Here is a 55660-nt window from a genome sequence, read left to right on the forward strand (position 1 = left end):
ACCAAAACCCCCCAGCATTGAGCTGTGGAGAAGCGGAACAGTGTTCTCTGGAATGATGGTACTTTTTTTTAATTTATTTCCAAATTTTTCCCATTTTGCTGCCCAATCTACACGGCCAATTACCCAACCCACTCTTTAGGACTACCCTTATCACTAGTGATGCCCCAACACACCAGGAGGGTGAAGACTAGCACATTTTGATTGCCAAGTAGCATCACAGCGCACTCAGAGGAAAGCGAGGCAGCGACTCGGTTCTGATACATCAGCTCACAGACGCCTAGTGCTGATCGACATCACCCTTTGGAGTGATGTGATGAGAAAGCAAAGCACCCAGAGAGAGCAAACCCAATTGTGCTCTCTCAGGGCTCCGGTAGCTGATGGCAAACTACATGAAAAAGCAGGATAAACTCTTTAATAGTGGTGATCACAGGTGGTACACTATGGCTCAAGGAATGTTAAAAGCCTGCATAACTTGGGAAACAGAAAGCCCCATCCACCAGGCACCCACTTCAACTCAGACGCCACTTCAACTCCTTTGAGTTAAATCCTCTTTCTATGTACACATTGGCTAGTGATTAAACCCACTCACAAGATAATACCTCACAACTTATACAGGTATGGAATTTCCCAACCTGTTGCTTGAGGTAACAGTTAATTAATTAACCAATTGACATACAGTACTGCTATCCCATGTAAGCCCATATATATCCAAGTCAAATGTGAACAACAAATTGTGCAACAAAGACCTAAAACGTGACAAAATTGCAATAAATAAGCAGAGCTGAGACAGTTTAACAGAGAGGACAGTGCAGTACCAACACAATACAATCTAAAAGTGTGTGGTGAAGATAAGGTACAGAACTGTGTCCATGATTACAGCAGTTACTGAGGTAGAGAATATATACAGTAGTTCTTAGCATAGAGTTCTTAATAATTTGCTTGGCATTAAATTTCGCAATCCCTCTCTTAACCTGTGAGAGCCTTGATCAGCAGTTTTCTTTGTTTCTCTGTGTCCATTTCTCTAATTCTCTCACTCCTCCACACATAAAAAACAAATGCAACAGTTAAATCCACAGCAGGAACATCTGCACCATCAGCACAACTTTTACAAACCCCATGATATCGCCTCCCCCCAGAATCCTTGTTAAAACAATGACGTCCTACGCTCTCCACACCTCTGCAGCCCAAGCCAAGCCATTAGAACCAGCCCTCATGCTAACAGCCCATTACACCATCTGTAAATGCAGAAACTCTGGCAACCCCCCCAGCATTTCCCCAGACTCAGCCTTCATGGCTTTTACATGGCCCTTCCTCATCCTGACACTAGCATCATCATCATCCTCACTCCTTCAGCACCTTTCTATACTGGGCTGTTTTTTTCTCTGCTCTCTGTGGAAGCTCTGCCAAGGCTCGATGGGGGACTAGGGGTCTGCGTTCATTCTTCCTACAGGAAGAGAGAGTGTGCAGGACTTCCTGTTCACTGTGTTGATTTGACCCACTTCTTATGTATGGATCTGAAATAGAGAGAGAGAGAGAGAGAGAGAGAGAGAGAGAGAGAGAGAGAGATAGAGAGAGAGAGAGAGAGAGAGAGAGAGAGAGAGAGAGAGAGAGAGAGAGAGAGAGAGAGAGAGGTCAGGTCATCCGGGGAAAGCTGAGTTTTAGCATTTGCAAAGAAAATACTAGAAGGAAGAAGTCAATGACCTGAAACACACTGGAGAACTGTAAAGGGAATAGGGGGATTGGGGAAAAGAGGGATAAAAGAAAGAAAGCATGCAATAAAAATACAGAGCATGAGATCTGACATATATTACATATTCAGGCATAACCACTTGGGACTTTCTAACATCATCAAAACAGACCAAACTAGTTGACCAGTATGATCAAGCTGGTTGAGTAGGACCAGCATAACTAGTAAAATGACTAGTAGAACCACAATGGTTGCCTGCATGGCCAGTCTGACAAATCTATGCTCACAAAGTATGACAAAGCTGGTGGACTACAATAATCTACAAGACCTTGCTGGACAACAAGCATCATTAAGCTTCATCTGACTGGATGAACAGTCAACCAACTTGTAGGACCATGTTTATTGACCTACATCTTCAGTATGACTACAATGGTTGGTTGACTAATGACTACAATGATCAGCATGGCCTCAATGGTTGACTACCATGACTATATGTTCATGTTGATTGACCTGCATGTCTAGTGGGACCAAACTATGCATGCTCTTAACCCTAGAACCCTAGACCATCACCAACGTTGGGTATACACTGTATAACAAGTTTTGGAACCCTTCTTATATTTTACAACATACATCACATAAAATAAGAAAAAGATACCATGGATGACCCTATAAAAAAGCAGAAAATTTATTAGAATCAGGTAATTCTTAACTAATAAAAAAAATAATGCTGCTGGGAACTTGGTCTTTGGTCCACCCAATCCTGGGACATGTGAGCACCTGATTTAAACACACAAACACTAACATCAGGTAAATAAATTACACCCATGAAATAGCTCCATCAATAACGTTGGATAAAAATCACCTGAGCGCATGCCTCTTAAAAAAATCATGGATGGAAGGAAAGAATCAACCATAACATTAATGACATCAATGATCATCACCCTGTGGGTAAAAATCACCCGGCATTAGTGTTCTACGGTTAATGTTGGATCAAACTGTTGGGTAGTCTGTACACTTTCTGTACAGACTACTCCATTATCGGAATTAACTCAATTGGATTGGAGAAAATCTCTGGATGTAAACGTAGCCATAAAAACATGTTTAATGCAACTATCAGCAAAGTGTATGTTTGTCTGGATGACCAGCTTTTCAACATGTTGTCCTTTCATTATTGTACTGCAATACTACCTGCAGTTGCTGGTCTTCAGATGGATTTTTATATTTAAAATGGACAGTAGAGTTGGAGTTCTGGTTTGAGTTAGTGGTCATTCAGAGAGAACAGGGGCTGCAGAGGGAGTGAGCTTTATCTGCCAGGCTGATTTACTCTGGTGCAGATAGAGCTCTATAGATGAAACACATGAAAGCCTTCAGGTTCCTGCCAGCTCTGGTCTAAACAGATTAAAGCTCTTGCCAGAGGGACCTGTCTGAGCCTGAGGGGGTCAACAAAAACTCCCTTCAGTATTCTGGATATAGCTCTTATAATTGAGTTTTGTGGACTTGCTACACTCAACTCACCGTTAGACTTAGTAGACAGAGTATTGTATAAAAAAAGGACAGTGTGGCGCTTTAGGCAGAGTTAAGAGAATAGGTAAGTAACTTTTTAAACACAACTCAAAAAGATCTGATCAGGCATCACCTGAGGTGTTTTAAACACTCCACTTAAGCCAGCACAACACAGACAAACACCTACAGTTACTGCAGTTCAGAGAATAAATGACCCACCACCCAAAAAAATATACAGCTCTGGAAAAAATAAATTAGTTAAGAGACCACTTAAAAATGTTTTTTTTTTATTTTACCAAATTGAAAACCTCTTGAATATAATTAAGAGTATTATAAATGATCATAAGCCATCAAACCAAGCTGAACTGCTTGAATTTTTGCACCAGGAGTAAAGCAGCATAATGTTATCTAAAAGCAGTGTGTAAGACTGGTGGAGGGGAACATGCCAAGATGCATAATAACTGTGATTAAAAACCAGGGTTATTCCACCAAATATTGATTTCTGAACTCTTAAAACGTAATGAATATACTTGTTTTTTGTTTTGCATTATTTGAGGTCTGAAAGTTCTGCATCTTCTCATTTTCTGCTAATAAATACTTTAAAAGACAATATTTTCATTTGGAATTTGGAAAAAATGTTATCTGTAGTTTGTCAAATAAAACCACAATGTTTATTTTACTTAAACATATACCTATAAATAGCAAAATCAGAGAAACTGATTCAGAAACTGAAGTGGTCTCTTAATTTTTTCCAGAGCTGTACCTGCTCCATTGTGGTGCTGTGGGGTCCGGACCATTGAAGAACTGGGTGAAAGTAGAGATACAGGAAGAATACAGGACTACAATCTGTAATTATAGAACTACAGAGTGTTCCTTTATGCTCAGTAGACAGAGTTTATACTGTAAAATAGAAAAATTGGTGCAGAAACACGGATTGGTTTATTGCTGTAACTAATAGTGAATGATTCTGTGATATAAGGGGTTAAACGCAGAGTGGACATGAGGTACCCAGCGTAACATTAGCCGCCGTGATTAAACCTCAGTGCAGAGGAATTCATCGCTGTCAGCAGAGAACAGCGGCGAGCTGCAAGCAGAGCCTTTTCTCTTGCTTTACGAGCGTCCAGGACCGATCCGTGCTGTAGACCCTCTGAAGGACGAGCAGAGTCAGACGATTTATTCAACGTGTGCTAGAAATAAAAAATCCCTGCGTCCGCTGATGAGTGAGCGGCCCATCCATCAGTCAGGGACATGGTCCTGGAGCTCCACAGAGGCATGTGTGCGGTCCATTCTCAAACAGTGTCAGTCAGACGGGCAGTGTCTTACCATTACTTCTGGCCAATGCCGTCCAGTGCCAGCTGCAACTCTGAATCATGGCAAGAGGCCAACTCTTAACATTTCGAAACTCAAGGTAATATAATGCAAAAAAAAGCTTTAAAGGAGAACCTTTGGTGTAGTGAAACATGACCAAGAGTACTAACCTTTGTTGAATAGCCCACCTCCGCTCTCCCGCAGCTTTCTATGTTTTTTGGATACAATCCGGGTTAACACCCGAACACCCCATTCAGACAGCTTCCTCTTACAGCGTCCACAGTTAATCCTGTTGGATGTGGTTCTTCCTTCATGGTGGTATGCTGGCCTTACCCTGGATACTGTCGCTCTAATACATCACAAAGACTTGCTGTCTTGGTCACAGATGCTCCAACAAGACGTGCACCAACAATTTGTCCTCTTTTGAACTCTGTTATGCTGTGTGCATTGCAATATTTTGAGCAAAACTGTGCTCTTACCTTGCTAATTGAACCTTCACACTCTGCTTTTACTGGTGCAATGTTCAATTAATGAATATTGTCCACCAGGCTGCTCCAATTTAGCCATGAAACCTCCCACACTAAAATGACAGGTGTTTCAGTTTCATTGTCTAATCCATGTAGCGCCACTCCTCATAAGTAGAATTCGGAGAGCCCTGACATTTAAAAGGACATTACAGCATAAATAACTTTTAACATGCACAAGAAGCTTATTGAAATCCACTGTTTACAACCTGTAGGCCCCACCAACACTCTACTGGATCCAGAGAGCTGTGATATCATGTTTACTACACCCAGAGTCAATTTTACACCAGAGATTTCCTTTAAAATCAGCCGGGCGGTAACACAGTAACAAAAAAAAAAACAAACAAAAAAAGTCTCCACCTGGATTTAAGTAAGTAAATGATGTGGGGTTGATGCTGCAGTTGGTCTGCAGGTCTAGGTTCAGCAACAGTATGTGCTGAAAGAATGAGGTCAGCGGACTACCTGAATATACTGAATATAGACCAGGTTATTCCATTAATGGATTTTTTCTTCCCTGATGAACACGGTCATATTCCAAGATGACAATGCCAGGATTCAGGGCACAGACTCTGCAGAGATGTTGCACTGTTCTACTGTGCATTGACACCTGCACCATCAATATGATTGAGTATGTTTAGAAAAACACATCTCTGAAGGCACATCTTTGCTATGCTGCTCATAATCACCTGAGCAAAACAACACCTACAAGCTGTGCATAGACCTCTTAAGAGCAGTTATCTCATAGAACTAGAAGCCTTTTGCCAGGAACATAGTCCAACTAAAATCCATATATAATCCAACGCAGATCAGCCAGTCTGAACAGAAGTCATTCATACATGTCTAACATAATGAACAAAAACAGTCTGTTTAATTTAAAGCATGTAAGAATGAATCCAGACTGTTTTTGATGCAAGAACCCATAAAACTTCCATAAGCATAAATCATAGAAATACATAAATAAATACTGTACGTGAAAAATGTTGGATATGATCCCTCAAAGCTGAGATTTCACAGTACTGTTCCCGGGTTTAAATGAGGTCCTGTTTGACCTTGCTGAGTCAGTCAGATACAGGCAGGTTCAGTAATGGCCCCAGACCCCTCTGAGACCCCAGACGCTCACACTCACTAACCCTTTTAGGCCTTCCTTTGCCCGTTCTCATATAAATACACACACACACACGCACACACACACACACACACATACACACTGCCCATCAGCTGTATTGTTTCAGACCTTAGTTCACTTCCTGCTGGTCTACACTTCCTCTAAAAATGGGGCACACTAACACTACCATTGCATCCTTTCAGACAGTTTCATCACTACTTCCTGTTCCATCATAGTTTTATAAATTTACTTACAGCAAACAGCAGGCTGCCTGAATCTGCACTATGTATTGATTGGTTCCCAGAAATGGATTAGACCTGGTTTTGGAACACAAAACATTTTGAATGGATTTTAGTCCAGTAACAAAGGTGTGTGACAGACAGACAAGCTGCTTTTTTATTTTTCTCATCTTATCAATGCCTTTATTACTGCTTATCACTTTAACTTCCAGGCCTCTAATTCTTCTCTTCACTGCTGAAACTAAAACATAATCCATTTATGTTAAGCTAAAGAGCTAAAGGCTAAATCTGTTGCCATGTGGGTCAGCCAGACGTGACTCTTCTTGTATCAGTTTCTCCAGTTTCCAAGAGTCTTTTGAAGGTGTAGGAAAGTACTCATCATTTCCTGGCTTCATCTATAATTTCTCTAAAAAAAAAAAGACTTATACTTTTAATAGTTACAGAATTTTATCTGTGCTTCTTTTATAACCAATGTCATTGCACCTTGCATGTTGCTCTGTTAATTATTTATTGACCGTTAGCAACATCTACCGCTAATCTACTGCTCCGTTTACAGATAGTTCTTTATCTTGTATAGAAAGTATATTTTCTATTCTTCTGTGTTTAATTTATGTTGAATATGCTCTTATTGTATTGGTACTGCTGTGTCCATCCACCCATCCATCCATCCATCCATCCATCTTTATACTTATTATGAGAGTGAAGTAACACCATCTGTTCCAGTGCTACTTAACTACAGACAAAGGCTTTGTAAACTGCTTTTTTCCCTATCCATTTCCAAAGCACACTTTATTTCATATACTATACAAGTATTTTAAATATACAATTTATTTCCTGTTTTTTTAACAATATGCAATTTTTAAAGTTTTTTTCCCTTAAACCCTCTGTGCCAAAAGTTAATAAAAGTAATATATTTATAAGTAATGATCAAAATAAGTAACTAAATGAAGAAACACCCAATAAAAACAGTTACACAAGAATGTGTGTGTTCCCCTGAGAATCCCCCCACATACCCCTCTAAAGCCTCTTTTCTGACGACAGGGCTAATCCTCATTGATGAAGTGTGATGCTGCTGTTAGCTCAGAAAGCAGATTTGTTCTGGTGTCATGCAGTGCAGCGTGTTTCCATAAACAGAACCGCTTTGGCCAGTGAGGCAGTGAACAGCAGGGGGGGGGGGGGGGGGTTGGGTTAAATGAGGAGTTTGGCAGGGGAACAAACTGTTTGGCGAGTAAATCTCACTCAGAGCTCTTTTCAAGTTTATGTTTTTTTCATTGCTGTGTCACGAACATCAGAGAGAGTTATAGAGAACAGCAATCAACAATGTTGCTAATAAGCAGACATGCCGAGATACCAAAGAGAAGAGCAAAGGCCAAAACACAGACAACGCGTAACATCACAGTAGAGTCAAGGCAGAGTGTAAAACACACTGTTTCATGTTTTGGTTTTTTTTTTTTTTAGTAGTGTCAATCGATTTAATTTTTTTGTCCGATGAATCACAGCATTGTATGATTAACTTGTTCTTCTTAAGACGCACGTTTTTATTGTGGATATTTAAACGTAAATAAAAGGAAGACTATTGTAAAAATATCTCATCTTGATTTTCAGTATTTCTGAATCAGAACTTAATTAGCTGAGTAGACAGAAAGAAATATAATGAGAAGATGCTGTGTTCCAATGCGTATATATTTGTACAATGTGAAGCTGCTTTAACACTGTGATGTGGCAAGGTAGCCCATCACCATTTATTAAAGGTGCTTACCTCTTAATCCTGCTGTGTGGAGGGTCTGAGGGGCAAAAGGGAGGCAAGGGGACCGAGGCTTCTTCTTCTGGTAGGACGGATCCACCTGCAGGGAGGGAGAGGGTCCGGGGGTTCTTGTTTGCCTGTAAAAAGAAAATAATTAATTAATGTTTGTGTAAAAAATAGTGATCACTTACCTGTTTTGTCATAATGTGGGAAAATGTTAAATAGCGCTATTTTTGTAATTGTTTTTGTTCGTTTTATGTTTAATGGGTAGCCTCCCCTTAAGGGCTTTGTTGGTATGATCGGGGCGGGGCTTAATGTGTAAATGCCGGCTGGGGTGCTCAGTTGTAAAAAGCTCTCTCGGGGTACGGAAGCTCTGTCTGGTGTAATTATACAGCGTCTGCTAGCTGCTTGTAGCAGCGCATAGTTTAAGCAGAGTGAGTGAGAGAGTGAAAGTAAGGAGGACTGGCCTCGCGGCTACACTCGTGTAAATATTTGTATATATATACTTACCGTTTTATTTCATTTGTATCAGTTTTTGTTTGTGTTTTTGGTGTAATTATTCGCTAATAAATCACCGTGCACTTGGAATCTGACTCTCATCTCCTCTTCCACACCACACTCGGGGTCCTGGTCATTTGATTACACGGAAATCCTAAAGAAACCCTTTTAAGTGGACAAACATCTTTACAAACACAGAACGCAAAAACAGTAATATGCAGCGTTCACTGGTCGAACCCGCGCGACTCAAAACACTGTGTGTGAAAAAGCAGCTGCAAATTTTCAGCATTCTGTGTTCCAGCATGTGTATCTGTGCAATGTGAATCTGCTTTAACTCATCGGTTGTTGAAGGTGGCGCCCTAGCTGATTCCATAAATACTAGGAAGGCCAAGTAGGTGTTGGAGTCTGGTACAGACATCCCTGGGAGATGCTTGAAGTATGTGGATGAGCATTATTCTGCTGAAAAATGACAGTTAGAAGCTGCAGGATGTCATGCACATATTGCTGAGTTGTTAGTGGCCCTCGTATAACTACTAGGGGTGACTGACTGTCATATGCGATGGTTCCCCAGATCATCACACCAGTGATGGTATAGTTACTTTGAAAAAGAAATCCGATTACTGATTACTGATTACTCCTTTAAAAAGTAACTTAGTTACTTTATGGATTACTTGATTTTAAAAGTAACTAAGGTACTTTACAAGTTACTTTATTAGTGATATATGTCTAGTGTATCTCTAGACATTTAAAGTTTAACTATTTCCTGAAAAAATAAGTTTTTTATAAAAAAAAAAATAAAAAATAAAAAATAAAATATGGTCTTTCTTGATTTCACTTAACATAAATACTTGTTTTTATAAAAAAAATATATAAAATAAAGAAAGTATTTCTTGACCTGACATATTTAACACTGCAAAACTGAACATTGACCCTGTTGTTCTCTGCAGGGCAGCAAGGATTGGTTTTATAAAACAGAACCGTGTATATGGTCTAGGCCAGGGATCACATATATGCGGACTGTGGTCTAAGTAACGTGTTACTGACATCACTGGTCATTTCACATTATTAGGCACAATAAAAGTACACCACAGATTTGAGGTCTCCACACTTAAACCTCTGTCTGTAATCTAGGCCAAGGTGGTGGAGCTCCATCTTTGGAATGAACATAGCATTCTCTAAATTGTCTTGCTAACACTCTCACAATATTGTAAAACCTAAAAGAGCTATTATTCTAAAACAATATACCTCCTAAAAAGGTCACATTCCTATATTTTTACACATTAAATGACTAGGCAATGACTCTTAGTGAACAGTTACAGAAGGTGGTGTGGTCTCTAATGCTCCTGCAGAGTAAAACAGTGAGTTTAATTACAGGCTCAGGTGAAGAAAAGCTTTTCCGTTTCACACTCGTCACCTGCTGTGTCAAAAGCAGATGTTAACACAATTCTTAGTCACTAAATGAGTAGACACTAAGAAAAGAAAAACATCTGCATGTGTGTGTGTGTGTGTGTGTGTGTGTGTTTTAGTTGGGAATAAGTTGGGATGCTAACAGGGCAAAATAATGGCCTGACTGTCTACAAACATCTTGAGTATTCAATCCCCCGAAATTACAGCTGATTAAGGTTAATTTGTTCTTTCTTTGCATATAAAAAACGAAAATGTCTATTTCAAATGATGTAACCATCACTGCCCACATGCTTCCATGCCTTGACCAACATGGGCAGCATGACCAGCATGACCAAGCACAGTGGATCAGCATGACCAGAATGACCAAACTGGTGAACCAACATGACCAAGCTTGAAACACCAAAAAATGATTACCTTAAATCATCCCAAACACCCAGCAAAATTCCAGCTGACAAAGAATGTTATAAGAATGTTTAGAAAAGGTTCCAGAAAGGTTAGCCTGTAACATAGAACAGAAGTAATGTTCCAAGAACATTCTCAAATACAACAATAACGGTTGGCGTCACAAAGTTATTAAAACATTTCTCACAGTGTTTCCAGCTCGATGACTATTAACAGTGTGGAAATGTTGAAAGTCACATTCCCAAAACTGCAATTAAGTGACATTACAGCAACATTAAAACCCATTATTAGGCCAGGACTTTTGTCAATGTTCTGCCTGGCATTACACCACTAAGTCTTGAGGACTTCTATTTAAGCATTACATAAAAAGCTTTCATGTTTGATAAGGAATATTACTGAAAAGCATAATTGTGATTGTAATAGAAAGTTGCTACTGTCAAAATATAATGAATAAAATAATAAAATTGGCTCTTTCCTGACCTTTATTTTGAAATCAATACAAATGAATGAATGAATACAAAATGAATACAATTCAACAAGTTCATGTCCTCCAAACCTTTCGTTTCATTATGTTTGTCTAGTTTTTACGTCTATTTTTAAAACACACAGAATTTTGAAGGATTCATGTTACTGATCTGGAATTATTAGGTGAAGTAGAGAGAAAACAGGCAGTTTGTCCAAGTGTCCTGTAGGAGATTTCAAAGATCTCAAATTTAGTTTCAGAGTGTAAATAAATTAATTTACTGCAGAGAATAAGGGGGTTTGTATCATCTACACCTGTAGCCTGTATCAAGGCATATTAATAGGTTAAAGAACAGCTAGAAAACCTGACCGATTGAACCGTCTAAGAACGTTAACTGTAACATTCAGAAAACGTTCTACCAATCAAAAGTTGGTGAAAAGACAAAAAATCAGTTTTAAATACAAAATACAGAATCATTGAGCACAATGCAGGTATACGCCCTACTAGACAGAACACTAGTCTATTGCACCATTGCAGCATACCACATACAAACAACCATTCAGTAACACCCACGGTACACACACACCCCCCTCTCAGACCTATTTCAGGTTCAGGCTAATTGCATTTATGGCTTTTTAGCCCTGTATTATGACCTTTGATTGCACAATTTCATGAAACATAGATCAAGTGCCATTAATATGGATGGAGCGCCACTTCAACATAAGAGCACAGAGAAAGGGTCTAGTGGAGGTATTTAGTGTCACTGTATAATAAATCACTCACCACAGCAAAGTGACACTCGTCCCACTGACTCACTCTCTCCCCCTCTCTCTTCTCTCTCCTCCAAACTCTTTCCCTTCTCTAATAGTTCCCTCCTCAATCCCTCCATCTCTTCATCAGCAAGCTTTGATTGGCTGCCAGCTCTGGTGTTTGGGAGGAGGGAGCTTTCAAACACTTTTAGGCTCTTTGAGGCGCTTTTACGCCCCGTCTATCTGGATTCCAATGGAGTCGTTTTATTGCCCCCCTGAATATGATCTCGACCTCATGCGACACTGAAAGCACTGTTTGTGTTTGTTTGTTGGGATCACCAGTGCAATCATTAACAACAGTAACCTAGTGGCCAATAACAGACGAGGATTATTTCTCTCATGTGTTCCTGTGTGTGTGAGTATTTATAAATCCATATATATATATATGGCTCTCCTGGCGTCCATATTTGATGCTCTAAACTTGGCTGTGTGTTGACTGGAAGGACTGCATCATGAAGAAAAAGCGACGCTTTGTTACCAGGGTCACCCTCAGCCTAACAAACAGATTAGTGGTGAAGTTATTCACCAGAGAGCTTTCCCGGAGCTTTTCCAAGCCACTGCCTGACATTCCCCAGCTGACTCTGCAGAAGAGCAGCACCGAGTCTGCGGGGTTTACCCCTGGCACACTGAAACGTTAACGCAGGCCAGCCTCCTGACTCCAGTGATGCAGGATTTCTGTCTAGCACCTCCGTCTACAGGAGCCTGTGGTCTACATGTGTGTCCTCGTCCCTCAACCGGACAGAGGTCACCAGCACTGACCTCAGTCCTCCCACAATACATCAGTAACAGCTTGGAGAAATGAGCCCTCTAGAATGATGAAACTGACCAGAGCTTGTTCAGGGAGTAAAATGGTTTACGTGGTGAAATGTTGTGTATCCTGAGCACTGGAGGTCCTTATCAATAACAGTTGACTTTGAAGCTGAAGACTCATGGTCTTAAAAGGTTTTAACCTCAATAACCTTGTAATGGGTTGGGAGCAGTAGCTCTCCAGCCCAGAAGGTTTTAGAACCCAAGTGCTGAGCAGTGGATCTCAAAGCAGGTAAACCCAAGAAAAAGGAAAGTAATAATAATAATAATAACAATAATAATAATAATAAGAAGAAGAATTAATATATAATCGTAAATATATATATTAATATTATATAATAATATTTTATATATATATATATATATATATATATATATATATATATATATATATAAATATATATCTATATACAATTATTATTATTAACCCCGCTCCACGCGGGGATCGAACTCAGGCTGTCGCGGTCGCAGCCCAGTGCTCTAACCGCTGCACCAGCGAGCGGGTTGGGATGTGTCCGCTTTAATCGCCCTTTAAAGAGCCTCCACCGAAAGGGGCACCAGCCCTTACAAACCTTCCTCAGAACCAGTCAGAATCAGTGGTTTCTGACTCTTTTCCCTCTCTTTTTTCCCTCTCTTGTAAATAAATATCTTGGAATCATTTAGATTCAAACATGTTGTTTAAAAAGCAAGCTAAAAAAGTGGCAAATACTATAAAATTGAACCTGGCTAATTTTAGGCACATAAGATTGTAAATAATGAGAGAGGCATCCAAATTTTTGATGCACGCTATGAACATGGCTGAAGAAAGCAAACCAAATCTGTAGTCACTGATAGCCATGTATATTTTACGGAAGGTTTGTGGTACATATATATATGTTGTGTTATTGTGTACGGGTGGTGAGGTTTTGTAATCTTCAATGACCTGCCTAGGGACTACAAATGAAAATAAGTTTTTTAGCTAACTCTGGCACATTTATATTGACGTAGAAACTGAAATGTTAATCAATATGCATGTTGTCCCTTATGAATAAATAAGAAAAAATAGGACTTACAGGAACAACTTAGCCAGAACTTTTCAGAGGCAACCAGAATGCATTTTTTCAACAAGACAATATAAAACCACATGCTGCACAACATCAAAGCAAGGGTGTGGGAGAATATGTTCCTGACCTGTCTCCAGTAGAGAATGTGGCAAATTGTTTCAAATTAAATAACAAATTGGATAACAACTGCATATTGTTAGGTAGGGTTTACAGGACAAATGGGACAAAACAGCATCTTAAACACTTCCTCCCTTGGTATCCTTGATGTTAAATGTCATAAGAGGGAATGGCAATATTATAAAGTGTTTAATGTGTTCAGAAATGAATTTACAGTGTATATTTTTTTTGCCTTGTCTCTGAAAGCAACCAAGTCCATCATGGCACCAACCTTCATTCGAGAGGGACAGAAAAAGTTAAATCCATCCCCCCAGCAAACCAGAAGCTGGAAAACTAACAATGGCTCAGGATCGGAAGATGCTTGTCGATATTGGCCAGAAATAAATTTTTCCACCAGAAATTGCAGATATCACCCTAAGATCAGACGTGGTTCTCTGGTCACCTTCTCTGAAAGCAGTTTATATCATAGAACTGACAGTCCCATGGGAGAATGCAGTAGAAGAGGTTTATGAGCGAAAGAAACTGCGCTACACAGAACTAGCAGCAGACGCTCAACAAAGAGGGTGGAGTTCAGAAATCTGGTGGAGGTGGGATGCCGAGGTTTTGTGGCCACTTCCACTATCAGGCTGTTAAAAGATCTAAGCATCCATGGCCAGGCTTTGCGACAGACTATTAAATTGGTCTCTGAAGCGGCCAAAAGAAGCAGCCAATGGATCTGGATTAAGTGGAAGGACCCTTGGGCACAGAAAACATCTACATGACCTGCTCACTATCCCCTCCTCCTCTCCCCATACCCCACTTGAGTCCAATAGGCCATGCCACTTAAACATCTAGGCAATCTTCTCAATTGGGCATTGGACACAGGTTCAGGCTTGATCACGCTGTAGCTGGCCACCATTAATGAGGGTGTCTAGTGTTGAAAGGCCGAAACACCCCCTGATTCAAAGGCATACTGCTGATGATGTGTCCTAAAATAAAAAAATTCCATTGTTGTGAAGCTGTTTATATTCTTAATATCAAGGTAAACCTCATGTGTATATTATTGGCACAAAGGACAGGTTACCATCATGTCCTGTGTATTTTGAATAAATTAAAGTCAAAGGAAGTGAGAGATACACTGCGTTTTTTAAAGAAAGGAAGGAAGGAAGTCAGTGAGCGGTTCTCTCGGCCTGTCTACCATAACCAATATTATTTATTTCTAGTGCTTCAAACATATTTAACTGATGTTTTAAACCAAATAATATCAGTAACTGACCCGAAAGTATCCACAGAAATAAGTGTTTAACTACCTGCACTCTAACTAAAGCTAGGTATGGTGCACACACTACTTTATATAGATTTTATTTTACTTGCACATTTTTACTAAGTACTTATTTTGCACTAAACATTTTATTTATTTAGACTAAAAAATTTACATTTTGTATATCGTTTTTGGCAACACTTTACTTGGATGGTCCATTTTATGGCCTTGTTGATGCTCATCTGACATTCAACTGACACTGAACTGAATGTACATTAAATTTAACTTAACCCTATGTTGAATGTAAATGATTAAAAATAGAACCTAACCGTACACCTAACCCTAACATCAACCCTTAATCAACCAGAAAATCAAACCCTACACCTAACCCTAACCCTAACCTTAACCTAAACTTAAAATCTAACCATAAACCCAATCCTCCTTCCTCCTTAGCACTCTTCAAGTCATCACCACCAGTCAGGAGTGTATGTATGTATGTGTGTGTGTGTGTATGTGTGTGTGTGTGTGTGTGAATGAACTGACAGTTTGTCACAAGATGCTAGACAGACCTGCAGGGGAAGAATGGGGATGAGTCACAACTTGATTTGATTCTATTGGTTTGATGGGAAATGGCTCGTCAGTGGCTCTTGTCTTGGGCGCACTGTTCTAGTGAAAGACATTGATCTTTAATCGATTTAAATAGTACGATCACCAGCATCATGTATGTACAGAGAACATGTCATAGAGAGCAATGAAACCAGCAGTGGACAGCAGAGTGGATGGTTATGCCTTCTATGGAATATTCTTTATTCTATAGGGTCAGTACATACGACACTGTGAAACTGTTCAATTCATGTCAAAAAACAGTGAAAATATAATATTCTACCAATCTGGTACCCATTAACAGGCCTTATTTGAAAATGACAGACAGTGCTGGAGTAGCAGCTCATCTTTAATATCAACAAACAGTGCCAACCAACAGCACAATAGCTACACTTTATTATAAAAGGATTCGCTCACCCATCCATTGTACTCAGTTTCCATTTCCATACAACAGGTGTATTAAACCAAGCACCTATAGGGATGCAGACTGCTTCTAAAAACATTAATTGAGAATGAAGCAGATCTTGCTACAAACCCTCAAATTTCATGTGGCTTATCAGAGATAAAAGAAGAAAAGGAAGAGAAAATAAATTTGCTATTAATTTTAGTGGCACTGGGATTGGATTTAAGGGTGTTTTAGCTCACCCCATAAAACTCTCCCCTCTGACTTTCTACTACTTTTTATCCTCCATCCCTCGTTCTCCTCCTCTTTCTCTCCGTTTGGCACTCTCATTGAGTAAGCGAGTGGGGAGCACATGCTGATGAATGTCAATAGGTTCCCATGGTGCTCCAGTAGAGTGGATTGAAGCGGAGGGAGGGAGGGAGGGGAGGAAGGAGGAGGGGGAGGGGAAGGAGGGGATGGATCTGGTCAGTCTACATGCGCTGGCTCCATTAGGCTGATGGAGTTTTTATTAAATTAGCCCGAGCATTCTATGGATGACTCCTCCTTCACCAGGGAGAGGAAGAATGAAAGAAAAGAAGGAGGGAGAAAGAGAGAGAAAAAAAAAGAGAGAGAGAGAGACTCAATTACATTTGTCCTTATCTCATTTGTAAAGGCCGGCTGGAGGGAGGGTCATTATCCTTTATCGTCAGGAAAAGACACAGGCTCATAAATAGGGACGTATAGTGGAGATGAGGACGGGCAGCTGGAGGTGGGGGGCGGCGGGTGGCAAGAGTGGCAATTTGTCGCCGTGAGGTGGAGTGACAGCATGCATCGGTCTGTTCGCTGCCAAGAGGAATTTCTAAATTGGTGGCGTGGGCTTCAGACCCCGTGTTCTTGTCAGCGGGTGTGTTAATCCGGCCACAGAGGAGAGAGAACAGCTACAGGGACATTCCTCTGATAGAGCATCTATTTTCACCATTATGAAATTTAATATGTGGATAACGACAATGTATAGAACACCTGCTAGATTGACATTAGGAACTACAAAGCATTAAAAAATGAGATGAATATTGAACAACAGCAATGATAATAATATAAACTGTAGGGTAATTTAGCACAGCATGACTTAAAATATATTATAATATAAGATAAAACTCGGATGTGAGAATTCCCTGAACATGAAAAGATGACCATTGAGTCAGTGAGTCTAGAATTTTAAATATATTAAAGTTTACTGGAAAATAGTTTTAGTATTACAGATATAAAAAAGGAACATAAATTAATTGATACGTTAGAAAAGAGTAAAAGTACATTAATGAGTCAAAACAGTGTAATTCAATCAGAGAGAGAGAGAGAGAGAGAGTGTGTGTAAGCCAGGCAAGGCATTGAGGACCCTTGGGCATTTCCTCCCCTTGCCCAAAACAGATGTAAATCAAAAGGATTTGATTGGACAGAATCCATCAATATGATTACGTCAATACAATAATACATTCATATATTTTTATTTTTTTTCCTACATTGCAAGTGATTACTGAAGTCATCCAGACTATGAAGGAACTAATAGAAGTGAATAGAACTGAAAGAAGGAACTAAAAATTCTATTTTATAAAAATTGTTTTTTTTCTTTACTTTAGTTGAGTCATATGGATTAGAACATTACTCCAATAGAGCTATTCACTGTATATCAACTCTACCTCTTCACAACTTTACAACTGATGCTCTCAAACTCATTAATATGTTCAAGGAAACACAGCTGTTAACTGAAAGCCTGAATTCCAGGTGACTCGACAATTCAGCCAGAATCTAAAACATAAAACATTCTGGTTTGTTTACTTTGTGTTTACTAAATAATTCCACGTTTTTCTTTATAGTTTGGATGACTTTGGTATTAATCTACAATGCAGAACATTTTGAAATAAAGATAAAACCATGAATTTAAGGTGTGTCCAAACGTAATGCACAAACGATATGTCCAATATTCCAATAGAATAGAACTCTCTGGAGGAGATAACAATGAGTTAACCTATTTGGCCTCATGACTAAAGCCAGTCCATAATAAACTATTTTATTACTCTTATTGTCAGAATAAACTGAATTAAGGGACATGCAGCCCAATGTTTCATCCATAATGAATATATGTACAGTGTTGTGAATTACTTAAACCAAGTATCTCAGCTAGGCGTGTGCCATATCATATCGTACGCGATAATATAGCCAACTTTTTGGAATATCGTGAACGATATTATACCCTGAAATATTGTGCCATATCACCTACCCTTAATTATCACATCAGGGTAGTACTTTTATAGTACTTTTAGTACTTTTTTTAATTCTTGTATTTTTGTAATATCTCTGTTAGGGCTGTGCCATATTATATTGTATGCAATATTAAAATGTTATTTTCATTTTGTTGCAGTAGGGTATTCTTGAAATATTTATGTTTTAATTGAATGTTTTGTCATATCGCCAAAATATGGCTATTGCAAAAATGCCATGAAATATCGTGATATTATTTTAGGGCCATATCGCCTACCTCTAATCTCAGTCATATGAATAAGTGTTAAATTTGACTGAAGAAAACACCACATATTATTTGAACAGATGCAAATAAACATTAATAAAGTAAAAAGCAAGAACTAGATAAAATTACTTGAGTTTAGTTTAATATTTTTACTGGACACCCGCAGCCAGCCTCTCAGTGGATATGCTCAATACCATCAGCAGTTCACCTGATTTACCATAATAAAGAGCAGATTTACCAAACCAGCCACTGATGTGATGAGAACTATAATATAACACTGCCATTAGAAGATATTGTGATCTGTTTTAATGAACACAGTAATATAAAACCACTCATTTTAGTATGCATGTTATTTGTAATTATTCTGATGTTAATGTTTGACTGAGGTCACAGGTGCCTAAAACTAAATAAACACAGTATATGTAAACACACACACACAGAGACCACACATGAGTTAGCTATGTAGCCTAAGAAGCAGAAACAGATGACATCACCTTCTCTTCTCAGATCTCTTCACTGACCATTCAGTAAATCCCCAGACAATCCCGCAAGAGATTGAGATTGATTGGCTGAAAGGTAGAATGTGACCTGCAGACAGATAGTGAGCATACGACTGGAGGAACAATTTAGGTAATGGTTGCTAATGGTGACTTACAGAGAAGCTATATGATGATAATAAGGAATATGATGAATTAATCTTTAATTTTGCACTTACTTGTTTGTAGTTATAGGTTGGCCTTTGTATATTGTAATTAAAAATATCAACTTTCAAATAAATATATATCAAATACTGTTGGCAATTCTTTTCCATCAATTTTCATATTCAACCATTAATTTCCATATGCACTCTTTGTTACATTTTTTGGTAACACTTTACTTGGATGGTCCATTTGATGGTCTCTTTGATGCTCAACTGACATTCAACTAACATTCAACTACATGTCTATTAAATGCAAATGAACTAAAAGGTGAAAGTAAATGATTCTCTATTGAATAAAACCCTACATTCAACTCTAACCCAAACGCTTATCTTAATATTTTAGGATTGGGTTTAGTGTAAGATTTTAATCTTAGGTTAAGGTTAGGGTTAGGGTTAGGTGTAGGGTTAGATTTTAATCTTAGGTTAAGGTTAGGGTTAGGGTTAGGTGTAGGATTAGATTTTAAGCTTAGGTTAAGGTTAGGGTTAGGGTTAGGTGTAGGGTTGTATTTTATGGTTGATTAAGGGTTAAGGTTAGGGTTAGGTGTAGGGTTAGATTTTAAGGTTAGGTTAAGGTTAGGGTAAGGGTTAGGTGTAGGGTTGGATTTTATGGTTGATTAAGGGTTAAGGTTAGGGTTAGGTGTAGGGTTTGATTTTAGGGTTGATTAAGGGTTAAGGTTGGGGTTAGGCGTAGGGTTTGATTTTATGGTTGATTAAGGGTTAAGGTTAGGGTTAGGTGTAGGGTTTGATTTTAGGGTTGATTAAGGGTTAAGGTTGGGGTTAGGCGTAGGGTTTGATTTTATGGTTGATTAAGGGTTAAGGTTAGGGTTAGGTGTAGGGTTTGATTTTAGGGTTGATTAAGGGTTAAGGTTGGGGTTAGGTGTAGGGTTTGATTTTAGGGTTGATTAAGGGTTAAGGTTAGGGTTAGGTGTAGGGTTTGATTTTAGGGTTGATTAAGGGTTAAGGTTGGGGTTAGGTGTAGGGTTTGATTTTAGGGTTGATTAAGGGTTAAGGTTGGGGTTAGGTGTAGGGTTTGATTTTATGGTTGATTAAGGGTTAAGGTTAGGGTTAGGTGTAGGGTTTGATTTTAGGGTTGATTAAGGGTTAAGGTTAGGGTTAGGTGTACGGTTAGGTTCTATTTTGAATCATTTACCTTCAACATAGGGTTAAGTTAAATTTAATGGACATTCAATTCAGTTTTAGTTGAATGTCAGTTGAGCATCAACAAGGCCATAAAATGGACCATCCAAGTAAAGTGTTACCATTTTTTCCAAGTTAAGTTTTTCTAGTTTATGATAATGCTCATTAAGCCACAAATCATCAATAGAACGATTGTGATATTTTATTGGTATTTCACTTTATTTTATGGTCCATTATAGATGCCTCATAGATGTTCAACTAACATTCATGTAAATATGTAGTAAATTTAATGCATCTCCCACACTTAGCTCTACCTGCGATCTCCAGTCTCCGGACTACAGTACCCAGAATGCACCGCACACTGATGTTCACTCCCGTTCGTGATCATATGACACTGCACACAAAGCCAATCACCTGAATACTGAATTCACCTGTTACAGACACTCAATTCACTTACTCCCTGCCAGGTATTGATGTTTTTTCCTCGTACAAAGCGTTTATCCTATTATCCTATTGCCTGTGTCAGATCTCTCGATATTTACCTTGTTTTTTTTATTTACCGACCCTGATTTTTTGCCTGCCCTCTGATATTGCCCTTGTTGTGTATGACCACTATTTCTCATATTTGGTATGTTTACTCTCTCTTGCTGCTGTTTGCCGGTGTTGACCTTGCTTGTTTTGACTACTCTCTGTGCCCAACTCTTATTTAATACCCTTAAACATAATACCCTTACTTAATGAATCATCCTTAAATTCCAACTCTGAACCAAACCTTAACCTCAACATTAAATCCAATCCTAAACCTCAACCCTAAAATGTTAAGATGTTAGAGTTCAGGTTTGAGTTGGGTTTAGGGTTCCATTCTATAGAGAATCATTTACTTTTAACTGCTTTAAAAGACATGCAGTCGACTGTGAGTTGAATGTTTGTTGAGAATCTATGAAGCATCTTTAATGGATCATCCAAATAAAGTGATTCCTTTATTGTTTGCAATGCATTAGACAACTCATTTGAACCATTTTTTTGTTTGTTTCTTGTGGTTTTATACAATCAGTATTAATGCTTTTGCAAAATTTACTCCATGGTTATTAGAAGATGTGCTGAGTTTTACGCTTAGCTTCCATCTACCTTCATACTCCATTTGGCTGAAAGATGCTGAATATTATAAATAAGAAGTTTTGTGTGTATTCATAATAAACATCATCTCAACATTTTCAGTGCATGTAAAGATTTGTACTGAAATAAAAAGCTACTCCACTGATAAAGCGTCACTGTAAAGGGTGGTTGAGGAGACAGCATTTACCAGCTTGGAGACCAGCTGAGAGACTGGATCTAATGGAACCTGCTGGAGCAGAGCAGGACATGTGATGGATACCGAGTCCACAATAGAAGAATGGGGATAGTGGGATAAGAGTGATGAGCAGAGAGAGAGAGAGAGAGAGAGAGAGAGAGAGAGGCCAGCAGACGAGCCGCAGAACACAATGACACTGGAATGTATCATTATCAGTACAGAGCATGTCTGAGTGTGTGTAATTTGCTGAATGGAGGGCAGCATCTCTGAGCCCGGGCGAGTGACACTGCCTCGCTCAATTAAAACCAGGACAAACAACAGAGCGGCAGCAGACTGGGCCGAGCGCAGGGTAATAATGACAGCCCTGCTAACAAACAGTCTAATGCTGGCGTCTGCGGCCGAACTGGGGGGCTTGTTTAAGTCCTGCATTCCTCCTAAAAAAGGGGGAAACGGACTCAGACAGTGAAACGCTGAACACAGAACCAGACACGACAAGATAACGCCAGATGATAACATGCTGCAGGCTGTCCTAGTGCACTGTGTGCCATCTGATGTGCTATTAACCCAAAGAGAAGCAATTAAAGGCAATACTGATGGAAAAGAATGCATCAGAAAAAAAACACTCAGCTAACATGGCAATTCTCTGCATTATAGGCATTTTCTATACATGGTCGTTGTGGTATTCAGGTGGTTGCATGCTAGGATATCACAAGTTGTTGCTATTGTCTCACCATGTGGTTTATATGGTGCCACTATGTGGTTGTGGTTATGATGATGTTAGGTGTTTGAGAAGGCATTCCATGTGATTGATGTGGTGTTGCTAAGGGATTACGAGGTGGTTACTATGATAGTCCATGAGATAGTTGCTTTGATGTTGCTAACTGGTCGCTAAGGTGTCGCAGGTAGCTGCTATGAAGTTGCTGAATGGCATTCAGAGTTAGATTATTTTATTTGTCCCTAAGGGGCAATTCAAAGGGCATAGAGAGTAGTAGTAGATTAAGTGGTTGCTATGGTTTGGTTGTTATGGTATCCCAACTGGTTACTGTGGTTTTGCTAAATGGTTGCTATATTGATGCTAGGGTGTTACTAGTTGGTTGCTATGGTATTACAAAGCACTTGCTAGGGTGTTGCCAAATGATTGCTATAGCAATCTAAATGGCTGCTATTAAGTTGCTAAGGGTTTGTTATTCTTTCCCGAATGGTTGCTATTGTGGTGTTGCTAAGTATCCGCTGTGGTGTTAAAAAAAGGTGATTGCTATGGCAATGCTAAGTGATTGCTAAAGTATCCCAACTGGTTACTGTGGTTTTGCTAAATGGTTGCTATTTTGTTGCTATGGTATTACAAAGCAGTTGCTAGGGTGTTGCTATGGTAATATAAGTGGCTACTATTGTGTTGGTAAAGGGTTGCTTTGCTTTTCCAAATGGTTGCTATTGTTTTGTTAAGTGTCTGCTGTGGTGTTGATAAGTGGTTAAAATGTGATTGCTATGGTGATGCTAAGTGGTTGCTATGGTATCCCAACTGGATATTATGGTGCTGATAAATGGTTGCTAGATTGCTGCTATGATGTTGCTAGTTGGTTGCTATGGTATCACAAAGCAGTTGCTAGGGTGTTGCGAAGTGATTGCTATAATAATATAAGTGGCTTCTTTTGTGTTGGTAAAGTTTTGCCATGCTTTTCCAAGTGGTTGCTATGGTTTTGCTAAGTGATTACAAGGTGATTGCTATAGCGATTCTAAGTGGTTACTAAGGTATCCCAGATGGTGTTGATGGTGGAGTTTATTTTTTTTCAGCAGTTGCTATGATGTTCCATGTAATTGCTGCGGTGTTGCTTGGTGGTTGCTAGGGAATTGATAAGTGGCTGCTATGCTGTCTAAAATGCCTAAATGCAAAAAAAAAAAAAAATCAATTGATTTGTAATTTTATTAATGTAATTATTAATATTTTTACATTGGCATAAAAAAGCTTTAAACATGTCGTTTATTTATGTTTTTTTATTTTTATTTTTTATTTTAAGATACATTTACAGGGGATTAAATGGAGACTATTTGAAATAATGGATAATAAAATAAAGGCTATTCATTAGTGTTATTAAAAGTATAAACGTTCATTAATAAAACTGCAAGATTTTAGAGATATTTATGCCCTCCTACACTGTTTTACACACACAAACACACACACACACGCGCACAAAAAAAAACCCCACACGCCACAGACCTACAGCATAGGCCTACTTAAAACCCCCGAGCCACAACATCCTAACCACAATGGACGCCGGTGTCTCCAGTGTCTCCAAAACATGCTCAGTACTATAGAGTAATTTACACAGACTGAACTTTTAAAAGCTCTTTCCTGTCTTTTACGTTCTGTCTGTTCTTTTTTCTGTTTTTTTCTGATCTTTATTATGATCAGTACACAATAACAGCCTGGTCTTTTGTGGTCTACAGGGGATGTTCCAGAGTGCAGCAGAGCACACAGTGCAGAGACGTTAAAGCACTCAGTGTAAATACGCCAGGGCTATGTGGGAAGGGACTCCAGGGTTAATCATAAAGTGGATTTTGCAATTGGCCACGGCGTCTCACCGCTTTCCTTTTTTTTCCACAGGGTCAGCTAGCTTTAGCTGGTAGCGTGGGGTGGGTGGTGGAGGGGGCTGGGCTCTTTGAAGGCAGGATCAGAGAGACACAGGCTCCGTAGGCCTGAGTGGAGGCATTAAGATCCATTACATTGGCCGTGACCTCAGAGGCAAAGCATGGCAAGTGTGTTATCGCTCCATTAGACAGAGCCAGGACTCACGTGCAGGCTGTTATTGAGAACGGGTCAAAGGTCAAACGCAAACACTTCAAAGTTCTCACAGCGTTCTCCCCACCCAAGTCTTTATTGCTCACTGTCTCTAAGAAAATACACACATTTTTAATTATCGGTTATCTTCGACGAATGCCAATCACCAAATAAAATACTGGAAATTTCAACATAGAATTTATTTAACACCACTAAGATGATTTCATACGCATTTAACCCAATCCACAATTTGTAATATATGCTCCTCAGGGAAGCTCAGTTTTGTGATGAAGTAGTTCAAAATCTTTGGTATCAGATTTGATCAGATTATATTGCATATCAAAGCTGTATTAGACCATAAATGTTCCATGCTCTGCATTTATTCTTCTACTCTTCTTTTGAATGATTTTTCCCCATTTGCCATTTCAAAGCATCAAAAAGAGACTCTTACATTGTGCTTTAACAGCGGCAAAAGGTGCTTGTAAATCATTAGAATCCTCCACATCATATCTCATGACATAAGTGGGCTTGACATCATTTCAATGAAGCTGTCAGTTGCATGCGTGCATGGCGCCAAATCAAGAACTAGTTTGCCTTATACTATATTACCAAAACTAATAAAACAATTTAACAGTTCATTAATAAAAGAAAATACATATACTTTTGCATTTGCATTGTCATTTTGGAGGATAAAATAAATTAAAAAAAAAAACTTACATTTATACTGATAGAAGCTGAATAAGCTTAGCTGTGGAGGTAGGCTTTTGTACACAGACATGCCAAATGTCATGGGACATGGGGCTAGCATCATAACTTTTGTTATGTCCCACTGAAGCTAAAGAACACTGCATGCACTCATCTGTGCAACCCGTGTCTTCAAGGAGTGTGCACTCAGGACAGGTAGGGCCACTGGTTGCAGGATCTTATCAATACATTATAAATGTTGGCTTGTCAAAGAGCCTTTAATGAAGGCCGAATTTGACTTGACACTGCCTGCATAAAATTTCACCCCACACCATGAAATTAGGCCTTCTGGACATGTGATGCATGAAAGCAAATGCAAAAATAAATCATTCAGTAATTTACATAGACCTTAGAGTATTGTGTTTTAGACAACAATTAAGGAACCTACAGTATTTTACACACGATAAGGCCCACCAGATTATAAGGCGAACTATCAATAAACATTTATTTTCTGGTCTATTTTCGTGACACTAGAAAGGAACAGGGGTTACACCATGTTTTCCTTCCCCTGTAAAGCTGAGCTAAGTAACCAAAACTGTAATTCTTAAAAAAAACATTTTATTTTAAGGTAAAAAAAAGCACTAGATGTTAATCTACTCTTATACAATGTTTATTTGGGTGAGTAAAATGCTTCTGGTAAGCTAGGGCAATATTAGCGAGCAGTTTGTCCCACGTAGCTAGTTTTAACAGACTAAACACACAGGCTACAGTCTGATAAACTTATCTCTGAACCCTGAAAGAGCTAGCACTTAGCACATTTGGTGGCTAATGCTAATACTGCTCCAGCAGTGCTAGCCAGGGTTAGTAGCAGGCTACAGGCTGATAATACTCACCTCTGAATGGCGAAAGTGCTAGCGGGTAATGCTAAGATGGCTCCAGTCTTTGGGCTGGAGAACTAAACTGAAAAAATTTATACATAAGAGGCTCTGGATTGAAAGGTGCACTGGTGATTTTTGGGAAAATTAAAGGATTTTAGGTGCGCCTTATAGTACAAAAATTTTTAAAAAGTTCCTGCAGGATGCTTTCCAGGCCTGTATGACCTGTTCAGCCCAAATCTGCCCGACAGGAAAACCATAGACGTGAGTCTAGTCACCCCTCACTATTACCGGACTCATGACTGTTCTCTGTTAGTGTGTGAACTTGTGAGTTTTGGTGCTTTTTGACGTAATACACTTTACCGCACACCTTCTTACTCAGGACCCCTCCCTCTCTCCCACCCTCCCTCTGACCCAATAGCACCTGCACCCATCCCAAACAGCCAGAAGTGATGTAATGCTGCACCGGATGGTCAGATCTGTCGAGTGTGACCCCCTTTCCTCCCTCGCTCGTTCTCTGCCTTCCTTCAGGGCATGAGAGGAGATGCCGCTGGGACAGGAACAGGAAGTCCATTGTTCTGGGGGCTTTTGGTGCAGCTCCCACTTCACACGCCCCGGTCGCACCATCCTGGTAACCGTAGTGTTGATGTAAGCGTGTCGGCATTAGCCGTGATAAGAATCATGCTGGTCATTCATCTTCATCAGTCTGCCTTTAGAGCTTCAGTGAGCAGTAGTCAGCAGTTTGGAGCGAACTTTAGGTAAAAAAAAAAAAAGTAAAAAAGAAGCCAAAATGATTCAATATAACCAAAGTTTTTCAACTTTCAGCTTTATTTCTAAGAGTTTAAAAAAAGTTTTTGTTGGATGTGATATACAATGCCTTTTGACTACAGGGTTTTAGTGCAGATGCATTGTGAATAAAGTTCTTTTTTTTTTTCCCCATTTTCTCCCCAATCTACATGGCCAATTACCCAACCCACTCACTAGGACTCCCCCCATCACTAGTAATGCCCCAACACATCAGGAGGGTGAAGACTAACACATGCCTCCTCCGATACATGTGAAGTCAGACACTGCTTCTTTTCGAGCAGCATCGCAGCGCACTTTGAGGAAAGAGCAGCGACTCGGTTCCGATACATCAGCTCACAGACGCCCTGTGCTGTGGACATCACCCTAGGAGTGATGTGGGGAGAGAACGCCATCTACCCACCCGGAGGGAGCAGAGCCAATTTTGCTCCCTCTGAGCGCCGGCAGCTTGATGGCAAAGCTGCATGAGCGGGGATTTTTTGAGTCATTTTGAGGAATAAAAGCATAATAGTTGGAGAATAAAGTATATTTTAGGAGTAAAGTCACAATACTATGAACATAAAGGAAAAGGAAAATTTGCCAAAGGAATAAAGCGAAATCCTCTGGTTAAAATGAAGAATGCTGAGGATTTGTTACAGTTTCACTCATAAAAAGATCATTCTTACAACTCATGGATATTAGAACGATGACATACGATGGCTTACTGAAAACTGTGTTTATTACATTTGAATATTTTTTATGGGGGGCACCATTGTTACAAGCTATTGCAATGTCCCTCACTGATATAACATGAGAATATTCTACAAAAGATTTATTAATAAATATATTCTATTCTTTTTGTTTAACAGTGGCCATAAAAAAAAATCTGTTGTACTTAACAAAAGTATTAACTCCCTTTAAATTAGTCACAATCACATCTGGCATTTAGACTGCAGCCATAACAACACAACATGATGCCTACCACCCCCATGCTTCACTGATGGATTACATTTTTTTAATTTGTTTTGTTATTATTTTTACGTTTTGGTCAACAGAAATCACTTACAGTTGGTGAGGGGAGGGGAGGTCTAGGAGGACTCATCTGGCCACAAATCCTTTTTCCAGTTTTTAGATTAGCTTAGTTAAGTGACCAATGGCATTTAATGATTTACAGGTATTGTCTAGTTTTAAGCCAACTGTGTCCTCATTAAGGCATTAAAATTTGATCTTAAACTACAGTGGAAACATCAACAGATCAGGTGTTGTATTTCAGGAAATTTACTTTTTCTTTCTTTTTAAAATGTGGACTTTTTTTACACACAAATATTAAAGTGTGGTTTATTTAGACTTATATGTGTTGTATATATTTCAGGTAGGGACTTAAAACAACTTACAATAATAAATAAAAAGAGACCGTTTTTGGTTTCTGGATATTTTAAGAATGTTTTATCTAACGTTTTTAAGCGTCCTGGAAATCTCACTTCAGTTACAGTGTTTTTAGTTTTAGTTTTGTGAATGTTTCTTTTAATGTTGTGTAAAAACATTGAAATAACATTATGAGGACACCATTATTACATCATATGTTTTTAGTGTCAGTAATGAGGCTAAGGCTTAGTTCACACACAAAGTTAACACATTGCAACAACAATGATAAAACAGTATATAATGCTGCCATAAAAGTACAGCACTGTAAATAATTCAGAGATTAGAGAATGTGGCTTACAATAACAGAGATCCCACCTTTTACTTTAGTTCAGGGAATCTCTCATTTTAATTTATTGCAAATTAAATATCACTTCAGTATCAGTGTTTTAATTTTTAGTTTTGGGAATGTTTCTTTTAATGTTTTTATAATGTAAGTGTTGGACATTGTGTGAAAAACATTGTAACAACATTGTAACAACATTGTAACAACATTGTAACAACATTGTAATGACATTTTAACAACATTGTAATAACATTGTAATAACATTGTGAGGAAATCATTGTTACATCACATGTTTTAAGAACGTTTCTGGAACATTATATCTGTAACAGTTTTAAAAATGTTGTTAAACATTGTTATAGTCTTCTCTGTTAGCGGATTGATTTTTCTCAAAAGCGATACAGGGTTATTACATGGTTATTCACTGGAAGGGCTCATTTAGAACATTTTGAAATGTTTTCTGATGTTTTGTAGGCAATCTCTTCTCCCTTTTGTTGATTTTCTCTGAATTCTGTAGAGCTGAATTCAATGGATGACTGATCTAAGAACTACAGTAGCTGTGCTGTACTGAGTGTGAAGTCATGTGCAGCCATGTTTCCTAATGAAGGCTCAGTCCAGTCCAGCCTGCAGGGCAGTGAGGCCTATCCAAAAAACAGCTTTACTGTCTCTGTGCTGATCTCCTCCTCAGTCTTGTACTTTAGATGATCTACAGTACTTTGAATGAATGATGCCAGTGTCTGTGCTGTAGTGCATTAAACCGTTATTCCATGCAGTCGTTAGTCAGAGTGCTCAATTTCCTCTCACTTCTGTTAGGATGTGCTCGAGTTTATCACTGAATTTCCTCTGCGGTCGTGTTCCTGCTGGTGGGCCATTTTAGCTTCATCGCTGAGGGATTTTCCCTCTTGGCAGCCGTATGTAAACACAGGCACTACTTGATGCATCGTGGGGAGAAGGACAAAGGGCATATCGTCATTCTCGTGACTGTGGTCATGCATGACTACGTCAAGAACCACTGTCCTACCATGTAAGCTTTTCTTCATAGTGACTGCACCAGGTTGTGCACCGTAAAAGAACTGAAATTAGCACTGTTTAAATTATAATGCTACAGAGTCAGCTACGAGGCTAAGGCTTAGTTCACAAGTTTACACATTAGAGGAGGGCAATATGGCACTAAAATAATATCACGATATGTCATGGTATTTTCGCGATAAATACAAGAATTTTATCATCAGATTTGTAACAGAAGTCAGTGATCCAGAATGTCAAGATACTAATAATAATCCAAATCCAAATCCAAATATATATCTCCATATATCCAGGATTAAAGTAAAACAGATGATACTGGACAGATATAATCTCTAGTCTCTAGTAGATATATAATGGGAAATGAGAACAGTGTGATTTTCTTCTTTTGCTAAAAACAGGAAAAAAAAAAGTAGTGCTCTGATGTGATAATTAGAGGTGGGTGGTCTGGCACGATATGTCAGGGTATAATATTGTTCACGTTATTCAAAAAATGTTGGGATATTATTGTGTACGATATGATAACAGAGATCCCACATTTCACAGAAGTTCAGGGAGTTTCACACTTATCAATACAATGTTTATATAGAATCAAAAATAAATAAATAAATAAATAAACAAGGAAGGAAGACACAAACATATAGGGTCCTGTTTTAGAGATTGATAGCGCATCGGTGACTTACGCATTACACAACTGGATTTAGGGCATGTCGGTGTGTCTTTGGTATTTGGTACCAAAAAAAAAAAACACACACCTTGCACGGCTTGAAAAGACATGTACTAATTTCTTCTAAGTAATCATGGGTGTGTTTTGGGCGTAATGTGAAATAAACCAATCAGTGTGCTAGTTGTTATTCCCTTTAGGAGGTAAGTGTACTCTGACTTTGACTTTGTGTTTGTATCTTAACAAAGCTTTGGCGTGTCTTAGCAGAGGCTACTGTGTACACGCGCTAATAGAATTGGGCGACTGACTGTTGACTGTTGTCAGGGTTTTAATCAGTCAGTGGCGCACCTATTTATTTTCTACCACCAATTTAGAAACTTGCCAGATATTTACCTAAACACAGCTTACTTCAAGACCACCACACCTATCGGCGTACATATATTTCTAAACTCCGACTCTGGTTATTTCATAGACGCAAGGCTTGAAAATAGACTGTTGATGGGGTGTAATATAGCAACGAATATTACTGCATAAAGCCTGTTGGGATGAGTTTAAACAGGGTTTTCTAGTTAACATTATCATTACCATTGCTAACATTAGTTTAACTAGTTGGTTATGTTATGAGAAGCATCTGTACTCTATCTAGTCCATTACAATTGTGTTATTATATAGTAAGCACAGATTTTTATACAAATATTTATTTATTAGATTAGCTAGACAAACAGTGAACAAATATGTATAATGCTACCTCCCAGAAATATATGTTTGCAGGGTGAAATGTCTGTAATAATACTATATCAGGAGGCCTCTGGTGTTTCCCATATCTAGAAGCTTTCATATCTGTTCTACAGCTGCCCACAGGAGTGAGTAGCCTAAGGTTTCCTATAATTCTCTATATTGTTCTACACAACGGTCAGTCAGGCTAACTGCACTGCTGGAGCTGGAGTGAAGGACAACAAGACGTATTGTGGTTCGGGTGACGGCCTCAACCAACTCGGAGGCTGTGACTCTAATGAATTCCATTAATTCTACCGACTCTCTCTCTCTCTCTCTCTGTCTCATAGTTTCTCTCTCTCAGTCTTTCATACTAGCTGCACGATGAGGGGGAAATATACAGTGTTAATATATTCTCAGCTGCTGTCCCATATATTTTAATGTGCTGCAATATATTTCAGCAGTTAGTCTGTTGCCTGACTGGGACACACAAATAGCCCAAGTCACACATGAGCCCATACAAACCTACCCATAAACCCTGAGCTGTCCCCGAAATCTTAATCCATCACTAGAACAGTAAATAACCACGAGGAACATTCAGGACCTTCTTAGTCCTGCCTGTAATTTTAGTTCATAGTCTAAGTCAGGGGTGTCCAAACCTTTTTTGTTGGGGGCCAGAAGGAGAAATATATTTGAAGTCACGGGCCACAGACTCTGTAATACAACAAATAATGAAATATACCACTTTAAATAATACTTTTTCCTGATTACTTTCATTTACACACCATTTTACTTGACTTACTATCTTTGACAGTGTTGTGTAAACTAAGATTTTTCAAATTATGGCAACTTTTAGACTCTTTGGCCTGTTTTTCTGCACTAAAACTGCGCACCCTCTCCGCTTTTAGACTCTTTGGCCCATTTCTGACACCTAGCATTCAAACTTTCAATCTCACATTATAAAAACCTGCTTAACAGCGGGCCAACTTTCATTCTATTTCTGAAATACCTCGCGGGCCGCTCCAAAAAAGGAAATGGGCCGCAAACGACCCGCGGGCCGTAGTTTGGACACCCCTGGTCTAAATGCTTCATGCAGTTCTTGTTCTAAAATTTTTGTTTTCCATCTATAGAAACATGGTAATGTTAGAATATATGTAATAAAGTGATTCAGATGCAATGCTTCTTAAGGTAACCTACAAGTAAGTATGCAGGTGTGACGCCAGGTAGAGAGGAGTGACGCGAGCCGAGTTAAAAATACAGAAAGGTTTATTAGCAGGAAGGCTAACAGGTTCTGCTAACAGAATAACCAAGTAAACAATGATCTCACCGATAACCAGAGACGTAGTCAAAAATACAGTCCGACTTCGAAACCGAGAAACAGTCCAACCATACAACAAATCCAATAAGGGCAAAACAAAAGACATAAACCGATAATCCGAAAACAGGGTCGTAACGAGAAGGCAAAAACAGTAATCAGGAAAACGCTTAGTACGCAACATAAGTCGGCAATACCTCGCGGTGTTTGTTTACAAATGGATGCCTTAAATACAGGATCTAGATAAGAATGAACCGGAAGTAATTTAGTACACAGGTGAATCAGAGCGTCGGAGCATAACGTGATTGGGTGAAGGTGAAGGGTTATTATTGATGTCATAATCAGGGGAATTCTGGGAAATAGAGTCCGGTAGTGTGGAAGGAGAACCAGGCTGCGTAACAGCAGGATCTACAGATCCAGCTGCAACATATATCTGGGGACAATACAAAGGAAGATGGCAGGACACAATGTGTAACCTGTATTAGTACTAGTGACTCCTTTTGTATAGTTGGTTTTAATTTATTCATTTTAATACCCTTAATTTCAGACGTAACAATGAATAAGCAGATACAGTGTATGTAGGATGTTCCCATGCCTTGTATATGGTACTTAGATATCAGTTTATAATACAGCTCTGGAAAAAAATAGAGACCACTTAAAAATTGAAAACCTCCGGAATATAATCAAGAGGAAGATGGATGATCACAAGCCATCAAACCAAGATGAATTGCTTGATTTTTGATTTTCTCACCAGGAGTGGCATAAAGTTATCGAAAAGCAGTGTGTAAGACTGGTGGAGGAGAACATGATGCCAAGATGCATGAAAACTATGATTAAAAACCAGGGTTATTCCACCAAATATTGATTTCTGAACTCTTAAAACTTTATGAATATTGACTTTTTTTCTTTGCATTATTTGATGTCTGAAAGCTCTGCATCTTTTTTGTTATTTCAGTCAGTTCTCTTTTTTTTTTTGCAAATAAAGGCTAAATGATTATATGTTTATTTGGGAGAAATTTTGCCTGTATATATACCCTTAAATAGCAAAATCAGATAAACTGATTCAGAAACTGAAGTGGTCTCTTACTTTTTTCCAGAGCTGTATGTCCAAATCCTACATTGCAAGTGTGCATATATGGCCACATATGAGATATCCACTTAGGACCACAGTGATTTTGTTAAGTTGAAGGCTATTTGTTGACTGACTGAACCTTAACCAACCATGCTATTCTATGCTAGTGATTTGTCAAATAGGCCTGATAAACTACAGTTAAAGAGTAAAAACGCAGCACACATGCCTAGAAGCTACAATGTAGGATTACACAGCCACAACCTGACGCTTACATTACTCTAGAGACGGCTCACACTGTGCTTGCACGGAAAGCACCAGGACAGTGTCAGTGTGACACAGAAACAAAAGCCAGGGCTATACAGCTGACGCGTTGCTCAGCACGGCTCTGTGTAGCTTGGCATCTTTGACCCGATTCAGAAAAGCCTCTCTTTAAAAGTTAAACATGAGGTCACATGCAGAGACAGGGCCGATTGTGTGCCATCGGCTGGAGGAGTTAATTAAATTTCCCTGCAGTCTCTGAGGGGAACAGGGTTTGACAGCTTCAGGCGGATTTGCTTTCTGGTTGGGGCATAAATGAAGCAAAACCTAAACCGCAGACTATATTAACGAGTGCAGAAAGAGGGTATGGTGACCTCTCTGTGAACTGAACCCTGTTCCTAACCAGCATCCATTATCTACAGGCTCTGCACTCCTCCGCAGGCCAGCCTCAAACCCACTCTCAGCACTAATGGCTGACCTCATCTGTATGTGGCCAAACATGGCAGAGACTGACCACTTCCGCACTGAATACTACATGTCGAGTCTAAGTTGCGTCATCTGAATCTAGGCCTGATTTTGTTCTAAATGCTTGGTTTACATTCAGGCCGAGCACCAATTTTGCCAACATGCTCTTTGTAGAGTATAATACGACAGTTTTTTCGAGCATCCAAGACTCTGGTTGCTGAATATAATATGACAATTGGCCCAAGATGCATGTACCAACACCCTGGTTGCCAAATATGAAATTACATTTGGCCCGAGTCGCTTATGTGCCATCACCACGGTTGCCAAGTATAAGAAGGGTATTGGTCTGAGCTGCTTGTGCAAACAAAGTTTGCCAAGAAAAACACAACAATTGTAAGCTGCTGTGCTGTGAGAAAAACACACCAATCGGCCCGTGCTACTTGTGCTAACACCCCGGTTGCCGAGAATAATACAGCAATTGGCCCGTGCTACTTGTGCTAACACCCCGGTTGCCGAGAATAATACACCAATCGGCCCGTGCTACTTGTGCTAACACCCCGGTTGCCGAGAATAATACACCAATCGGCCGGTGCTACTTGTGCTAACACCCCGGTTGCTGAGAATAATACACCAATCGGCCGGTGCTACTTGTGCTAACACCCCGGTTGCCGAGAATAATACAGCAATTGGCCCGTGCTACTTGTGCTAACACCTCGGTTGCTGTAAATAATACACCAATCAGCCCGTGCTACCTGTGCTAACACCCCGGTTGCTGTGAATAATACACCAATCGGCCCGTGCCACGTGTGCTAACGCCCTGGTTGCCGAGAATAATACAGCAATCGGCCCGTGCTACTTGTGCTAACACCCCGGTTGCTGAGAATAATACAGCAACCGGCCCGTGCCACGTGTGCTAATGCCCTGGTTGCCAAGAATAATACAGCAATCGGCCCGTGCCACTTGTGCTAACATTCTGGTTGCTGAGAATAATATGCTAATCGGCCTGTGCCACTTGTGCTAACACCTCGGCTAATGAGAATAATACGCCAAGCGGCCCGTGCCACTTGTGCTAAAACCCTGGTTGCAGAGAATAATACAGCAATTGGCCTGTGCCACTTGTGCTAACAAAGGGTGCCGAGAATAATACAGCAATCGGCCCATGCCACTTGTGCTGACACACCGGTTGCAGAGAATAATATGCCAGTTGGCCCGTGCTACTTGTGCTAACACCTCGGCTGATGAGAATAATACAGCAATCGGCCTGTGCTACTTGTGCTGACACACCGGTTGCCAAGTGCAAACCACATTCGGCCCAATTCAGAGTTCCAACCCGTGCTGACACACAGTACATCAGCCGAGCTTGTGCCGATTCTTCCTGCTATCTGGGTGGCCAATTGCTGGGCACTCCCTCTCATTTAAAATGTTAGTCAGGGGTGGGTGATATGACACGATATTTCAGGGTATAATATTGTTCACGATACTCAAAAAATTTTGGCGATATCACGTACGTGGCACACTCCTAGTGCTGATGATACTGCATTACCTGATGCGGGTCACCAAACAGTTCTGAGGAAAGTGCTGGATCCCCATCTCTGATACACCAGCCAACAGACACCTGTGCTGGAAAAAATGAGTGGCGATGACACCTTGTACCCAGCCATAGAGAGCACATCCAGTTGGGCTCTCTCAGACTCTGGCTGCTGATGGCAAGCGACATGACCCGGAATTCAAACTATAGGGGATTCTCAACTCATAGTGGCCACTCAGAGCTCCTTCTTGGACATCAAATCTAATAGTGTATTGGCATGTGAAACAAGAACTAATTAAGAGTGTCTATTGGACTGTTTGGAAGCATTTGCTTTCAATGTGTATGTGATGGTGTGAGAATGTGATACAAACATTCTTTACTAGAAACAGACTCATCCTGGGGTGATTTTATTGCCATCTGGATGTGAAGGTTTTTATCACAGAGGAGTTGTTTAATTTTGTAAAATTTTTATTACAGAAATCCCCCTGATAAACGGATCCAGTACCGTATGTGGATGTTGACTGAGCGTTACTGGCACAGATGTGCTTCGACTAGGGCCGGCTCCTCCACTCGTTTGCTTTAATAATGCTCTGGGCTCCACGGCCCTGGCGTTCTGTTCCTATTAGCGGGCAGCGAGCCCAGCTGTTTCTGCTGCGCTCTGAGCGCCAGCTTCAGAACCACATGTTCGGAAAGAGCGAGACTGGCGAAACACACTTCCGAAATTCTGGAAAACTAATACCAGTCATCATACTGGGTAATGATGATGATGGCCGTGATGACGATAATAGGCCGTTACGCGGACGAGGTCAGGACCGTGTAATTTACCGTTTCTTGTCTTTAACCACCTACATTGACCGTTAGTGTGTATGGTTTAACGTACAAATGTGTGTGTGTGTGTGTGTGTGTGTGTTATTTTACCGTTTACTGATTCAGCATTTATTAGCAGTATTAACACCTTGGATCTTGGTCTCCAGTTGCGAAGTCAATACTGACGCAAGCTCCTTTTTCACCAGAACTAAAATACTGCAATTTGTACTCTTGGGATTGTTCTTAACAAAGCCTGACGCCGCATACAGACACACACAGACACACACAGACACACACACAACAGATCTCGGATGTGATTGCACTGCTGACTTGGAAACAGACTCCTCAGAGATACAGTAGATAGCCAATTGGGGCCTATATGGTGCCCAAATCCCTGCAGGCATGTTCAAGGCAGCACTATGACAAAGATGATGATGTCAACAACCAATGGTAGGTTTTGGTCTGGATTAAAATTGGTGCATTTTATAGAACACACACACAATAAATGTTCTGTTACTCTGAGTCTTGGTTCCTTCCAAGGTTTCTTCCTCTTAAAGGGAGTTTTTCCTTGCCACAAAAATTGGCATCTCTGTGGTGCTACTCATAAGAGGCGTGGACCTGTTTTTCTCTGTAAAGCTGTTTTGTGACAACTTTTGTTGTAAAAAGCGCCAAAAAAATTAAATTGAATTAAATTGAATTGACTAAATGTCATGTTATTACATATCACACAAAAAAACTTGCTATCTCCAAAAAAGGCAATTTTACAGAATTAAAAAAACATAACACTACTATTGGCTCACTCTCTTTTCACCTTTGTCTATCTATGTATCATTGTAATAACCTTTGTCTATCTATGTATCATTGTAATAACACAACAATAGATTGATCGATAGATTGATAGATCAATCGATAGATACTTTATTGGGCCCAGAGGGAAATTCTGGACATCCGATAGCAGCAGGTATACACAGTACACAGAAGTTACAAAAAAATGATAAGATATGATACAGATAAAAGAATTATATTTAGTATAAAGTATAAAAAAGTACAAAAGTAGAGTCTTTTTTAGTGTGTGTTTAGCATTGCAAGTTACTAACATTGTAATAACACAGTAATACCACTAAAGTCATAACAGGATAATTAGAGAATAGTAGTAACATGTTAATAACATCATTATCATTAGCAAATCACCATAGTATGGTGAATGGTAATGGTAGCATTGTAACAACACTAACAATATGATAAAACCATTTATATATTAACATTTATAACAGGGTAATTACACTGTAATACAGATCATAGTTAAAGCATTGTAGTAATATAATAGTAATATCATTTTTATTTTCCTAAACATAGGTTTTCCATCAAAACAAAAAGAAAATCCAGCACAAACAAAAACAGAGCTCTAAAATGAGCCGATCCCAAATCCCTAAAAAACTGCCATGACTCAATACAGAGCCTGTAAAACACAGCTGATGCAACGCTGATGTTTGAAAGTGAGAAATGGGCAATGCCAACCTGCCAACCTGCCAACCTCGTGGGCACATGCAACTAATGACTACAGAACTGCAAGTATGCCAGATTACATATCCACACCCTACCCACAAACATATTCAGTCCTAGCAACTATTGAACTACTACATATACATGTTCCATATTAGGTTAGAGATGGATGGTTGCAGTGGAGACGAGCTAGCGGGCGCAGTTCAGGTGAGGAGATGATTTCCCCATGACAACATGGCAGAAAAAAGAACGAACGAAAATATGTAATTCTTTCAATAATTGGGAAAAACAGTTTTTAGAACTGTAAAAGATTCCTGCGTGTCTCATTTGCGGGGAAACCGTGGAGAAACATTTCAGGACGTGTCACACAAGCTACCATGCTAACTACCCACCGGGCAGGGCACTACAAGAGGAAAAAGCCCGCGAGTTAAAGGCAGCTCTGTGCAAACAACAGTCTTTTTTCACGAGACTGGTGAAACACTCCCGAAAAGCAACTGAATAATCTTAATCCGGATGGTTTTTGATGATTTCTCCACAAAAGAAAATCTTTTGACACTATTACACCTAAAGACAACTAGGGGAAAAGTTGGTATCAGTAAAACATATGAAGGGAAATGAAGCTCTGAGTTGCTAAGCAATAGCCTCAAAATCTTAAATGATCTAGAGATGATCTGCAAAGAGGAGTGGACCAAAATTCTTCCTGACATGCGCGCAAACCTTATTTACAACTACAAAAAATAAGCCTGACTGCTGTGCTTCCCAACAAGGGTTTGGACACCAAGTATTAAGTCTTATTTGCCAGAGCAAAAGGCAAATAAATTTATATCATTTATACAATGTGATATACTAGATTTCATTTTTGATATTCAATCTCAATCTTTGTCAGCGAGCAAACTTACAAAATCCATTCATTCATCCACCCATCCATCCATCACAAAAATGGGAAATACATATCTTATAGAAAATGTTTTAAAGCAGTGATGTCCAAACTACGGCCCGCGGGCCATTTGCGGGCCCGCGAGGTATTTTAGAAATAGAATGAAAGTTGGCCCGCTGTTAAGCAGGTTTTTATAATGTGAGATTCAAAGTTTGAGTGCTAGGTGTCAGAAACGGGCCAAAAAGTCTAAAAGCGGAGAGAGTGCGCATTTCTAGCGCAGAAAAACGGGCCAAAGAGTCTAAAAGCGGAGAGAGTGCACATTTCTAGCGCAGAAAAATGGGGCAAAGAGTCTAAAAGCGGAGAGGGTGCGCAATTCTAGCACAGAAAAACTGGCCAAAGAGTCTAGAAGCGGAGAAAGTGTGCATTTCTAGCGCAGAAAAACTGGCCAAAGAGTCTAGAAGCGGAGAAAGTGTGCATTTCTAGCGCAGAAAAACGGGGCAAAGAGTCTAAAAGCGGAGAGGGTGCGCAATTCTAGCGCAGAAAAACGAGCCAAAGAGTCTAAAAGCGGAGAGGGTGCACATTTCTAGCGCAGAAAAACGGGGCAAAGAGTCTAAAAGCGGAGAGGGTGCGCAATTCTACCGCAGAAAAATGGGGCAAAGAGTCTAAAAGCGGAGAGAGTGCGCATTTCTAGCACAGAAAAACGGGCCAAAGAGTCTAGAAGCGGAGAGTGTGCGCATTTCTAGTGCAGAAAAACGGGGCAAAGAGTCTAAAAGCGGAGAGGGTGCGCATTTCTAGCGCAGAAAAACGGGGCCAAAGAATCTAAAAGCGGAGAGGGTGCGCATTTCTAGCACAGAAAAACGGGCCAAAGAGTCTAGAAGCGGAGAGTGTGCGCATTTCTAGTGCAGAAAAACGGGGCAAAGAGTCTAAAAGTTGCCATAATTAAGGAGTTTTATATTAAGAGACATCATGAAATTAAACATCAATTTGAAAAATCTTAGTTTACACAACACTGTCAAAGATAAAGATACTAAGTCAAGTAAAATGGTGTGCAAATGAAATAATCAGGAAAAAGTATTATTTAAAGTGGTATATTTCATTATTTGTTTTATTATAGAGTCTGTGGCCCCTGACTTCAAATATATTTCTCCATCTGGCCCCCAACAAACAAAGTTTGGACACCCCTGTTTTAAAGTATCATAAAATTAGTGAAAAGTTGGGACACCGTTAGCTAACTAATGTGTGTGACGTTAACCCCAGTGCAGAAACACACCATAACTGCACCCCAGTTGCTAAGAAATATATATTTGTGGTCAGAGCTTTGTAAATCCAACAACAACTTATCATCTCCATATTATGGTGTCATCATTTGCCTGCTCGTTGCCCTCCTCTGAGGTCACTCGCTGGTTCCAGGTCTCTTAACTTTACAACCTTGCTAAATATTGTCAGAAGGCTCTGGGCTGCTATGTGGTTTTGATGATATCATCTTTGTGCGCCCTCCACCCACATGCTAACCACTGCAGGTCCTGCAGCGGAGACTGCGCAGAGCTGCAGCCTATATGAAGAGAGAGAACAGCTGAATGATCTAAGCTCTGCTGGGTTTTTCCCCCTTCACAATACATTACACCCCGACAGCACACGTGTGTGTGTTTAGACTGCATGCATGAGCATACAGAATGTGTGATCGGTTATAAAATATGGATTTTCCACTGGGCCAGTGTGTGTGTGTGTGTGTGTGTGTGTGTGTGTGTTCATGTGTGTATAGTCTGAGTTGGGCCCTGGTGTGGGTTTGCAGAGCATCATCATCATCATCATCATTACAGTCATAATTAATGTAGAAGTGTGACTGTCTCATGTCATATATATAAATCATAACTTTAGCTTTATACAGCTGTGTGTTCCATATATAACACATGGGCAGCTCTGTGCAGACTCAAATTAATGCACAGCTATATCTAAATATATTATACAATTCATATTTTATATCATAGTTTATTTTCTTCTCCTTCATTACCCCCATTTCCCCCAACTCAAACACATCCATAGTGATCTGGAATAGTGCAGTTGTTTTCTAAAAGTAGAGACCAAAACACTCTTACAATAATACAGCAAAATATGTCAGTGAATTTTAGTTTTTTACGCATTTTAAACCAATTCAACTCTACATTTTCATAAAACCTGATATCACAATTAGCAGCCCTCCCAAAGATCAGCTAAAAGAACATGTGTATGACATCTTTGAACTAACCTACAGAAACTTTAGCAACCACCTACCAAGCCATTTCGTTTCAAGACATATCAACTGTGTTGTCATAGCAACCACCTAACAACACCTTTGCAACCACCTGTCAAGCCATTTAATTTCAACCACATATCAAGCCATATCAACTGCGTTACCTTAGCACTAACCTATAAACACCTTAGCAACCATCTATCAAGTCACTTCTTTTCAAGACATATTAACTGTGTTACCATAGCAACCACCCAACAACATTTTAGCAACTACCTACTAAGCCATATAATTTTAAAAATTTTATATTTCGATTGACCTATCAACTGGGTTACCATAGCAACCACCTAATACCAGCAATGTCTGCAGGTCCTAAACATGCTTTTTAAGTACTGAGAATATAGATGGGTAGAGTGTGCATTTTTTTTTTGGCATATGGAAGCAGATTAATTAATTTCCCTATTTAATGTATATGTGTTAAAGAATGATGATAGAAAATCAATTAAGGAGACACTGACTGAGACATTGATCATTCGACCAAATAGTAGTTACACTACCTGGCCAAAAAAGTCAGACACTCAAATATTTGGTTGAACCGCCATTAGCTTTGATTGCAGCACACATTCACAGTGGCAGTGTTTGAATAAGCTTCTGCAATGTCACAAGATTTATTTCAATACAGTTTTTGTATAAATTTTCACCAAGATCTTGCAGCAGCATTGATGATGGTCGAGTCTGACCACTGCACAAAGCAGCTCTTCTCCATCCAGCACATCCCAAAGATTCTCAATGAGGTTAAGGTCTGGACTCTGTGGTGAACTCTCTCTCAATACATGTGTGAAAATGATGATCTCATGCTTCCTGAATCCTGAACTCTTTCACAACTCCAGCCCCATGAATCCTGATATTGTCATCTTGGAATATGCCCATGATCATCAGGGAAGAAAAAATCCATTGATGGAATAACCTGGTCTATATTCAGTATATTCAGGTAGTCAGCTGACCTCTGCAACTTCAGCATCAACCTCACATCATTTACTTACTTAAATCCTAACTCTGATATATTATTTAGCTAATAGTCACTCATTATTGTTCATCCTACCATTTGCCACATTTGCTATGAAGGGATAACAAGGGTGTGATGGATCATGGAAAAGTCGTTGAAAATGATCACAGCTCAGTTATCATAAGTTACCAAAGTAAATATAATTTAAAACAACTTATTTCCTCATTTCTCATCAAGTTAAATGAGTTTTTCCAATGTTATACAAATCTAACATCTAAATGCTTGGAAAGAATGTGTTTGTGGGCTGTGATTGGTTGTTTAGCCTGTGAGTCAAACAGCCTCTTTATGTAAAAGTAGGCAGATCTTGGCCACGCTAAGTGATGAAAAGCATCAGACTCTCTGACAGAATGCAGAAGAAGTCTGGCTTATGGACTTGGTCTGCTTCCACACTTTGATCAGGAAACTAATGGATTTGGAATGAAGGCCTTAATTGTAGAATAAAGGTAGGAGTGGACAAACGGGAAAGATCTCAGACAAATGGACTGGAATTAAATTTACATTTACATTTAGAAGACTGGCAGCAGAGGAACTTTCAGAGGTAGATTCTGGAGACAGTTTGAAGGTTCGATATTGAGTCTGACTCAGCTGATGATAGCAGAGAGTGTTTTGCACAGTTCTTAACTGCTTTAATGTCTTAAACTTGGGATTTTGCCATCAAAATTGAGATGTTCTTGCAGCTGTCTGATGGTGAATGTTTGTACTTTCCTTACTTCATACTATTACCAACTCCTTGTTGTTTCTACATCCATTATCATTTTTTTTCATCTACACTGATCACATAGGAGCGCTTTGTAGTTCTATACTTACAGACTGTAGTCTTGTATCTGTTTTTCTGTATAGTTTATTATTATGACTATCCTCATTTCACCCTGTTCTTCAGTAGTTAGGACACCACAGGATAGACCACCACAGAGCAGCTATTATTATTATTTGGGTGGTGGGTCATTTTTCTCAGCACTGCAGTGATTAGCACTGATTAGCATGGTGGTGGTGTATGAGCTGTTAAGCTGTCCATACACTACACAACTTTAAAAAGACTCTGAAAAGATTTAACAGACTAAAGTCTCACATCTAAAGACTCGTCTCAGACTTTTTTACTCACAGACTTTTCTCATCATGCTAGTGGTGGAGTTTACATACAATACATATTACATATTGAATTACAAATAATGTGTATATAAACACTGCAACTCACAACTTTTGTCCCCATTAACGGTTCATTTTTTCTGCCACACTGTTATTTTTATTTTTTTTAATAGAATATATTTTGTGTTCAACTCTGCCTATAAGCTTTCGATCTTTTCCCCCCTTTTTTGCTACAATCTTGTATAGCAAAGAATTACAGTTTTACTGCTCTACATTTGCCTTTGTTTTAGACAAAATGAATGCAATAAAGAACACTATTCTTGCAAAATGTGTATTTATTAGTGGTGTCAATCAATTAAAACATTTAATCGCATTTTTTTTTATTTAGACATAAATCATTATAGTGAATATTTAAAGGTAAATAAAAGAATGAATGTAAGAAATGTAAAATTAAATTATATGTATATTAGTGGTGTCAATTAAAATACTAGTATATACTTGTATGTTTGAGGGGAGATAAAAATCAAAACGCTGGGTGCTGGAATAAAGAATGCATGATAAAAAAAATATCAGAGGTGAGGAGAGAGAGAGCGAGAGAGAGCACGAGAGAGAGAGAGAGAGAGAGAGAGAGAGAGCGAGAGAGAGATCTAACCGGGTCTGAGCTGGAAGTCTGAACTGGAGCGTTACTGCTGGAAATCATATGAGCGCGTCGTTTAATCATTCAGCCAGAAAACTAATCTATGCGTTGGGTGGGGGCGGGGCAGATTACAGCAGAAGTAGGTGTCAAACTTGGTGCCTTAATTAACTTGCGATAAAAAATAGTAACGCGTCACTGATTACAAATTAACAGCGATTTTTAACGCTTTAACGTTGACAGCCCTAGTATTTATTAAACTTGTTTGTATCAAACATAACTCTGCACAATAAGACAAAGTAGCGCAAAATAAAATAACTTTAAATATAATGACTTTAAACTGCTGCCTGTGTTTAAAATACTCTACATCTTAAATTAAGAACCATATAAGACCTAATTACTGCAAAATGTGTTCTGTTTTAAATCGTTTGTAAACAGTCACATGAAACACATTTGTGTGGCTTTCCGAAGCTCTTCTCCTATTGGTTGTTGACATTGTTCACGTCACTATTAGCATGAGTCGAGTCTTAAGACTTAAGAAGGCGATAATATTAAACACAATTGATTTTATTGGAGCGCAAGACGCGAATCCGACTGACTAAAACTTTCAACCGTAACCACCTTACACTAAAAGATCGAGATGATGCGACTGCAACTGCAGCAGTGCTGCTGGAGTTTTTAAACACTGTGTTTAATCACTCACTGTCCTTCACTCTCTATTACACACTCCTACCAACAGCTGAAACCCCTTGTAGATAAGTTACAGTCATGCACACAAACACCATGTCCTCAGTGGCTCTGAAGATCCATTCCTGTCTCTCTCGTGAATAAATATGTTTGGTTTACCAGCAGCTATCACAATCCACTCTTTACCGGCGCCATCACAACAGCTCGATTACACACAAACACACACACCACAGCGGTGGAAACCTGTTAGTTTTAAACTTTTGGCCTCAGTGGTAAAGTCCTACGAGGTTTTCTGCTTTTCCACAGTTTTGGTAAACAAGACAAACAGAAAGAGCCTATTAAGACACACCTCCATTAAAACATTCAGCTTCCAGTAATACAAACCTCATTTCCTTGCAGATAAATGTATAAAATAATTATAAATGTGATGGGAGTGCTCTACTGCTTCATTGATTTTGAATCTTTTGTAGAAAGATTGGAAATTGTAGGTGTAATATTAAACGGTTTTGATTTTATAACCAGGCCCTTCTGCATTGTCCATTAGTATTATCCATTATCAGCCATTAAGCAGATATATCTGAGATTAGATAAAATAATCCACTTGCATAAAGAAGGAAAAAAGTTAGGGAAAACAAACAAAAGACTTATGCAAAAGTTTGTGCGTACCTCTGTGCATTCTTTCATGTTAAAAGGCACAGGACAAAACAAGCGTAAGCTTGTTATATATATATATATATATATATATAATCTCTGGAATATAATCAAGAGGACGATGGATGATCACAAGCCATCAAACCAAACTGAACTGCTTGAATTTTTGCACCAGAAGTGGCGTAAAGTTATCCAAAAGCAGTGTGTAAGACTGGTGGAGGGGAACATGCCAAGCATGAAAACTGTGATTTAAAAACCCATCAAATATTGATTTCTGAATTTTTTAAACTTTATATTATGAACTTGTTTTCTTTGCATTATTTGGGGTCTGAAAGCTCTGCGTTTTTTGTTATTTCAGCCATTTCTCATTTTCTGCTAATAAATGCTCTGAATGACAATATTTTTATTTGGAAGAGATTTGGGAGAAATGTTGTCCGTAGTTTATAGAATAAAAGAAAAATGTTTATTTTACTCAAACATAAACCTAAAAATACCAAATCAGTTAAATTGATTCAGAAACTGAAGTGGTCTAAAATTTTTTCCAGAGCTGTATATATTATAAATATTATTATTATTATTATACACCACCAGTGAGAATAATACTGACCCACCACCCACATAATAATATCTGCTCTGTGTTTTTTCTCCTGTGGGATCCTGAGTATTAAAGAACAGGGTGAAAGGAGGATAGTAGAACCACACAATACTACTAATTTATAGGTAGAGGTCATAAGAAGGACAGCGGGTGCAGAAACAAGGAAACAAGCTGTGTATGACTGTGTATAACAGTATTGTACAAATATCAAAAAAGCTGAGTAACCACATCAGTTAATACAACCAGTGATTCAGTTCAGTAGCAGCTGTATAACCGGAGGGTCAGCCGGGTCAGCACTATCACAGACGGATGAGTCCTTCCCTGCCCCGCCCCTAAACCTCCCCAGGCCCTGTGTGTCAGATAACACGACGGATCAGCCCGAGAAAGCCCAAACATGCTCCTCAGGGCACGCAACAGAGCTGAGTTCCCATTTTACTACAACCGTGATGGATTCCTGCCATTAAGCATGTAGCGTTTGATGTCAACACCTGCTGATGATTCTTCCAGGAAAAAGAAAAAAAAAATTAACAGGCCTTTGAAAGATGAAAAGAGCAAAAACAGCACATGGTGTCTGTCTGTGGTCCAAAACAGAGGTGCACACTCAGCTACAGTGGAAACAGAAACAGGAGTGTATGAATGGTGTGTATTAATAGCTAACATGTTTCGTCACGCACATCTTGTTTACTGATCTCAGGAGCTTGTGCACAGATCAGTGTGTTGTTTCAGAATGGGGTCAGAGCAAGGGCATCCGTATAAACAGACATAATAAGTGTTATAATATTTCACCTGAACTCAGAGCATCACTTCACTGAAGTTCACAAGTTCATAAGTAAGCCAAAAGGGATATAATACATTCAGATAAAAACACAGTAAATATAGGAGTGAATTAACAAGAAAAACAGGCATGGCTGAATAGAATGGAAAAAGCCATTATAAACGTAGCATCCCATACATTTTCAAATAGGGACAGGTCTGGCAGTGTGGCTCGCCATGGCACAGTATCGGTTTCTTCAAGATGACAGCAGTATGTGGACGAGCATTGTCCTGTTGGCATAGTTCACTAGAGTGTGCGCTCAGAAAAGGTAGGGCCACTGTGTTTCTGTAATGAAGACGATCTTCTATCATATAAAATTGCACCCCGCACCATGACACCAGGGATTCTGGTTGTGCGACATGTGACAACAAATCGTTGATCACAGATTTGTTGGTCATCTCTTCGCTAAAGCATGCGTCATAACTGTAGACGACAAGATATATATGTTACACACAGAGTGATCTATTTTAAGCGTCCATTTCTTTTATTGTTGATGATTATTGCTTACAGCTAATGAAAACCGAAAAGTCAGTATCTCAGAAAATTTGAATATTATATAAGACCAATTGGTACTTTTGTCAGTGTGGGCAGTGTGCCAAGTCCTGTTGGAAAATGAAATCCGCATCTCTATAAAGGTTGTCAGCAGAGGGAAGCATGAAGTGCTGTAAGATTTTGGAGGAAAACAAAACTGCACTGACTTTGGACTTGATAAAACACAGTGGATCAACACCAGCAGATGACATGTCTCTCCAAACCATCACTGATTGTAGAAACTTCACACTAGACCTCAAGCAACCTTACCAGTCTCCAGTAAAAAATGAATATCTCTTTTAATCCGCTGTAACACAGATTCCCTGTAACGTACCCGTATATAATGTATATGGACGGAAAGCTTAAAGTCTCGTCTGATCAAATATGTGTCCGCCGACTCTGTAAAGGAGGGGGCTTTTAAAGAAACAGTGCACAATCTTCTTTAGGAGTACTGCAAAATAAGTTATAAAATAAGTATAGTTTTTATTCTTATAAAGTTTCCAGTCCTTTGGAGAAAGAAAATACCATTCCAAGTTTAAATCTCTATAATATTCATAATAACCAATGAAAGGGAGCAGTTTATCATTTTACATGGTGATTCTAAACACTTTAAAGCAAAATACAGAGCTGCAAAAACACTTCATCCATATAAATATTTCATTTTATGGATCTGAAAATAAAAAAAAATAAAATAGAAAATCTGAAAAGTGGCTAAAATGTCCTTATTTTTACCATATTTTGACCATTACATGTTCAATTAAATAATTTTAAGTGTTTTCAATTAATTTTGTAAAGGCTTCTAAGTAATTTTAATTCATACAATTTATGAATTTAATTTTCAATTGATCTGATTTAAATTTGAATGAAACATGTGAAGGGTGTTCTGTTAACTTACCAACATATACTTGAACTTATATGCAATAAAAAGGCATTGTAAGAGCTAGCTGCTGTTTCATTTAATTAAACTCCTCCTCCATGGAAAAAGCGGGCCGGATTTGGGCATAAAACTCCCGGGCTGAAAAAGGGGCCCACTTCGGCCCTGTCAAGGTGTGGTGAGTGTGGTGCTTACAGCAAAGTATTGATGCTAAAGGAGCAGCAGTGATGCAAACAGAATGGTGGTGATGCTAATGGAACAGTGACAGTGCTAATTGCTAGCCAGTGATGCTAACAGACAGTGGTCCTACCAACATGGCAGGGGTGCACCTGCAATGACCAATGCACATTATTTATGCTGGGTGTGACCAGTGGCCACAAACACACATTAAACACCACAACGTCAGTCAAACTAACTATAATGGTATCTTGCCAGTCAGTCAGTAAGTAAATCAACAAGTGATAAAGCCCCTTCTAGGCTGACCAGGCATACATTTGGTCATGTGCGTGCAAATGTGGAAAATATGTGTACTAGCTCTAGTAGAAGCAGAAGGTTCACAAGTTCACCCTGACACTAAACAGAGACAGGGGTAAGCAGAGAGATGCAACCTGAAAGTGCCGCCATTTCACAGCCCTTGAAACTCCAGCAGATGTACGGTACAGAACTGACCCAGCTGGATGAGCCCAAAGCTCAGGCTGTGTGGCCCCAGAGAACACAAACACAGTTAAACCCACAGCCACCTCTAGGCTATCTGGGGTCAGACCTGACTTGTCGGTGACACGGTGCAGAGCTCTGCTGAGGAACATTACTCTGATACAGGCCATTCACCATCGATCTTCTTTTAATAGAAACAGATGATCTGAATTTATCTGTGGTCTTCCTGAACACGGTGAGAGCACTTTAACAGCCATTCCTTTCAGATGTCTGAGTTCTTCTGGATGAAGAAAATGAAATGATATATTTTTCTCAACCTGAAAGAGCACAGAAATGCTTTCAGGAGTTTAAATATGGGACTTACTTTAAAATCCAGACTCAAGAACAGAAATGGCAGATTAGACAACATTCCATAATAAAAAACATTCCTGGAACAAGATTCTTCACAGATGAAACCAAGATAAACTTGAGTTTTTAGAGGTGAAGGAAGGTCAAACATCGTATTAAAGCATCTAGTAGAGGGTCTTACCTCTCTGACCAATCGCCAGCTTTTCTGTTCTATATCAAATAGTTAAAACTCATCAAGATTCAAATATTTCATTGTGCAGTTTTGTCTTTTTTAGTCTTTTGATAATGAACTATTACCTTAGTGGACATATATATAATATGAGTTATGAGGTGTTATCTTGTAATTGTGGTTGAACACTGGCCAGCACGCTCATGGCAAGACAACATGGTGTAATTTTATTTTGAGTGGTTGTTTTTAAATGAAATAAACAAACAATAATCAGATTTTCATTAATGTTAGTGATCCAGCAGCATCTAAACATTCAGTTGGTTATTAAGATACTTTTACTGAAGACTGACGACTACATTCAGTTGTTTTTACCTTATTTAGAGTGTCTAATTTCACACATATAAATGTTCACCTAACAAAAACACAGTCACTTAACAGGTATGATGTAAAATTCTCCAATCAAATTGCTGTAGACCATTTGGATTGAGATTAAAGCATAGGGTCAGGGTCATAGTAATGAATAAGTTCTTGGCTATAATTACATTTTGGACTGTAATAGTTAGGAATTCTTTTCCATAGTTACCTAAAAACATTGGTAAATCCAACCACACAGAACCCCAGACAGAGCATGGGTCCAAATTACAAAAAAATACCAATCAAAATAAGTTGAAAGTGTTCAAGATCCCTTAAAAATAAAAATCAGCACCAGTTTTATGTATAAAAAAAACTTTGATATCCAACAAAAAGCAATGCAAAGAATAAATATCTCCAAAAAATACCCCCCAACAATTGAGGGCCCAACAAAATAATATAATAATAAAAAAAACATTGGTCTCACCCAGTTTAATGAAGAGTCCACAGCTCCACAAATAGTCCAGACAAATAAACAAGAGTGAGAAAAAATAATCTTGAATGATATATTCATTGGAGATTGAAAGCATTGGTGCTTTTTCCCAACCTTGGCAATCCTTCCCCAAACAAAATGGCAGTCACCACCACTTCCTGTTACAAATTATTATTTTCTTTTCAAAATAAAAGTCCTCCATTAGGTAAAAGCTGGGATAAAAGAAAACTTGATAAATGATTTGTGTATATCAGGCTAAAATGAACAGTTATATTAGTTGTAGTTGACCCAGGATTAGTTAGTTAGTGTTTTATATTAACCATTATAAAATGTTTTTAACCATCATTTTATGGTACATGGCAAAAGTCATGGAACACAATATTATTCATGTTTTAGAAATATTAAAATTTTTAAAGTTTTAAGTACAGTATATATATATACTATATATTTAATGTTATGTCTGCTTCACAATGGCTTTCTTTGAATCTCTTCACTGATGCTGAAGCACAGATCCTCCCATACAACCATAGAATATCAAGGATCCTACTAAAGCTTACTAAGGCTTTTGTTATTTTTTGGCATTGCAGTACTCCGGTTGCGTAATGCTTGGACACACGGATCGGCCTCACCTAAACTGTGCATGAGAAGAGTGCATTAGCAGGCTGGATGAAAATAAACAGGCCTATAAAATGGGCCGGAGACGTGAAGCCGAGGGGGGCGGAGGGATGTTTGCTGGGGAATAGGCGTCTCAGCTCTCAGCGGTGTGTGTCTGTCTGTGGATATCTGTTGTAGGAAGAGGTGTTTTGCATGTATTTATCTGCATTCCTGAGTGGCGCAAACAATGTACTCCATGCCAGCGGGCAGAGGGAGGGCACTGAAGGGCAGTGAAGACTGTGCTAAAGATGACACCATGCTGACCCACAGGAATGTCATATATCTTGTCTCTCAGACTGGGAAGTAAAGTGCTGTGCACTGGGAGGGTACAAACCCATTTGCTAAAATGTGGGCAGGAAACAAGTGATAAAAGTAGCACAAAAAAAAAAAAAGTAGAGCAAAAATGATAAAAAAAGGAGATTGATCAAGATGGATGTGTCCCTCAGTTTCTCACACTCACCATCAGTGTGTAGTCATTCCCCCCAGGCTACATTAGGTAAACTTGTACAGTAGATCATATATTATGATTAATTATCTGGCCTCTGTGTTGTAAGCTGTAAGAACAAGCATCATTTTCTGAGCTGTAGTAAATCTGTGTTGGCGGTCATCTCAATACTGTTTACTCTATAACTCTATATCTAAGTTGTGTGAATAAATGATTTTGAGAAAAGTCTACTAAAGTAAGGTTGTTTTGTCTACTGCATCCCATTAAGAGCCTATGTTAATGTCAGGACCAGACAGGAAACAGACCGGTGCGGTTACAATAAAATAGCTTTATTAAAAGTTATAAGGCAAACAGGAGTAGTCAACGAAACCAGGGTCAGAACCAGTGAGACACAGCAGAGAGAAATCATACCATAAACGTGAGACAGTCTAGAGTACATACACAGGCAGGCAGTACCACAGGGCAGGCGATAATCCAAAATACACAGTCAGGTCATACACAAAAATCCAATACAAGAGGGCAGGCAGGAATCGTAGTCGATAGAAAACAAAAACAGGATCATACACAGAAATAGACAAGGGCAAGATAAACGCTTTGTATTGCAGGATAAACCAAACAGATACTCGGTGAGGTGTGAGCGTGAGCATGGTCCTTATATACTGAGGGAAATCAGTACTCAGGACTTCCTGGTGGTGTAATGTGATGCGTCATGTGATCGGGAGTGTGTGTCGTGTCATGGTGTGGTGCGTTCTGGGTATTGTAGTTGGTAGTGTGGGAATCGCTGATAGAGCTGGATGTGGGAGTCTTGGACATGCTTTCAGCACCAGACATGACAAGCCTATGTTAATTCAACTTTAATTTAGAATTTACAACTTAATGTAGTTAATGCCATAAACTTAAACAAGTCAGATAGACAATAGACAATAGTGCAATAGTTTCAGTTTCAAAAGTTCTTGTGGTTTGTCTGTTGAACTTAAAGATGAACGTTTGTTCAAGTCTATTCAGTATTATAAATTACTAAAAAGATGAGTTTTGAAAATGTAATTCACGTGAGGCAATGCATTTATTTAACCATTTCTTATTATTTTAGTAGACTTAACTTGTTAGGTTTTACAGTGTTGTCCAATTAGCAGGGTCATTATGTAGACAGTCCTCCCAAAGGCTTAAAGACACTAATCATTGTTGTTATTACCTATATGTGCCAAATATCATGATACAGGAACGATTATTGTGTGCTCTGACTTTTGCCATGTCTCATGAAAGCTAGATGGATGGATGGATGGATGGATGGATGGATGGATGGATAGATAGATAGATAGATGCAACAAAGTATTCATGATGTTTTAAATATGTGCTTCACTTCTCTGCATTTTGTATGTCCCCAATCATAGATCCTGATGATGTCCAGAAATGCAAATCCAATCTGAAGTCTTGTGAATAACAGTTCTGAGGCAGCTGATCCAAGTACTGAGAGTTTCCAACCCATTGTATCTAATCAGCTTCTCTCCGCTTACTTCTTCTACTCTGTCTGTGTAGCATCAGCTGAGTGAGGCTCAATGGAGATGGCCTCCTAAACCTCCTTTTATCTCACTCCTCTCTTTGAAAGGCTGTAGTGTGGTGGAGATACTGGACTGAAGTCCTGAAATCCTCTTTCTGAGATAGCACTGGGCTTTCTCATCCAGCCATGTTCTCTCATGACGTACAACAAACCCAGAAGACAATGACAAGACTAGGGCTGGGTATTATTTTTTAATTTTCAATACTGTTACTGATACAATGCTTTAAATTCTGAACCGATACCCAAAAATACTTTTTTTCTATATCTTTTCAAAATTGTAACCAAAAAAAAAATGCAAAAAACAATAATTATTATTACATAATGTATTTATTTAACAGCTGACATGAGTAATCTCATTCTCATACTGTCACCATGAAAGACTCCATATTTTTGGATCTTGTTGGAACAAATAGTAAGCATGTTTGTGGCACTTTATTAAGAACAAAAATCATTGCTTGTGCTTGAACTACTACACATACTGCTTTAGGCATTTCAGTTTTGAGAGTTCTTTTTAAAAAAAATATCATCATTACAATGACAAAATTAAATAAAATTATATTACTGCGCTCTCCGCTTGCGTGTGCCAGAGTGCCGTCGTGGTTGTTTTTACAACGCTTGTGCGCGCTCTATGTTTGACGCGTTTATGCACATTTCAGGCAAAGTATCGAAAACAGTTTCCAAACTTTTTTAGACCTTCTGGTAGTTGGTAGTCTGAGACGTTTCAGCCGATGCCTTTTTGGTATCAAATTTTGATACCCAGCCCTAGTACATCCCCAGAGACTAGAGTTCAGTGGTAAGCTTTTTGCCTAGAAAACTTTGGGCAGTGAACACCGTGCCAGCGGGTAAACGGAAGGCACTAAAGGCCAGTGAAGATTGTCATAAAGATAAATTGAAGGCGTGCAGTCTGAGAGAAGAGAATGCATGGGTTTCTACAGTGCTTTGCATTGGGAGGGTACCGACAGAAAACTATGTGCCGCAAATGCCAAAGGACAACAGAGTTAAAAGTAGAGGGAAGAGGAGGAGCTGATTTAAGAGACCAGCAAGCAAACACTGGCACAGTGCCAGGGGTTATTTCAGTTGTTATGGCCATAGACATGCACAGTAGAGATGATTCAGGAGGGACAGTATGTAGACTGTCTGCTGAAAGTTTAGAGACACTAAGCATTGTTGTTCTCTTTACTTACCAAGTAGAGATCACATTGTTTTAACTATTTGCCTCTGGAATTATGCCCTGCAGGATAGTAGTATCATGTGGCCACAGATAAGGTATGATAACGAATCATATAACCCACCTAAAGCAATACAAAATGCTGCTAAATCATTACACCTTTGGCTTGTCCTCTGAATTTGAGTTCTGTACATCATTCAAGTTTTGCCACCTCCTCAAGTTGCTCTATACTTAAGGAAAAAATTAAAACTCCTCGAATCCTGGATCATGCTGCTTGCCATCAGCAGCCAGAGCCCGAGAGAGCACAATTGGCCATGCTTTCTCTGGGTGGGTAGCTGGTGCTCTCTCCCCACATCACTCCTAGTGTGACGTTGGTCAGTAGAGGTGCCTGTTGGTTGATCTATCAGAGCAGAGATTATAATGAGCCTTCTTTTAAAACGTAGTGGGTTCACTTACCCTAAGAGGATGATACTGAATATTATAACCCACCTAAAGCAATAAAAAATAGCTGCTTAAGCATCACACCTTTGGCTTGTCCTCTGGATTTGAGTGCTCTACATCATTCAACACCTGAGTTTTACCACCTCCTTGACTGCCTCTATACTTGAGAAAAACAATAAAACTCCTCGAATCCTGGATCATGCTGCTCACCATAAGCAGCCAGAGCCCGAGAGTGCACAATTGGCCATGCCTTTTCTGGGTGGGTAGCTGGAGCTCTCTCCCCAGATCACTCCTAGTGTGACTTTGGTCAGTCCAGGTGCCTGTTGGTTGATCTATCAGAGAAAAGATTATAACGAACCTTCTTCTGAAATGTAGTGGGTTCACTTCCCCTAAGTCACTCTTTACACCCTTTACAGAGAGAATAACAGAGAATAATCTCTCTTCTGCCTCTATTGGAGCACAAAGATGGCATTCAGTCTTCATAGCTGCAGTGGAATTCAGTGCTTCTGGGGCGAGAATTGTACCAAGACTCAACAGATGAAGCCCTTTATTATTCAGACATAGTAACATAAGTGCCAGAAATTCAGCCAGTAATGCTGGAGATGACACAGCTGTCTGAAAGAATGAGAAACAGAGGCATCAGAATATGTAGATGCTAGCTTAACCGTGGATAGTCAGGGAAGTAGCCATATCCTAAATTCAGCACAGAACCAGTTCTTTTTCTTCTTCTATTGTTTAATGGCTAAAGGAAGCATGCCTGACGGAAAGCATCCAAACCATTCTGAACCATTCAAAAAAGTGTTTGCATACTGCAAACAAACCAGACCATTGATCCACCTCAGATACCACCTCTTTTTTGATAGGGATTAAAGCACCCTAAGTTGCGCCCACTGTTGTCAACATAAACCTATTGGCACTATGCACCAAGCATTGAGTTGGGGAGAAGTGAAACTGTGTTTTCTGGAATGCTGGTACATCCAATACTTTTGAGATGAGTCGGGGAGTTGATGTAGTGGGGATCATCCAACATGTCGACTATATAAACTAACTATGCTCTTGTCACTAAATGCAATCAAATTCTCACAGCAATTAATCAGTAGATCTTGTCGAAAGCTTTTTCTAATTTAAGTTTGTAAAATACCTTTGATTTTGGAATAAAAAAACACTGAATAAGCAGGTGTCATAATACTTTTGTCTACATAGTGTAAAGATATAAAAGCCTCAGTGATCTAAACTCCATGTATGTTCTATGTTATGGTTTTATTTCAGGCTCAGTGCCTTAGTTTCTGACCCTAGAATCATCATCATCATCATCATCATCATGGGTGGAGTGACGTTTGGCATGTGGAACATCAGTGGGTTAAAGATTCCCAGAAGCTTCTTTATTTATCCAACAAATCCCTCCAAATCGATTCAGTTGCATCTACAGTACAACATCTAGATTCTGCCAAACTGGACAATCAGATGGATTCCAAAATACAGCACAACACCTTCCCACCACTCTCTCTTTCCAGCCTGACCCACAATCCACCCTGGAACAGAGCTGTGAAGGCCAGATGCTCAGCCCCCTGGTGAGGGTCTCTACTAGCTTCCAGCTGCAGGACCACAACACATCCTGAGCAGGGAATGTCTGAG

General features: G+C 39.2%; 1 long non-coding RNA gene across 1 annotated transcript; it reads right to left on the reverse strand.

Moving 5' to 3' along the window:
- Positions 1–333: 333 nt before the first annotated feature.
- Positions 334–49872, reverse strand: LOC125782319 (uncharacterized). The gene is made up of 3 exons (XR_007424938.1): positions 49754–49872; positions 8126–8247; positions 334–1514 (listed from the first exon to the last, which is right to left on the reverse strand). It is a non-coding gene; the product is annotated as an uncharacterized LOC125782319 (long non-coding RNA).
- Between the last annotated feature and the right edge of the window lie 5788 nt (positions 49873–55660).

Source organism: Astyanax mexicanus, chromosome 16, assembly GCF_023375975.1.
Source record: "Astyanax mexicanus isolate ESR-SI-001 chromosome 16, AstMex3_surface, whole genome shotgun sequence".
Lineage (NCBI taxonomy): Eukaryota > Metazoa > Chordata > Actinopteri > Characiformes > Acestrorhamphidae > Astyanax > Astyanax mexicanus.